General features: G+C 43.5%; 1 protein-coding gene across 1 annotated transcript; it reads left to right on the top strand.

Annotated features, from left to right (window-relative positions):
- Positions 1–22,293: 22,293 nt before the first annotated feature.
- PDGFRA (platelet derived growth factor receptor alpha) lies at positions 22,294–55,405 on the top strand. The gene is made up of 23 exons (XM_039698850.1): positions 22,294–22,503; positions 30,102–30,162; positions 31,495–31,809; positions 34,571–34,834; positions 35,524–35,653; positions 36,963–37,135; positions 37,223–37,412; positions 37,906–38,021; positions 38,497–38,623; positions 39,137–39,330; positions 39,796–39,890; positions 39,999–40,131; positions 44,109–44,213; positions 45,038–45,148; positions 45,896–46,049; positions 47,042–47,208; positions 48,352–48,467; positions 49,010–49,132; positions 49,714–49,825; positions 51,429–51,528; positions 51,648–51,753; positions 52,381–52,616; positions 53,667–55,405. Exons 2-23 carry the CDS (start codon positions 30,114–30,116, stop codon positions 53,812–53,814), a joined length of 3,264 nt encoding a protein of 1,087 aa, XP_039554784.1. The 5' UTR covers positions 22,294–22,503; positions 30,102–30,113; the 3' UTR covers positions 53,815–55,405.
- The last annotated feature ends 16,344 nt before the right edge of the window (positions 55,406–71,749 follow it).

Here is a 71,749-nt window from a genome sequence, read left to right as displayed (position 1 = left end):
GCACAACAACACAAGAAAAAATAAATAACATGTAAAAAGCATAGGTTTGGCCCATTTCAGCATATTTATTTTCCTTCATGGACTGTATTCCAGCCTGCTTGAATAAACTCTTAGACTGGATGCTTGAAGTGAGACAAAATGAACCCTCTCTGGCAGGAAGTAAAAAACAAAATACAAGAATTGGAGATGCTATATATTTTACAGGGTGTCAGAGCTGCCTGTTATTCCACATTTCCCCAGACTGCAAAAATGTGAGAACTGTCAAAAACAAGACAACCACCCACCCTCTGCTCTAAGTAATGATTATAAAATGTTGTTAAGTAAAGTATGCCTCTACATTTACACACATAGTTACTTCTTTTTTCTTTTCTTTTTTTTTTGGTGAAATAGAATATACAACATTGTTAAGGGGATTTTTTTACTTTTAACATGCCTTAAATATTCAGCAGTGCATTCAAATTCTTTGGAAAACAGTCATTATACTGCATAGAGGATTCCAGCTTGAAGCACTGACAGAGCGTCAGAGAGAGACACACACATTTCACTGTAAGCAAACATTTCTGTCACTGTGAACACAAAAGCTGTCTTGTTCATAGTGTTTCAAGTGAACCATTTTAGAGGTACTGCAGTGGATTTACAAGATGAGTTGACAGTGCTATTGTTAATCCCACTCATCAGTGTAAGTGTACAGGGATTTCCCCTTGGGAACCAAGCCCAACAGGCCTTTGGATCAGAATACTTTCTTATTTGATGATTTCTTTACTGACCTGGTCCTGCTTCTACTTCTGCAGTAGGTCAGCTAAAGGCATGGGCTCTAAAGAGAAATTTTGAGAGCAGTTTCTAACTAGAGGGAGCAGGGGATTTATGCTCTTAGCATTTAATGTCCATTGCATTTCTTATCACTGTGGCTATACACTGGAAATGTTCCCTTTTAATTGGAGAATTCAATATTGTGTGAGCACACTTCAGAGGTTAAGTATGTGATTAAGTGCTTTTCTGAATCACTCTCTGGAGACACCTCTCTCTTTCCGTGAGTGCAGAGGCAACCAGCTCAGCTTGGGTACTGCATATAGAAGGCTAGAGCTGGCCACTCTTAAGTTCCTTCTTGGTGGATAGGACTGTAAAAGGAGAAGTTTTTCATTTCCAGATCACATATATTGAGTTCCATCAGGCAGTGTCTTCCTCTCCAGGTCTATCTGGTGTCATAAAAACCTCATTCAAATTGGCTTTACCCTCCCTTGGCAAATCCTGCTGCTCAGTATGCTATAGCTCTGAAGGCTGCAGCAGTGGTGTCTTCTGCTCACAGGCTGGTCTGACCCTCCCACTTGCTTTTTTACTACTACATTTTACTACTAATTTTTAAATTTTAATGTTTGAGAGCAAAGTAATTGTGGATGCATTCCCTGCCAGCTCAGAAATTATGGTGAGATTTTCCTACATTTTTCCCATATTTTTTGGGAACAGGGTAGTAAGTACAAAGAGCTGGGAGAATTTTTCAGGTGTGGTGTTTTTTTATGTGGGTGGGAGGTCTATTTTCCAGTCCTGCCCTGTCTGCATTCCATATATTCATCTTCACCTCTGTGAACTTTATATAGATCTTTCTGGGGAAGGTTTAGAGTGAGTAGTAGCATCTCAAAGGGGTTTCGTTTTGGATCAAAATTTTGTTTTTGTTTTGATCTAACAGATGAAATCTGGAATAATTTGACTTAGGAATAGCAGTTTTGGGCAGAGATACATAGCCAGTCTGGTGTAGTGATTAGACATTAGTTATTTGGTAGGCAAGAAATTAAACCCACTGGCCAGAAAACATGGAATAAGTAAGGTCAAGACCCTCGCTCCTCCCAGTTCCTCCACCCCCATCCAACCTGTGCAAGGACTGTCAGAGTGTGGGGTGTGCTTCAGAGTGAGCTCATCAGAGTAGCTCACACTTGGGTGCTGTATGGCATGTATGTCAGAAAAGGACAGGGACTGGGATTTTCTGGTCTCACCATCATGAAGTCAAGAGCTATTGAGCCAATGCTGCTCATGCAGTCTTGGCAAAGACTGGGCAAAAACCTGAGAGGCCTGATTGGATCTACTGTGCTGTTTTGACAACTTGATAAGATAAAAAAGAGAGGGTAGTACCATATTTATACAATATTTAACTTCTGTGAAGTTTTAGTTAGAAGCACCTTTGCACATGATATAGATTAGTTACAGATGGAGAGAGCACACACAGCATAAAATATTGCATATTCTTTTATTAATGACATTGTTTCTTCATTCTGATGCTGACCTCAGTTTCAGGTCATCTTCGTAAGTTTCTGTATTGGGTCCTAGATTTATGCTGCATGTATATTGTCCAGACTGGGAAGATTTCTTGGTATTCTCTGCTTCCTTTTCTTAAACACTGCTAATTCATGAAGCACTTCTGCAATACCACAAATTTGGGAAATCCATGCTGTACACCTGTACACCAGTAATTGGATCTGGTATGTTGAAAGAAACTTCCTCGTGATGAGCAACAACGAATGACACCTTTTTAATGGGAAAGAATCTATATTTTAAAATACAAACACATATGTATAAAGATTTCTTTTTCAATTACACATTATACAGATAAATAATAGTTTTAACAGGTGCTTAGTTTGGGAAGTCTCTCAGGTGATTTGCTGGAGTAGTTCATATAAACTGGCAGGTAATGTACACCTGCTTTATTCTCTTACCTGATTCTCCTTTCATATATCAGAGCAGTAGTGGTGTTATTTCAATGGGATTCCTCCTGATTAGGACCATGTAGGCAAGAGTGGGATCTTTTTATGATGAGCTGATGAATATTTTGTTGAACTGCTCAGGAAAATATTTTGACTGATGAGAGAAAATCCCTGTAATACAGCACTCAACATGTTCAGTTGGCATTGCTGTCATTTAAAGTTGTTGGCTGAGCTTTGACAACATGAATGTTTGCTATCTTTTCCCAGGAAAGTAAAAATCTTTCTTCATTTCAGTGGAGCAAAAACTGGCCTACCAATAAAGTATTGTCATTTCCAGAAGACCATTTTCAGATTTACGGGGTTAACTCCCTCACAGTTTGATTTAAAATATAGTTATAATGAACTGTGTGAAGATTTCAAATGATGCATTAGAGCAATATTGCTTTTTGCAGTAAAATGACCAACTGTTATTTCCATTCCTCTAGAGTTCATAAGAGTTATAGCCTCTTCCTGGAATTTGGAAAACAGTGCTGATTCACTCCACTTTAAAAGCAACTTTAAAGCATGATGGGAAAATGTTGCATACCACAACTCCTTTGAAGAAAATTGCCACTGCTGCCTTTTTAATATTTAGAAAGTGCAACACCAGTGAGAAACCAGCAATCATACGCTTTTTTCTCACATAGAAACATAATCATCAGTCTCAAGAAGGAATAAGACTTGACAAAACCAAAACTGGGGAAAATACTACCCTAACACATTTGTGTTGGTGTGTTTAGGATGGCAGGAATTTTTTTCTGCTTAGAAACCCATAACAGATGGAGCAATACCATTTTCCTTTTACACTTGCTTTCTCTCCTGTAGGAACTGAAATGTAACAAAAGAAATCAGTAAAGGACTTTTCCAGTTTTATTTTTAATTGCTCTATTTGCATTTGATGCCTTTTTATCAATATGAAGTTGAATCCCAAGTTCCTGACCGCAAGCTGAGCTACAGCTTTGCTTCAGAACAAAACAGCTATACCAGCGTGGAAGGCGGCAAGCATTGCCTGGGATGAGAGGTTTAGGACTTGCTGTACTGTTTTTGAGGGAGAAAAAGACACAGACACTTTTAGATGACAGACCAAGGCAATATTTCTGGAGTAAACTCCATGGTGGCAGCTGGGTGACAGATGTTCTGACACAGCCATTTTACACTCCAAGCAGCTCCACCCCTCTTACATCTGCCCATGGAGCACCCTCCATAAAGCCATTCCTTTTTTTCATAGTCAACAGAGATAGACCAGGTAAACTTAATTGGCTTAACGAGGTGATTTTGGCTAGCCTGAGCCATTTTAGGAGAAACCAATCAGGGAGCAATCCTCTGAGCAGCTGTGTGGACACAGGAACTGGTGGAGTTTCCATGTGGGGATGGGTGCGAGGAGCTGGGGAGCTCAAGAGCCAAGCTGCTATGATGTTAACAAACAATGTCCCTCAGCAGGTTTTATTAGCCTGGGCATGGTGCCACGCAGCTGAGGGGACAATGTGCAGCCAGCAGTGGCTCTGGGGTCTCTGTAGAATGCCCTGCTGTGTAGTGTAGACATCTACTTTGTGTTTTCTTCAGTCCATTCATGCTACAGCTGTTTCTAAGAGGCTAAAAATGCCTCAGACTTGACAAGATGCATGGAGTTGGAGCCCAAAATGAGATTATTAGTTTGTCTGATGTGGGCTCATGTATATCTCAGGTTATTAAATTTCACCTACTTCTTTTTTGGAGTCGGGAACTGATCCAAAGCCTACTGCAGCCTCTGGAATTACTCCAGAAAGTTCAATGGGTTGTGATTCAGGCTTTGAGTCAAGCCTCAACTTTATACATTTTTAATTATTGAAAGGACTCTAATCCCCTTCTGCCTCCATGTGTGCTGATACAGAGACCTCATTTTCCCTTGGTTAATGCTGGAATTTGTCACTTTTTGTAGGAAACATGCAGAATTTTCATTCAATGCAATAAAACTGTGTATTTTTCTAATAGACTTTGTGGGTATGTTCATGTAGTTGTGGCACAGACTTAGGATGGGCCTGACACAAATTATTCCTAAAACTTAATGAATTGTGAGTATGGAAACAGAAGTATTGTCCTTCAGCTTCAAATTACAGATCTCTGCTCCCTGAGCTGCAGGTGATGTCCCCAGAGGGGAAGGGTGAGCCATACCCACAGAGGTGTATCAGCATCCCTGTTCAGCTGAGTATTCCCAAACCTTTGAGAAAAGAAAAAAATCTGGCTGGTTGCTAGAGTAGTGAAAACAGGTATTTGCCTCACATATTCAAAAAAAGCAAGTGGAATGCAGAAAATTTATTTCAAGTCAAAATATTTGTGCTTCTGGAAGCAGAAGAGATGAAGGGGAGATGAACAAATGACAAGGAGACTCACAAAGCAAAGATGGCATTTGCCATGTGAACCTGAGCAAGCAGAACAGAATATTTCTCTCCACCATGGGAAAATCTTACTTTTCTGTCAGTCAGCAGCAAAGAGGCAACAAGTGTAAGCAAATGAGAAGAGGCTGGCACTGCACCAGCTTATATATAAAATTATTTGAAGAAACTTCAATGGTGAGTGCTGAAAAGGAAAGAGAAATCCTTGAGACCACACTGATAGCAGCTGTGTTCAGAGTTACTTAAGAAATACCAGCAAACTTAATTCCCTTTATCGTTTCAAAAAGAAGATGGAATTGAGTGTTGAAAGAAGAGTGCAAGGGCTAATTGTTTTACAGATAGAAATAACATGAGGTCCAGATCATTCTGCAAATAGAACTTCCAGTTGTGCCTGATTTAACAGCATTCCTTTACTCATGGTGCTGTAACAAGATGATTCAGCACACAGCCGAGGTATTTAGTGAAATGCTGAGCCCTCCACACCACTTTTGAAGGGCTGTGTGCTGAGAAGGAACCTCACAAGCTGATGCACTAACAGTGTGCTGAGCTGCTCTCAGAGGAGAGCACCAGCTATCACTGAAGTTAGCAGGTTGCAGCTTTGGTTCCATTCCTGGTCTTTTTCTTGCCTGCTGTCCCAACAGTTTAATTCAATACTAATTCCAACTAGCAGCTAATACTGCAAGCTTCAGAAAGGTGTGATCTTGCTGACGACCTTCCTAGTAATCTAGAAAATATTGAGCAAATACTGAACTTCCAACAAGCCAATCATGAACAATCAGTGCAATTAATGATTTCCTTTTATTTAGGACCTTTAAAAATCCTGATAAAGAGATATATACTTATCTGCACTACAGGGGTTTTATGAAGTGTCATAATTCAGCACTAACTCAGCATGAGCAAATCTCTGCCTCTTGAAGCTCTGGAAAATCGAACTGCAGTTACTGCAGCCACCAGCAAGGGATGAATTGGTGCATATATAGCAGAGGTCATTGGAGAGGGAGATGCCTCTTCCCCATAAGAGAAGCCATTGCTTCATAGCTTGGTTCTCCAAGCTGGGAATGGGATACAAGAGTGTTGATGCCCACTTACCTTTGCCGTCTCTTCTTTCTGGCAAAAGAGATGCTCTTCAGGATTATATGGAGTCTGAGACTAGGGCCATGAGAGATCTTTCACCTCTCAGACTGCTGCAGTACTCCTGGTGACCAGCCCACCATTTTAGAGGACAAAATGGAAGCACTTTATTTATCATCCTAAACATGTGCATCATCAATATTTACTTCATTATGGATGTTTTATTTACCAATATCTTTAAGAACATTTCTCTTTTGCCTTTTTTAAAGAGTATTCTCCCTTCTGGTATTTACTCTGTTGATAAATTTTCAAGACATTTATACTTCAGTTTTCACTTTGACAGACTGAGGTAGCCAAGTTCTCCAGGTATCTCCCCACTTTCAAGGTAGCTTTTCTCCTGTACCTAGGATTTCTCTTTCATGGGTATTCTTGAATACAGCTGAACAAAGTCAACCCAGTACCTTGTAGAATGGCATTTGTTCTTCCATCTCTCTGATATTAATTTCTATCCTGATATTCTCTGTTATCTGTTTGCTTTTTAAAATTCATTTATTTATTTATTTATTTATTTATTTTATTTTGACCATTATGTCTGTAGGAGATCAAAATTATCCCATCACTCTACAAGCCTTTCTTATCTTCACAGCAAGAGCTGTTCATATCCCATTGGAAGATGTTCTTGCACTTTCTTATGCCAGATTTCATCTTACTTCTCTCACTTCAGTCCATAACTTCTTTTTTGCCCACTGTCCTGGTCCTTTTGCCTACCAGTGATTCTTCCCAGCTTGATGCCAATAGACCACATTGGCAGACTCTCCCTTGCTGTGCTGCTCTAGAAAAGCTTTTGAAGAGCAGCTGTGGGCTTTGCAGTCCTTTGGCCTCCTGGAAGAGCCACCAAGGATACTGTATGTTGTTACTGGCTGATCAGCAAATCCAGCCTTGAGCTTCATCACAGCCTTTACATATATACAACATCTGCAACTGGAAACTTACTGTGCTGCAAATTCTATTTCTGACCTTTCCATCTACAAGATGGCCTAATGGTTCTCAAAGGAAGTGACCAACTTTAGTGCAGACACCCTTGTATATTTCTGATGATAAATATAAATGAAAGGAAATCACCCAGCTTCTTGCTAATTGAGTCGATTTTAAGTTTTGCCTTTTATCCTTAGTGACCCAGAAAAACCCCATGTTCTTTCTTTAAGATCTTCCTTCCAATGCAGGTAAAGTATACCTTACCGTCTGTTTTAAACATTTTCATACTTCTCTTTATGAAATTTACGATGCTTTATTAATTTTATGCCTAATATTCGCTGGCTGCAATTTATGTCTTTATTAGGATCTCAAAAATCTGATTTCACATTTTGACTTTGAGTCTTCCTTACCCTGCCAGTTTCTGTACCGTTGTGTGGTACTCATCTCTCCCAAGCCTCTAATGATGCTTCTTTCCAAGGAACACCTTGATGCTGGATGTGCAGAGGCTAAGACTCTGCTGTGGTAAAAAGTGCAACTGAAAAAAATGAATGGACATTGGGAATTATTAAACATAAAGTATTAAATGTCTCCTTCTGCATGTGCCTCTATTTCTGTGTTACTATTGACCATGGGCCTGTGGTCTGGCTCAGTACAGCTGTTCTTGTGGGCAGTCCTGCCCACAAATCCTGGACTTTTCTGATTTCCTTTAACAGTGTGAGAAGCTTTGTGTGTAACTGAAATGTCCCCTGTGAACCCCAGCTGTGTGTCTGGAGGGTGCAGGGCCAGCATCACCCCCCACACAGAGCCCTGCTGCTCACAGGGCAGCAGCACCCACTGCTCCACAGCATCTCCCTCTCACCTGGAACCAGAACAGAGCAGCTGCAGTGCTGCAGAACTCAGCTCTGCAGGCTGCCACTGGGACCACTCTGACACAGGAGCTAAGCACTGTCACACTTGGCCTCTCAGCCATGGGACTGCAGACTCTGGGACAGGCTTATCTATATTTATATTTATAGACATTCATGTGTATAAAAAGCATCTTTTATGGAAGTATACGAATCTTGACTGATTACATTCTGCAAAAAAACTTCCAAAAAAGCCACTGCTGGAAACAAACCCAGGTGTGAAGGGAAAATGTAGATAAATTAGGAAAGTTGATGGGTAAAATTATGCTTGCATATATAAACACATGGAAGGCTGCAATAATAAATTGCTTCTGTATGTGATTTATTCATATGGTTCCCTATGTTTTATTTTTTCAGTTCTTCCCTCTAAACAGTAGTGAAGCTGGTTTTGGCAGTTTCTGTATTAGTTAGAATATCAAATAACAGATTTTTTTCTAATCTTTCTTTGGAAGAGGTGACTTATGAAGTTATCTACATTGATCCAGAAATGGTGCAATATCCTTCTCTTCTGAAACTTACAGATCTGTGCTAAAAACACAGGAGAAGAATTGCACAGCTTTGCTAGTTTATGGGAATATGTCAGGTCATGTAAACAAAACAGCATTCTTGAAATCAGAATATAAGGTAACACTACCCACTTGAAATTATGCCCATGTCTGCATATTGACTATCAAAGTGGCAAGTAATACACAATATTCTCAGCAAACTTGGCAAATCCTTTTCTCTTATGAAGGAGCTATTCAATTTTTTTTTTTTATAAAAGGCTCCTTGTGAAAATATAGAACTCAAAGATTAGGAAAACAAACTAGTATGAACAAATAATGTGACAAAAACATTTCAAAGGAATTTCAAAAGAGATGTTTGAGATAGCATTTCAAACTGTGCTGGTGGGACTTGATTTTTTCAAAGGGTTTCTCCAATAAGAATCATAACAACCCAATAGTGATCAAAGTTTGTAATGAAGCAAATTTAATACCACGATATAACTTTTTGATCTATGCCACCACACCCTTCAGAAAAAATGAGTGACCTTTGCACCTCAAAATCCTTTTAATATAAGTATAAGAAATGAAAAATATTTCTGAAATGCTATTTACTGTTCAAAGTAGTTGTCAAATAAAGTAAAAATTAGCCTAAATATGATATGCAGTCATAGTCTTCTAATTTTTATTTTATTAATATTACCTGCATTGCTGAAAGTGCTGCATATCTCATTTTCTTGAGGCAGCATACCAAACACTTATCAGTATCTTCATAAAACTATGTATTTTTTCAAAATTTCCTGTCTTTTTGTGTACCATAGGAACACTTAGGTTTGCAATCACCCTGCCTGTTCAAGCCATAGCAAGCCACATCAACTTCAACCAGATGACACTGGAGGCAGAAGAGGCTGGAAAGGAACTGTGTGCATTTTTTTGATCCTGTTCCTGTGTTTTTCCACTCTCTGTTCTCAAAATTGTTTAAGAAGCCTTGCATCCCCAGGTTGACCAAATCCACCAGAATCTCCTTCCCTCTCAGGTCTGCTGGCTCAGCTTAAGAAGCCTTGCATCCCCAGGTTGACCAAATCCACCAGAATCTCCTTCCCTCTCAGGTATCAGTCTGCTGGCTCAGTCCAGAGCTGCAGCAGGGATCTCCTCTGCCTGTGCCACAGGCGCAGCTCAAGCCTTGGCGCTGGCTTTGCCACAAAGGAGCAAGCACTGACCTGTCTGTCTCCTGACCCAGTTTTTCTCTGTCCTTGCTGCAATAAATGGGAATGTGCTGCAGTCTGAAGAGAGACAGAGGGAGGAAGAGTCTCAGGATGTGACTGTTGCAAGAGCTTGAAAGTGAGCCAGCAAAACTTCATCGTTGCACAAAGGAGTAAACAAGTTCAGCTGGAGTATGGAGCAGAGATAACCCCAATGTTCAGTGTCAGCTCTCAGGCTGGGGAGAGTCACCATGCCACAGGGATGTTTCCCATTCTTGTCTCTCTTTCTCTTTCTTTTTTTTTAATACTCTTTGGGTGATAAAAAAAAAAAAAGGATTAAACTCAAAGAAATGTGGAAGATGGGAACCTGGTAGTGTTTTAAATAGTTTTTTGGTGTTGTTGTTGTTGTTTGTTTTTTGTTGTTTGTTTGGTTGGTTGGTTGTTTTTTTTCCCTAGGCTATGATTTGGATCTTCTCAATTTTGTCTTCTTCATAAAATGAAGAAATTTCTCAGAGAAAAAGAAAAAATATCCACAAAAGTCTATTAAAAATTTCCAGCAAAAAGCAGTGATCTGTTTTGGCTTATTGAAGCTTTTTAATTTATGTTAACAACTGCCAGACGTCCATTGCAGTAGTGATTTTGCACAGTTTGCCAGAGAGGAATTTGGAATGGAAGATATCCTGCTTAATGATAGAATATCTATCCTGTCCTGACAAGCTACATTCAATGTGCTGAGTTTCTTCCACAGTGATGCTGAAAAAGAACCCCTGACATGAGGAGATGTACATATTGGTACAGCTTGTTGAAGTTTTTGAACCCTCATCTTAACTCAGGCTTCAGGTACTATGGCTAAGCAGAAAGATTTTTTATGTACAAATATGAAGAGGTATGGGTTATGGAGTTCCTGATTAATTCTTATGTAGTTATTATAACATTTTTTTTAATGTTAGAGAAAGAGAAATGCTTGCAAAAATATTCTGTTGTATCTAATAAATTACATTTCAAGATGAAATCTACTATACTACCTCTGAGTAATGTTGCTCACTATTTAAATCCCTCAGGAATTTCAGAAAATATTTAGTAAAATATTTAGTATGCTACAGCACAATTTCTACATTTTTTAAACTACTTTATACCAGAGTTGTCACTACTTTGTGAGAGGAGAGGGAAGTAGGAAGGTGGTGGTTTACCAGTCTATAGCAGGTATAGGCATCCCAACAAATTCAAGACTTTTATTGACCCCGTTGTCCTCAGATTCAGGACCTCTAAATTTTAATAGCTGTCTGGTGGCTGCAGAAGCCTCTTTATCTGCATCCTTCCTCTACATGATAGCAGCAAATCCAGTGACTCCACCAGATGCAGTGCACAGCCTCTTTGAAGAGTGTCAGATGTTGCTAGCACAGCGCACTACAAACCCAGAGAGCACCAGCCCAGCTGATCTGCAGGGAGTGAAGGACTGGCTTGCTAACAGCTGCCAGTTCAGAAGCCGGGGCCAGAGAATTTCTGCACATTTTTGGGAGTATGTGTGCATAGCTAGTAGGATGCCTGCTGCCTGTGAACAAAAAGTAGAATAATGAAAGACACTACGAAGAGGAAGGAAAGAAGCAAAATCTGAAAGCATCCCTTACAGAGCTATGGAATGATTTAAATAAAAAATAAGCTCTGAATCTGCTTTATGATATCTACTCCCCTGCAGGGTCGTGAGCTGTCGTGTTAGTCTGGCTGCAGATAGGAAAGGATTTCCTGGCCCCATCACCCTGTGCACTGCCACCAAGGGGCCTTGTGGCCCTTCTGTCCCACCAGCTCTGCACACACAGGAATCCCGTTGTGTTTCTTCCAGAGGCGCCTCTAAATCTCCAGGGGCAGGAGTCAATTTTGGATGGCATGCAAGAGCGCTTGAAATGCCTGTGTAGAGCCTGCTCTCTGTTGTGAGAGGCTGAGGAATCTAAGTGAACGGTCAGCTTCTTGAGATTTAGGAAACAGTCTGGTATTCAGGCTAGAGTAAAAACAAATGTTGCCTGCAAGAGCAGATGAGGATGCTGTGTCTCACTTCCTGGAATTTAGGGCTGGCAAAAGCAGAATCCTTTTAATTCATATCATATCAAGGTCTTCTGCACATTCCTTCTGAATGGGAGATGCTGGAAGTGGAAAGTTGGCTCTGGTTTTTATTGTTTCCAAAACAAAGTCTTTTGGTGATATTCCTGACAGAAATACTAAAAACTTTTCTTAGAACCCCACCTCCCCTATACTGATTTTTCTGAGACACCTCTAACAGATCCCTGTAGGTACAGCCAATTACATAAAATGTTGTCCTTACAGATTTTCTGATTTACCATTTCAGTTTTCAAAAAGTGAAAAAAATCATGGATGGTCACTATGAGTTCAAAGAAAAAAGACATCCTCTTGGTCCGGTTCTTTTCTCACTGTAACTGTGGATTTCAACCATTATTACCTCTTTTACATTAGTGAAGTTACTGTAATCAGTGTGAAGTGACTGATCTTACTCCCTGTACAGCTAGCACTAACATGAGCTGATCCATTTCATTCACTTGGTTGAGCCCAGTCTTTTGGACCATAACTCCAAAGGGTATTTCGTGTGTTGGTATGCATGGGCCCAAAATTTTCTAAACTAATATGAACAGAAATACTGGGTGGTCTGAACTTTCACCTTTGTAGCCTTGTAGCTGCTTTAGTGAATGCTAAGTGTGTAATTAACATAAATACCAGCATGAGGGCACAGGGCTCTGCCTATGCTTTCTCCACAGGCTTAGCTGCTCTGTCTGCCCTGGATTTTCCCTGCTGGAGACGTACTCATACCACTAATGTGGACCTAATCACGTCATCATCAGCAAAACCACTCTCCATCCAAATGGAGGATTTGAGGACTGGCACCAGTGCATTTCAACATGCCTGGAGACACCACCTTAAAGACCAGGAGGAACCCTGCCTGTACCCTCTGCATGTGGTGTTTCTTGCACTGTGGTCCTGTTCTGATTCCAGGTCTCAGCATAATCCCTGACCTCAGGAGACCACAGATTGCATCCAGATCTTTTCCAACAGAAAGCCTGTCCTCCAGTGTGTTACTCTCCTGTTCCTCTGGCCACATCTATGGGCTCAGATGTGGTGGGACTGATCCTTGGGCCTCCTCAGCAAATGGTAGAAACAAAGGTCCACAGGAGTTGGTCATTACATTGCCATACCCATGAGACACATTCAAACTGACATCAGGATGACATCATATTTCTCAGCACTGACTCCTTACCAAAGCCATAGTGCTGCCATATTTTGGATTCATTACCTGCTCTCATAATGAAAGGGTTATTTTTTTTTATCCGAACAGGTTAAAAACCATCACCCCTGGCACTTTTTAACCTCTGTAGAGATCCAAAAGGTTTTCTCCCTGAAAGGACACCTCACCACAGACTACTTTGGGTTTGACTTTTGTGGTGTCTCCTTTCTGTTGTGGTTTCTGGAGAAGCTGCAGGAGCTGCAAAGCTGGCGAAGCCATGGAGCTGGGTGGAGGGAGCCCATGGTGCCTGTGCTTACAGTCTATGCTACTTTTATTTTTGCTTCTGGGTGGGAAGCCAGCAGTTGGTTTCAATCCCGATTTGAATGTGTCTTTCTCAGAGTCTGGCTCTCTTCTTTTGTAACACTGTGACGCTGAGATATTCTGGGACACTTTTACTAACCATGGCAGAGATGCATTCCTGGAGGCTGGAGCGAGGGTGTTTTTCAGTGCAGGGCCACATGTTTGAGTGATTCCAGCTGGGAAACCCACTCTCTCTGGTGGTCTGATGGAGCTGAGGTTTACTGACCTTCACAAAACTGTGCCACCCACCGCAATATGACCACCTCCCCCCTGTCACACACATTCCCCTGCACACTGCACACCCCTGTGACCTGGGGCTTCATCCTTGCTTCTCCTGGGTTTGGGCAGGCAGAGCAGTTTAGAAACAATGATGGCAGAGAGAAGGGAGGAAACAAAGCTACCCAAGAATGACAGCAGGTTTTACTCAGGCTCCAGTGGATGCTTTGAGGGATCCAACATGGTTTTTTGAAAGACAGTTTGCTACATCCTTAATTCCAAATAATCCTCACTGCTGAAATGGGAAGCAAACATCCTCCACTGTGATCCTGCTTCTCTCCTGCTCTTCAAAATAATTGAGGAGTGATACCTACACAAGGTGACTGCCTACCCTCGCTCCTCTTGTCCCTTTATCTTCATTCAGATGCTAATGATGGTTTAAACCAATGTTTGTGATTCACAGGCCTAAAGCAAAGCTGGGCAGAAGGTCTGTAGACAGTAGGGGAGCCAGCTATTTTTAACTCTCCTTCTTCCCTAAGTCAATATTAGGATAAGCAGCAATGAAAAAGGCCAACACATGGAGAAAGAATTTGAAGCCAGGAGAGCTGCAGAAGCCCTCAGAACAAGCAGTCTCACAGGGCAAAGGGCAGCAGAGAGACACTGGCAGGTGCTAAGTGGGCTGGGGGACCATTTGTCTCCCACAAAAAAAAAGCACTAGACTCCTCAGATATTTACAATGGCTTCTGTCCACTCCAACTCTCTAACTGCCTATATATTTTAACCTCCCCTAAACAGAGCTGCATGCCTCCAGCATCCCTGTTAATGGCAGAGGCTATGGTTATACTTCCGAGCACTGTTTTGATCAGTCCCCAGCTGTACGGCTGCTAATGTTTCTGGAGTAAAGCATTTCCTCAACCCTTCATCTTGTCAAGTTGACTAAATCCTACAATGTTTTGGAAAAGGATAATCTGAACAGGCTTCCTAGATTCTTTCAGACTACCAGAGACTGCTTGAAGTTTGCTTAGCAAGAGATTCCTAACCAAGTTTCATAGAGGTGTGGATTTCAATAATACCTTTTTCCTACAGTAGTATATAAAGCATTGGGAGAAAAAAAAACTAAGAAAAGAAAAATATAAGTTTAGTGATGGAAAGAAATTGCAAGAATTTATTTGGATTTATGTTGGCTTTACAAATGTTTTCTCCTATTGCAAAGAGAGGGAGAGAATACTCTATACTCTCTTGACAATAAGAAGAGCATGCTTGTATTTCCTTTGACTATGAAATAAAAAACAGGGATGAAGTGACCTGTGCCTGTTCCTTCTTCTTGGTGTCCATGGCTGATGGACAAAGAGAACTGTTCTGAACTGGGCATATTTTTTTTGTATCCTTACTGCTATTCCTTCAGCACTTAGCCTGTTAACAAGGGACAAAGGAAGCAAAACATGGATGGGAATAGGGGCCAGGTTGGTGAGGTATTACTCCACAATTCCCTTTCTCTGAAAGAAATCTCAAATGTGTAAAATCAGAATGGGCTCCATCTTCCTGGCTCTTCCAGTACATGTTCTTTCAAAGCTACAGTCTGGGTTCTCCTCCCATGTTTGCTTCCTGCAACCTCCCAGGGCACTCATGCAGGGCAGAGAAAGGATGGTGGATAAGCTCATTGCTACAGGAGGTTGTGTGATGTGATGTGTTAAGGGAAGGGTGCTTCCTAATTCTACAAACCTGCTCAGCAGAGAGATTAAAAGATTGTTCTGTGAAAGAGTCAGTTTCACCATGGTGTCTTTTTTCAACGATTCAGCAAGGAATCAAAAAAGAAGGCTGACAAGGCTTGAGGCTCCTGTACTTTTGACATAACAAAATAGATTTGACTCCTCCTACATGCCAATCCCACTTAAAAAGAGCAAAATACATTTTCCAAATGCATATTCTTCATACCCCACAAAGAATCAAAGATAACTGACTCTTTCCCCTTCACCCCTTCTTTTCCTACACACACTAAAGAGAGATCTGATTAATCCATTATGAAAATCTGGGACCAGTCAAGAGAATGACAAATGTCCTTGTGATTTCATTGGGGCTGAAAGCCAGACCTAACAAAAATTGATCAGCATCTTCTCACCAATTTCAATCAAATTATGGTGATCAAAAATATTTTCTATGATGGGCATGGGCCTAACAAACAGAGAGATAGTGGACACAGAAACTGTTAAATGTCATCTCATTTTCTCACAGAAAATTGTGTAGCAATTTATAGTATTTCAGCATTCCTCTAAGAACTCTTTGCAGAGGTTACTTTCCAAGGATACTAAGGAACTAGACAATTGCTCCTTCTCAATGTGTTGAGTTTAGCAGTCAGATAACAAGGTTTGCATCATAACCCCCCCGCAAAAAAACCAACCAAAAAAAAAACCCAAAAAAACAAAAAAACCCCCAAAACAACAACAACAAAAAAAAACCAAAAAAAACCCCAAAACCATGTTGATTAAGGTAAAAATTCAGAATTATTTCAGTGCTTGTGTTGTGGCTAGAGCAGTGAAATTCATTACTTCAACAGCAAGCTGAAGCTTGCAACTGCCACAGCAGCATTTGCATCCTTTTAATGGAATTTTTTTTTGTTTGGACAATATCCTGCAAAATTAAAAGTTTCTGTATGTAACATTTTAAGTACAGTTGCTTGTCAAGGGTTAACTTGGTTAGTGGAACCTGAGTGAAAGTTTTAAAATACTGCTGTCATAGAGAACAAATGCCTTCAAAGTGTCTATAGCATATGTTATTTAAAAGAGCACTGAAATGAAGTCCTGGTTTTAATTATTTTTCTTTGCAGAACTTCTCTAACTTTATTGCCAAAGAAAAGACTTCCAGAGCCAATTTTTAATCTTAATTATACCAGATTCAATCTGGAATATTTCCCTTGAAGTTAGAGTTACACCAGGTTTACACAAAGCAGAATCTGGCCCAATTTCCACATTAGACTCTTTCTCAAAAGATAATTTAGATTAAAAAGCAAAATATCTGACTAAAAAAAAAAAGCCAGCAGTCTAAGGATCATAATATAACTAAATGCTGCTGTATCCTCTGTTCTTGAGCCACATCAGAGCTTTTCTGTCAAAGCCTGAACTGTAGCTTCACATGCGTGGCTACGGAAACTTTTACCTGCATTTTCCTCTCATCTCACTCTCTCATTTCTCTCTCCACAACCAATTTGCTCAAGAGAAGTGCATATAACTGAGTTCTCTGAAGGATTGTCAACAACAAACAGGCAAGTGGTCATGTAAGTGAGGCAGAAAGTGCTCTCTGCAGAATTACATGAGGTACAGACTAAAACAAGGTGATCTCGGGGAAAAAGGCCAAATAGTCTTTTGGAGAAGTAACAAAAAAAGAGAAGAACTGTTTCCCTTGACATTTCAGTTCCAGTCTCTCCTGTCTCTGAACTAAAGAAAGAAAAATGAGGACATGGGCATTGGCCACTTCTTGGACTGGCTTGAGGTGTGATTGGTGCCTGCTTGATTTCTTCCATCACAGATGAGGGCCACGGAACCTTGAGTACAGAAGACACAGAGTGTTAGAAGAAGAATGAAACTGTGATTTGTGCCTCTGCTGACATACCTCCAACCTAATCTTGGTAAATATGAGTAAAATGACTGAACAAATTCAATGACTAAGAGGAATGGCTACATTCACTTCCAGGTCTGGAACTTTTTGCTGACTGTGACAACACGGATTCTGATTCTTGCAACTCCTAGTGGTGGCTCCACACAAACCTCAATTCTGCAAGCTCTTTGGAAGCATTAATGCCCTTCCATCTTCTTAATCCTTGGGATGGAGCAGATCCATGTTCACAAACACTCCAGGCCATAGAAAGAGGGACAATGTTTTGTTTGCAGGGGTATTTTGGAGCATGACAGATCAGGCAAGGAGAGGGATCCTTTTAGAAACCTAATTACAATTAATAAACCTTGGCTGTAGCTCCAGCATTTCCACAGCAAATCACCCCAAAGGGGTGTGTTAATCACTAAGCGTCAGAAGAAAACTTGTTGTGGGATGAAGCAGAAAAATGACATCCCTTGCCTGGAGCACGGGTGGTTCCAGGTACTCAGTAAACAGGTATGTTTCTCTCCTGAGTCTGACACTTCATGATGCTCAGCCTGTCCTGGCTCTTCTGTGCCCATGGTAGACACGATCACATATGGTGGACACGGTCAGCCCAGGAGTATGTGGGGACCGACACTGACACAGATGTTGGCACATGCCCACCATCTCACAGTGACCACGACAGGGACATCCAGGGTGGCCTCCACACCATCCAGCTCCCCCGTGCAGAACTCAGGGCTGGGTTCCCCAGCACAGTAGCCCGAGGGGAGCAAAGCTGGTACTAATAGTAAATAGCTGCAGAACGAAAGCAGCTTGGTCTGGCTGTGGTTTTGTCCTGCTGTAATCCATTAATTGCTGCAGCTCGAAAGAACAAAGGCAGAGATAATGGTCTCGGGAGTTATGAACCGAAGTCAAACCTGGGCTGAATCAGCAGACGATCCTTTGATTTCAGAGGGAAAACTTATCATTTGTGGCACGGGAGGAATTTATCTCTCTGCTTTACTTGCAACACGCCACATCCCCCGAGCTGCTGAGCCGGGTTCGGGCTGGACCGACGGGGCTGGACCAACAGGGCCTGGAGCCATTATGTTCCCGGGACGGCCCCTCTTTCCATATTCTCCAGGGCCGGTCGGTGGCGGACGCAGCCCGCAGGCAGCAGCGGCTGGCGGGGCGCGGTGCCCCTGCCGGGCTCCGCCGCTGCTCCGCGGGCTCCGGTGCCCTCTAGTGTCGCGGGCGGCGGTGGCACTGCCCGGGCGCCCTCGGCCGGCGGTGCAGGCACCCGGAGGTGCCCGCGCTGCCTCCCCGCCCGTCGGTGCGGCGGAGCGGAGCCCGGCGGCGGCGAAGGGCCCCGCGGGGAACAGCCCCTTTCCCCTCGCTTTGCCTCGCCCCTAAACTGCGCTCAGCCTGCTTCTGGACCGGAGCGGGCTGTTTATTCTGTCGCAGTCAAAAAAGTCAGGGCGGGAGCAAAAGGAAAAACAAAGTCTGTTTTTCAAAGAATAAGGCTTCCACGGCTGTTTTGGCATCTTTTAATGTCGAAAGCCAAACGCAACAATGAAAGCAAAACAGCTCGACGTCGTGGCAGCAGCAGCAGCGGCGTCGGTGTGAAAAGAACGGACATGGGGAGGGAAAACGACGGGTGCGGGGAGCTACCTCAAACAGCCATGTGGCGAATAAAAATAAAGGCTAGGGAGGGCAGGCTGGGCAAAGTTAATTTCTTTTGTCTGGCTGCCTGTCCTCCCAGTGACACGGGATCCCTGCTATTCAGAGCCAAATTCTGTTGAACAAACAAAATGAGGGAATCTGTACTCGTGGAAAGATGGAAAGAAATAAAAATCTGGTCGGACTGTAAATGTACACAAGACCCTCCCGCCGCCAGAACACATTTCCCAGAGGGTCTCGGGCCCTTGGCGTTCCCGTGCTTAGTTCTCCTTCCCAGGTGAGGCAGCCCTAGGCGATAGATGTGAACACAGATGCGATAGATGTGAACACAGATGTGCGGCCGCTCTGCTTTCTCCCTCCCTCAGAGGTTTGAGGGGGTCTCTGCTCCAGGCTGTAGCTGCTCTTCAGGCAGGGGCTCCTGCTCTAAGAGGTACAAAGGGTGACTGCTGCTCCGTGCATGGCGGAACGTGGGTAACGACAATCAAACCCAGACAAGCCTTCCCATGCAGCCAAAAGGCTGCGGCCCCTCAGCGGAGCCCGGCCCGGGGCACCCCTCTGGCCTGCCCAGTCCCGCCGGTGCCACACGAGCCACCTTGGGTTGTTCCACAGGCTGATCCCGTTAACCGCTCCCCGGCTCACCCTTGGGAGAGAGCCGCAGTAAAGGATTTATTACTTGAAACAAATTGTGATTTCCCCAGGGAGGGGGATGCTGAGCGGGAGAGGGGAGGAAAGGGAGCCTCCAAGGCTCCCAGCCCCCCTGGAAGCGTCTGAGAGTGGAGAGAGCCGCCCGCAATAACCCGGGCCGTCGGTGCTCCCGCTGCCCGAATTCTGACGGCGCCGCGGGCCCGGGGAGGGGGACACACACCCCTGCCCACGCCGGGGGGCAGGTTGGGAGCATAAACAGGCGAGAGCGGCTCTAGCCCGGGCGCCGCACTTTGTTCGAGACGGGCAGCTTCCATCTGTTACCACATAAACACAAGCTAACGGGATGCTTTACGCTCCAGCCCTTCAGGGGAGGGGGAGGCGGGAGGACAGGGGAGAGGTAAAAAATCCCCCCACCCCCAGCCTGTCCTCTCGCTAACCCCACGTCCCCCTCGCCTCCCTGGACGGGACCCCCCTGCACCGCACGGGGCGGGCGGCAGAGCTCAGCAGCCGTCCTGGAGGGTTTATTTTAACTACTACCTCCTCTGAGAGGGAGCGATCCACAGGCACCGCCGGCCCGGCGGAGAGGGATCGGCCCAAGAGCAGAGCGGGCAGAGCCCAGCTCCCGCCGGCTCGCTGCTCCTCGGGCGGCCCTTGGTGTGGGGAAGGGAAAGCTACGTCGGGGAAAGCGTCACCGTTCCCCAAAGGGTCCCTGAGCGACGGGACGCCTCCGTCCCCGTCTCCACAGAGCCGTCGGGCCCCCGCCGAAGGGCAGACTGGCCTAGCAGGCAGCCTTGCCAGTCGCCCAGTTTACAATTTTTATTTTTGACTGTGTCTTGTGAAATCCCACGTGGAAGCCGTTAACGACCCCTCGATAATGATCACGACAAAGGCATTATTCAAATGAGGCAGGTAATTGCAACCAGAAGGCGCCTCCTCCCCTTTCCTTTTGCTCCTTTCTTTTCGAAAGAGTAACTCTCGCATTACATCCCATCCTGATGGTATTTTGCCAGGAATCAGCCCGCTCGTTGAACCAGACCCGCTCACGCCGGTACATCGCGGCCCGAGCCCTGCAGGATCGCCCCGGCGCACAGGCAGCTGATGCTCATCTTCGAGGGGTTCAAATTTGCGAGCCTGTAGCTCTGTTCCAAGTAATGATAAACCATTTTCTCGACAAATTAAGGGGTTCAGGATGCTGGGTGTGCTCGCCCTCTCAGATGGAGAGTTCCAGGGTGCGGTGTGGGTTCTTTTTTTCTCCTGTGTTGTTTGTTTGTTTGGTTTGGCTTTTTTTTTTTTTTCCCTTCCATGCTTTTTTGACTCACTGGGAGCCTGTTGTTTATTCACGAGCATTACGGTATCCTGTTAGCATTCCGACCAGGGGCTGCTCATAGATCTGACTCCGATGATTTCCTGGAGGAACATGTGGAAGCAATAGCGGGGTTGTGCACTCACCCGAGCCGAGGATGCACTAGTGGAGGGCGTGCAAAGGGGCCGGGAGCGCCGCCGGGAACCTTGAGAGCCCAGCTAGGGGTACCTCAGCCCTGAGCGCGCATCCTTGGGAGTTGGTTCTTCTTTCTGCCTCCGTTCTCTTCGGGGCATCTTCGTCTCAGAGGCTGAACTCTCCATTGCTTAGGAAAGAAAAAAAAATCAAAACAAAACAAACCTGGGTCCTGACTCTTGACTTCGAGAATAAATTTCTGTTTAATACTAAATGGGAGAAAGAGGTGCGGATGGTGGTGGTGCTGGACTGGGGAAGGAAGGGAACGGGAGAAGCCCCGGCACGCAGCGGCGGGGCCGGTGCCCTCCCCAGAAGGCAGGCGGCGGGCAGGGACCCGCTCCGCTCCGTTCCTGGGGCTGCACTGCCCCCTCTCCTGCGGCCGCCGCATCGCCGCGCCCGCCGGCCGCGCTCGCCGCGCTCCGCACGAAGCCTGCAGCGAAAGGGCTGCGAGGGCACCTCCCCGGCGGCTCCCTCGGCCGCCCCTTATCGCCAGCGATAGCGACGGCCAACAAAGCAGAGATACCCAGCGCTGGTTGCCCGGCGGGGATCAAAGCTCCGTCTGGAGCGGGTTCGAACAGGACGGGCTCGGACGTGCGCTGCCCGCGCCTCCGCCGCCACCTCCGGCCCTTGTCGTGTCCCTGCTTTGGGCATTACTGGGGTCTGCTTGAGCAGGGCAAAGCGAAGGCAGAGGCGAAGAGAAGAGTGTTCTCGGTCCCGTCGGAGCTGCGGGCTTTGGGGAGGCTGGCTCCTGGCGAAGGTTACCTTTCGTTGTGTCTTTCATTCATAAATGTTAGTGATTCTTCTCTTCCCCCTGTCTCTCTGTGCCTCCTGGTCCTGGCTGGCTCACGGCCGTCCGTGCAGCTTTCTAGCCCAAACCCGAGCGCAGCGGTGTACAAAGGACACGAGGAAGCCGCGAATTCGTTTCCAAATCAAACTCCCCATCCATAAACTCACACTGTAAGCGTGGACATCGAGCCCGGCGCCCGAGCCACCGTCCTGGAGGGTCTGAGGAGGGAAGACTCATTCATGAAATTTGGGAGCACTCTGAGTTTTCGTGAAAGTTTTTGGGGTATTTTTTTTTCTTCTCCTTCTTCTTTTTTTTTTTATTTTTTATTTTCTCCCCCTGCAGAGCAAAACTCCCCGCTTCCCCCTTTCCTCCCCCTCGCCCCTGCCATATGGCCAACCTCCCCCTCCCCTGCGAGGCTGCCGAAATCTGGAGGCAGAGGCTGGCCCCCCTGCCTGCGTAAGAGCCTCCCGCCGGCGCGCCCGCCTCCGGCCGCGGGGCTGGGGGCGCCGGGCGAGCCAGCAGCTCTTATTCTGAAGGGGCCTGAGGGGGGCTTCATTTCCTGACAGCTATTTACTTAAAGCAAATGATTAGTTTTGGAAGGATGGTCTATAACATTGAATCAATTACGGGACGCGGTTTGTGAGACCATTACAGTCGGATCGGGAGGGAGGGCGAGCGAGAGGGAAAGAGCGCGGCTGAGCAGGGAAAGTCACAAAAGACGTGGACATATTTTGGATGTTTTACAATCTGCAGGATTGGGGCTGCGGATTGTAAAGGAGAAGGTAAGAGGTGCGGGGCATTTTCCCCCCACATTTTTTCCTTTTTTTGCGCCTTTTCTCCCGCGGTTTTTTCTTCGTTTATTTTATCAGTTTTCTTTATTTATTTGTCGAGGGGGTTCTTCTGGCTTTTTTCTTTTTCTTCCTTTTTTTTTTTTTTTTTTTTTCCTTCCCCCCGATGCTCTGAGCCGAGCGGAGGGCTTCTTCCCGCGGGGCGCAGGCGGCGGGCGCTGGTGACCCCGCGGCGGGAGTGGGGGTGCAGCGCTGCGCCGCGCCGGCCGTCGGGGTGCGGCGGCGAGCAGCGCGGGCAGCGCTAATGACAAACACATTGGGACGGCGGCGGCCACCGCGCCGCATTCCTGCCGCGGGGGCGGGAGCGACCCGCCGGGCTCCGCGGGCAGCGGCCGTGCCCGCCCCAGGGGGGACAGCGGGGACGCGCACCGACCAAGTAAGCGGCTCCCTCTCTTCCCGCATCCCTCGCTCCCTTCACCGCGCTGCTCTCCCGTCCCTTCCCCCACCCTTTGTTTTTCACCACCTTCCCTCCTTTAGATCCCCTTTCTCACCTCGCTCCCCCTGACCCGGTAGCCTAAAATGCCCCGAGATCCCGAGCGGAGGCACGCACACAAGCCCCGAAGGGCGACCCGAGCTCCATCCCTGCGCGCCCCGTCTTTTCTTTTAAAGTGTCTCGGTGAAAGGGAAGATGCTGAATTTAGACAGGGCTGGTACCTGGAGCCTTTCCAGCCTGCAGCCCCTCTCTCAACGGGAATGCCAGCCCTGCCGTATGCCCTGCCGGACTGCTGGACCCCACTGCTTCCTGCCCCGGGAAGGGAAAAGACTTCGCGGCCACCTTATGGATTTTGTCAAGCGGAGTTGCAAACTTGCCAGCCTCTGCCAGGCCGAAGTCCCCTGGAAAAGTCCTAGGAGCAAGTAGGAAATGGCTTTTTGGCTGTCCGCGGCATTGCTCAACATTTTTGGACGCGAATCCCATAGCTCAGGAACCGTTCCAGAGAACAGGACTTGGACAGCTTTTTCTGGAGCCAGCAGCGACAGATCTAGCAAGGCAGCAGCAGCAGTCCCAGGGCACAGCCGGCAGCCCCCGGGGCTCGTCCGCGTCCCGCCGGGGAGGCGGCTGCGGACCAGGGGCGGGAGCGATGCCCTGGCCCCCACCAGCGCCGGGGGCTGTTCCCAGCGCCCCTCGACGGGATTTTCGGCGCGCCTCTTGCCAATGTTCGAGCTCCCTAGCGCTCCTGCGGGGCCTAAGTCTGCACGCCCGGAGAAGGCAGCGCATCGCCTCGGCCCGATGGGACCCTACGAGCCCGTTCCCGGGGCTGCGGGCGCATCGCTCCCTCTTGGACCCATAGCTCCCAGGGGGGCACAGCCTCTGTCCCCCGCCGGGACCCCCGCCCCTCTCCAGACCCCGCGCCCCGGGGCTTCGTGCTTCTTTTGATGAAGAGGGCTGGAGAAGAAGCGTCGGGTCGTAGCACCGGCGCCGTAGGGAAATACGTCTGTGCTCTGCCCCTCTCCGTCTCCCCTATCCCGCTTTTTCTTTTCCCCGGCTGGATTTTCGGCGCGCCTCTTGCCAATGTTCGAGCTCCCTAGCGCTCCTGCGGGGCCTAAGTCTGCACGCCCGGAGAAGGCAGCGCATCGCCTCGGCCCGATGGGACCCTACGAACCCGTTCCCGGGGCTGCGGGACCCATAGCTCCCAGGGGGGCACAGCCTCTGTCCCCCGCCGGGACCCCCGCCCCTCTCCAGACCCCGCGCCCCGGGGCTTCGTGCTTCTTTTGATGAAGAGGGCTGGAGAAGAAGCGTCGGGTCGTAGCACCGGCGCCGTAGGGAAATACGTCTGTGCTCTGCCCCTCTCCGTCTCCCCTATCCCGCTTTTTCTTTTCCCCGGCTGCCCCGCATTAAGGAAAAAAAAAAAAAAAGGTCGTCTCTCCAGCTTGGCAAAGGGTTTCCTATTGTTTCCCAGACAAACAGTGAAGTGGCTGGGAGCTGCCGTCTCTGCTAGGTTTGCTCGGTGTCCCGGGCAGCCTTTGATGTGCAGCGGCTCCAGCCGTCGGGCTGCGCCGAGGGTGGGCGGACCGAGGGCAGCCGCGGCAGCGCCGCTGTCCCGCTCCCCGGGGGCTGCCGCGGGCTCCCCACGGCCCGGCAGGGTCTGTCGAGCGCTTGATGGGGGCTGGAGGGTGTGAACGGAACTTCACCACCATCCACAGCCCAGTCCCGAGGGGCTGCAGGCGGCAGCTGCCTCCCGACGGGACGCACCGGGGGAAGCGGGATGGCTTGTTGCGCTCTCGGCGTGTCCCAGGGCCGATGTAGAGCCCAGCTGGAGTCCCAACTCCGCTGACTAAGCTCTGTGTCCTGAGATGGGACAAGACACAGGATCAAAGCAAAGAGACAGGAATCAAAGATTTCTCTGTCATCGTCTCATCAAAATCTGAACTGTGGAGATGCGACTTTTAACTGTGTGTGTAGAAACGCTAGGGAAGGATCTCCCAGCAAGGGACTTCGGGTTTAGCTTCCAGTTAACAATGAGTGTTTGAGCCGTCAGCTAAACAGTGATTTAGCCAACCTTAAAGCTTGGGGAAAAAAAGTTTGCAGAAAAATGAGACCTCACAAAACAGCCGGATTTAGGAGTCCACAAGCAAACAGCTTCTCAGCCTGCAGGCACTCTCCTGCTGCTTTTAAACGAGATCCCTTGTTCTGGTACTCCTCTTCAGGCACTGAGGGGCAGGAGCTGTGCCAGTCCAGCTGCCATCGGGTACTGGGACCATCTTTGCTGTTACTAGTTTGTTGATGTATGGGGAATCTTCATGTGGCTCTGAGGGTAATACATAGGTATTAGGTTTCAAGAAAGCAGGAAGTAATAAATATTTTAATAAAATACCTCTCTGCTACAGCATTGGGCTAGGATTGAAGTAAAGTGTATATAGACAGAAAGTCTTGCATAGCACAGACCTCACAAATTATTTTCAGCTATACCAGTTGTCTAAAAAGGAGGCTGAAACGTATAACTTTATATAATCCTTGCCTTGCTTGCTTCTTTATTTCATCATGACTACAATCTTACCCACTTTTGTACGTGAGCTCTAAAATTTTTAGTAGATGTTTCCTTTTTCTGCCTTTGAAGGCTTAAAGACAAAGGAATGACTTCTGAGAGGTGATTTTTCCTGGTAGTGGTGAGAATTGCTGATAATTTAAAAAAAAACAAACAAGAAAGCAAATGATCCTTTCTCTCCCTTATGCCTTGCTCTCCTGATTGACTCATCTCTTTCGAGCCTATGAAGCTTTGTGTGGGTACCCAAGGGAAAAGTTTGCAATAGCTAGGCTTCCTAGTTCTTTTGGTCAACAGACATGGATATTTTTTTCCGCACAAGCGCTTCTCAGCACTTGAGTTGGGATCTGAGCTGTTCTTTGATTTGATTCTGAGAACCTAAGGAAGATGTATTACTTGGAAGTGCTAGCTGGTTTGGTTTTTTTTAACTTTCCCCCCCTGTTTTCTGGGACAGTTTGGAAAACCCTCCTTGGATCAACTGAGAAAATCTAGGCTTTGCAATTCCCCCACCACCTTTAGCTCCTAGACTGAGAGACTCTGTCCTGCAGGGTTAGGCTGAAGAATTTGGACAGACTAGAAGGCTCCTTGGGAGGCAGCCTCACGGTGTCCTGCAGAGCACAAAGTACTCTGCAGGAGACCAGCAGTGGGCTCCTCTTGTTGCATGGCTATTCCTTGGGTTTTTCTTGATGCATAGTTTTTCTATGCATGGATTCAAATATTTGTAAAGGGCCATGGAACAAGCCTCATTTTGGGAGAATATTTATGGTAGTCTTTTTCATTGAAGAGCTTTGAGCCTTTCCCCAGCAAAACCATCAGACCCACATGTTAGCGCTGCAGGGCAGCGCTGCTCTTGTGGAGAGTTGAGTTTGCAGTTTGGGAACTGAGGACTGAGAAATGTTTCAGAAGGTCCTGTCTGAACATTTACATTCAGCTGGTGACATATACCACAAGAAAGAAATGTCTTTCCTTGGGCTGGCCTTAGCTCTTCCTGGAAAAGATCAGCTTTCCCAGAAGGACAGACTGCCACTCTGACAAAATCACGACTGAAATTACCCAGCCCTCTCATAACAACGATAATCATATCATTATGTGCCAAGATTTACAATCCAAATACTCTCCTATCACTTATGTAAATACAGAGAAAATGGGACCAGGGTTGGTGTGTTGTTGGGTTTTTTTTTGTTGTTTTTTTTTTTTGTTTGTTTGGTTGGGTTTTTTGTTTTTGTTTGTTGTTGATTTTGGTTTTTTGTTTTGTTGGCTTTGTTGTTGTTTTTGTTTTTGGGGTTTTTTGTTTGTTTATGTTTTAAATCACATGAAATTAAAAATGTAGGAATTTTGAATTTTAAGTTGATCCGGGAGACCCAGTTTAGGCTGCTAGGTTGGAGAGTAGCGCTGCCTTTTGCAGGACAAGAAATGTGGCTGCTTATTGTGGATCAACATTGCCATCCTGTGGCTGCGAGTGCGAACTCCAGCGACTGGGCGGCTGGCAGGAAATCAGCCCAGCAGCCTCCGGGGTTCGGGAGATGGGCTGGTTTTCTGTCTTGACAGAGGTCTTCGGTTGGTTCACACCAGTATGAAAACAACATATACCCTTGGCTCTTCTCGGTCCCCCGCCGCTCTTTAGAACACTCACCTAGGAATATCGTAATTTTCTAAGCATGTATTTCCGTTGAGTTTCTGAACATTGATTTTACCTTGTCTTTTGTGGCACGGTCAATGAAACCTTTCTTTATAGGAAGGCAATGCTTGGCAGTTAGTGTTTGGAAAATTGACTCCTGACTGATAACAGATCTTCAGAATTAGTTTTCTGATTTTTTTTTTTTTAACAGTGAAAGTGCACCACACGATAAATACCAGAATTTCAGTCAGAACCTTTCAAAATCTATGTAAATTCAATGACTGTGCAACCTGGGGCAAGTCCCTGCAAAGAGTTTGGCAAATCTGTCAGTGCATTATGTTGCTTTTTTACTATATAAACGAGCTTCTATTTTAGCTAGCAATGTTCTGTGTATACAACAAAACAAGGTTTGCTCAAACTCACATCGTATGTGTTATGCTGATACTGGGTTTCAGCTTGCATAAACCTGCGGGCTTCAGCAAGGCTACACCAAGTTATGGACTGATAGACCAGTGTCAGGAACTGAACCTGATGTGTTTATCCAGGGCTGAGATTTGGATAGCTGGGGACAAAGATGGCTGGTCTGCCATAAAGAAGGTAAAGCAGCTAAAAAGTATGTGATTGTATGTGATTGTATGTGATTGTAAATATAGAAAAACCAGGATAGATGTACTTGCTTGGTGTTGTGGGAATGAGGAAACTCTCTTGCCCATAAGTGCGAAATGGCGCCTGTGTTGAATCCTGAGTCGGGCATGGATGTGTGAGGATATGCTGGTGATGGCACCAGCATTCTTAAGTCAGATGTGTGATGTAACTGAATTCAAATAGGTTTGAGTAGGAGGGATGGTGAATCCTTACTACATTATTCTGTCTTTCACAGTGAAGAAGTGTTGCTCTGGGTCTTGATGAGATTAAGGGGTCATTGACGAAAGATTAAAGCTCTGGGTTGCGAAAGAAGAGCCAGATGGAGAAAGCAAATTTAGTTAAGTCCTTGTGTTTTTAAACTGCAATGCTACATTGAGACACTCATTGATTTCAGTGTCAGCCCAACCAAGACAGCAAGCTCAAAGTAGCACTTTGGAAATGCCATCACCTGTATTTACATCATTGGGCTTCAGTCCTCACACACACAGCTCTGCAACAAGTCCACTTCAGCAGAGCTTCTGGTATGCAAGAGATGAACTAGCTTTGTTTTTTCCTCTCCTTTGCTGCACCACTTGCACTGAATAGTCTGGCAAAACAACACAGGATGGGGAGAGAGTTGCCTTTTCAGTCAGAAAAGGGAGGGAACTTGGCAGAAGTGGGGTAACATTGTCTTGTGGATCTTGGGAGATTGGGAGACAGAGCAATAAAGCAGACCATGGTAGGTCTTTAAAGAGTTACAGAGGGTTACTTTATCAGAAAAAAATGCAGGGTATAAATGTGATAAAAATGAATAAAGCGGTTGAAAGTGAGGGAACTATTTGATATCCAAGAGTCTGTTATTGATGGGAGACAGATACATAAACACATGGCAATTATTGCTAATTGAAGAAGCAGGCAAGGTGCCTTGTCTCTGCTGGAACATTGTTAGCTGGATTTCTGAAGGTGTTTGTACATGTTTTTGAGGCAGGTAGTCTTCTCATCCTTCTTCTGAGACCTTTGTGTTTGAATGTAAAGTTCTTTTGCTCTGCTCCACCCATTGCAGGAGAAAAGCAGGACTAGATCAGAAACACTCCTTGGCATGTTGTAAGCGTTTAGCTCCCATATGGCACTGCCACAGCTGGAATAACTAGATGCACCTACGTGCTTTCATATCTCAGCATCAGGAACTGAATACCAGAGGATGAGTAGAAACTCTCCAGAACCTTTGAAAAATAGTCCCTGTCTTGGCACATCATCCTTTATTTCACTCCTTGGTCAGTGTTTCAAATTAGGGGCTCTTCTGTGCAGTGTTTTTTTAATCTATATTGGATTTGGGCCAAATCCAGTTGCTGTTAGAAGTCACCAACAAAGCATATGTTGGTTTCAATGGGAGGATTGCAGGATCTTCTCCTTTAGAAATTACCTAGTATGCTGCTTGAGGGTTTTATGTAGAAATGTCATTACATGGCACAAAAATTACATAGATGCTTACTGCTCTTGTTGCCTCCATAAGACAGATGCTTTAGGATTATATGTTTGAAAGCTGAAGTAATTGCATGTGATCTATGACTCTCTACACTGTTGGGGAGACTAGATGCTCTATGAATGGCACTGCTGGCCTACAGTCTGTAATGGATTTATTTCATTAGAAAATTTCAGCATGTGTTTTAAATAGTGTGTCTCTTGATCAAGGGAATTCTTGTTAAATAAGCAATAAGAACTATTGTATTACATTGTATTCTGTAAGCTATATATACACATATGCACAATGGCAAAACAAAAATATCACTCAGGGTTGTACTATTTGTAATAAGAGTGGCTTTAAAATGTACTTTTTCTCCAATAAAAGCTGCTTGCAGCTGAAAGGTCAGAATTTACTGCATGAAAATGTTCCATCTTCATTGATGCTTGTGAGGGTGTTGCCTCTGTGCAGGGGCACAGTTTCTGTGGGCTCAGTCCCAGAGGCTACAGTGGGAGCAGAGCTGCCTTCAGGCTGTTGGAGAGGGGATGCACCAGGACTTGGCTCCTCACACCAGGACTTGGCTCCTTACACTGCCAGTGGAGAGAAGGGGCCGTGGTGTCTCCTCTGCCTGTGACCGGTCTGTGGCCACACACACCTTGTGGCAGTAGGTGGCATGGGTCTCACCGGGCTGGGGCTGTGAAGTGGGGTCCCTGGGCCACTCCTCTTGGTGGCACTGTATGGAGTGATGGGAAGCTGCACTTGGGCGCTGCAGAAGAGGGGTCCTGCTAAGTCTTATACAGTTGTCAGTCCATTAACTCTCTCTCTTGCCTTCTCCCTTCTGTTTCAGTTGTTGGCAGCTATGGGTACTTACCCACAGACGTTCCTGATACTGGGATGTTTTCTCACAGGTAATGTTCCTCAATCCTCTAAGCTTCCCCATCTCTAATTCTTCATAAATCTGTGTTTAAACTCGCTTTCATTCTGCCCACAATAACAAATGCCACATGGTTGCCAACTGGTCACAGACCTGGTTTTTCTGCTTTCCCAACCCGGGTAGGCTATGACAAGGCCTACTGAGCAGGCAGTACTTCCACTGGCCCATATTGGCCACGTTGTCTCTCCTGTGCTGCTGTGGCCTCGCACCCGGCTGGTCTGAGTGTGCAGGAGGGTGAGCTGCCCACCTGCAGCGGGGGAGCTCCGGCCGGGCCGCCCGTGTGGGCTCCCTGCGCCTCCCGGGCCGCAGCGCCGGGGCGCCGGCCCAGCCTCGCCTGGCCTGCTGCTGGTGGGAGGGCAGGGCTGGCTGTGCCGCAGGGTGACAAATATAGAAAGGGCCTCTGCAGAAAGGTAACTCGGGGCAGGAGTGGAAAGTGATTTCAAAGGCAGTCTGGATTCCTGGTGCTGGTTTATTGCAGAGTGCCAGCTTCACTCAGCGGGTCTAGGTGCTCGTTTATTGTACAGGTCATTCGGCAAACTGAAACCACAAACATATTTCTTGGTGAGTTCCTCGTTTTGTAGGGTTTGGATCCTCTAATTTTCCTTCTGAGTGTTGGACCTTCACCAACCCACCTGCAAATTACCTAGACTTGCAAATCTGAGCCTGTAACTGGAGATTGCATCTGGAAACCAGTTCCATCTACAACATCTAGTTCAGTGAATTGCAGTTTTATCTGGCTACAAGCCTTCTGTACATTTGGGCTAGAGGTAGACCTGATGTACAAGCTCTTGCTCTGGCCCTTTGCAGAAACCAAAGTCAGATGTAAAATGCAGGTTTTAGTCTTCTAGGAAGACTAGGAAGTGGTTTCCAAATTTCAACTATGAGCTTGCTTGAAAGCCGACAGGACTGCTGGTTTTGTGACCAGGGCTGTAAGAAGGTGTGAAATGCCTGTGAGCCAGCAGCCAGGGTGTGGAATTCACTGGATGCAGTAGAGCTGTGTACAGTTTGGGGCTGGAAAGCTGTGGTGTGGATTGGGAGCTATCTCTAACTTCACCTCTGTCTGTCTTTCACCTCTTGATTTGACAAACAGAAGTCAGCAAGCAAACACTTAACATTTCAAAGGAAAGGCATTTGCTATTCCTCAGGCAAAGCTTTGGCTTTTAACAAGGGCAAATTTCCTGGGACATCAGCAGATCTGAAACAGTCAGAAAAGAAAGCTGCTCTGGACCCTCTCTGCTTCCTTTCACGTCCCTGTGCTGAAGCTGTTTTGTGTATTGACGTGCTATTTATTTGTGTCTTTTTGCAGGACCATTCCTAACATTTTGCCAGCTTCCTCTGCCAACTATTGTTCCCAATAGGAACGAAATGGTGGTACAGCTGTATTCCAATTTCACACTCAAATGCTCTGGAGACAGTGAAGTGAGCTGGCAGTACCCAGTGACCGAGGGAAACCACAGGATAGACATTAGACACGAAGAGAACAACAGTGGCCTCTTCGTGACAGTGCTGGAAGTGGGAAATGCCTCGGCCGCCCATACGGGCCTGTATGTTTGCTATTACAACCACACACAAGTGGAGGATGGGGAGGTGGAAGGCAAGGACATCTACATCTATGTGCCTGGTAAGTGGGGGTGCTACAGCTGTACCTGGAGCTTTGGGTGGGAGAGGTGAACCACATATGTTCACAAGAGGTGTGTTGCTGGTGGCAATTTACAGTCTGAGGAAGAGAAATAACTCCAGGGTTAAATCACATAAATCAAGACCAGCCCCTGTAAATCTATGGATATGTTCTTCTTTCTTTCTACTGGTTTTCATTTTTTGATAAGAGCTTGAGTTCTCAAGAAGAGTGATGAACTCACCACTTTAGAGCTGAGGTCTTCTGACCACCAAGGGGCTGGAAAGCAGACCTTGGTGGCCAGGTCAGCTCATCTGTGGGAGTATGTCCAGCCTTCAGGTTTGCCTGGCTCCCAGGTGGGGATTAACAGAAATTCCAGGCTTTTCAGGGGGTACTTGGGTGGATATCTTGGGATGTGTACTGACCAAATCAATGCTGTGTATGATACTAAAGCTGCTGCCTGATCAGGAAGGCCATATCCTGTTTGTAACCTGAATTAGGCTTTAATTGAGAGTTGGAAAAAGCTCATGTGTGGACAGGGAAGTGTAAAGCCTGGGAAGTGTAAAGCAATGGAGATGTCCTAGAGGTGACTGTCAGAGGGAGGGGAAAGAAGTGCTCTTGCTGGCCAGACTGACACAAGATTAAACACATGGTGCTACTGTGCAGTGCCCTGTAATTTTCAAGGCAAACACAGCCTTCCCAGGCCCTGTGTTGCATTTCTCTTTAGTGGTGGAAAACTGTTGGACCCAGAAGAAATGGCATCCCTTCTGTTTGGAAGTGCCTATTTCCAGCTTTGCCCTCCCACCCCCTTGTTCTGACTGGAAATCTGCTTAAAGGCTTTCCACAATCTCTATGGGATGAGAATCTTTATTGTCATAGCTGAGATAGGCACCAAAGGCTGAGCCACGACTGACTGCTTCTGTAAAGCCCTGTCTGGATGTTTCCTCAGCATTGGCTGGGCTTCAGGGGGTGAGGGTCACAACTGCAGGGCCAGAAGAGATCAAGCCACTGGATTTGCAGTAAACGTATTGAACAGGGAACAAAAGAGAGGAGAAGAGATTGCAAATCATCCTGCAAAACTGCAGCATGTTCTGAAGGAGTGATGTCTGCAATGGCAAGGAAGATTCTGGAAGGGCAAAAAGCCAGGAGGTAATAACAGGACTTGTTTTAAAGGCTATTTTGCAGTGGCATTAATTTTTGCTGTTGACAGTGTGTAATTCAAGGACTGGATTCTTCCAAGACTCTCTCCCCATTTTCCACAACAAATGTAAAGTGTTTGCATTTGTTCTTGAAGCAAGATGTTTCAGAAGAGCTGGATACTGCCAGATTTGGCACATATATCTCAATATCCAAGCAGTTTAACCAAATTACCAGAAGATGTTGTTTAGGTTAAGCAGTCTTGCAACTCACCCAGTGGAGGATTATAAAGGCAAGAGCTGGAAGATTTCTTCAAGAGGACTATTTGGTTTGTTTTTTGAAAGCCTCTAGACATCAGCCTACCAGATTTGCAGGGCAGAGACACCATGTAATTTTTTCCACTTGCTAACCATCAAGATGTTATAAATGCAGAAACATATCCTTTTCTCCAAATTATAGGGAATGTCTCCGTTTCCACTATAAACTTTGTCTTTACAATGGTTTTTCCTGCAATGAATTAGAAGGGCAATGGGTGGCAGCAACCCACTTTAGCCAGGGAGGATTACGTTGGGACTTCACACAATATCCTATTTTCACTAACAGCACATAGAAAATCAAACTAGGTGAATCTTGTTTCTGTTTTAAATTACAGTGGGAAAATGAATACATGGAGTTGGCAGCATTTTTGGGATGTAGCGCTGTGTTTGGAATATTGCTACAAAGAGCCTGCCAGTGCAGCAGAAAGTCTATTGTTGGAGGGATTTGGATTGCCGTTTATTAAATTTTTTTATAAAGCTTTGCACAGAAGCTTCAGGCTAGCAGGGATTATTTGTTTATTCTGAATGGTGAAATGGAGACGATTTGAGGGCTGTGCTTTTTATGCATAATGTTATGCAATTATGTTTTAAACTCAGACTTGGGATTGGATGGATAGGAAAGTTGGCATATATTTTGTTGACTTTAAAAGAAATAAAACTACCAGGTCCGTGTTTGCTTTTTTTCCTAGTTGAATACTGTATTTTGAAAACCACACGCTGTGACCATAATTAACTATGTCTCATAACTGTAATGTTGGACATGTTAGAAATACATGAAGATAAGTACCTTGAACTATTTTTGATGAAATGTGGCTTTAGTGGTGTTCAACATAAACAACATGAGACTGGCTTCTACTTTTTTTTTTTTAAATTTTTTTTCCCTTGGAAATGTTTGGATTTTTAATTTTATTTTATTTTTATTCTACCCCCTGCTTATATATTGGTTAGGAGACAGCTATTAATAAAAAAGGGGAAAAACATCTAACTTAAAGTCATGAGTGTTGTGAATAATAACACAACATTTTGGGGGGAGGATCTTTTGTCTTTTTCATTTTGCATCCTGAATTGCAACAAAGAAACCTGAGCCCTTTCCTGTTTTGTTCTTAGGAGAAATGTTTCACTACATGTCACATCAAGTAGCTAAAATGAGACACCACACGAAATTAGCAAACATTACCTGCAATATCTGAATCACTGGGAGAATGAACTGTGCAAGTTTCACTTATGACCCATAAGTGGTCATTGATATGCAATTCTTGTACATGGACTTGCTGCAGACAAGACAGTGTAAGATTCCCTCTTGTTTTTTACAGACCCAGACATGCCTTTTGTTCCATCCATACCAGAAGACCAGTTCATCCTGGTAGAAGAAGGTGATCCTGCAGTTATCCCTTGTCGGACAAGTGACCCAGAAGCTCAAGTGACTTTAGTTAACAGTTTAGACAAGTCTGTGCACGCTTTGTATGACACCAAACAAGGCTTCATAGGGAATTTCCCCGCGGGCTCATACACGTGCAAAACAATGGTTAAAGGTGTGGAGTTCAAGTCTGATGAGTTCCTCATCTATATTATAAGAGGTATTTATTTCTATTCATTTAACAAACAAAACAAACAGTGCTTGTGTTCTTTCTTCACACTGTAATAGCACCAGCATCTCTGGGTTATATCAGATATTTCTCCAACGATGAGCTCCTTGCTTCTCTGGCAGTACCGCCAGTTACTTAGTTGCAAGTTTACTTACAATTTTGAAGAGAAAAAGGTGTCCCTAACTTTATCTTCTCTCAAAATTATTGCAAGAAAAATGTTTTGTAGTCCATATATTTTCAATCTCTTTGCTGAAACACAAAAGCCTGGTGTTTCCCAGTGGCTTTGAACTGTAGAACTCTGGGTAGCCTGAAAAATATATTGATTTAATTATTTTGAAAATATTTTTCCTGGCCATCAAGGAATTCTCAAAGACAGTCACTGATTAGCAAAATGGGACATTGCTTTTATACCCAATGCCTTTTTACAGGGGGATTTGAGATAGGAACTTCTAATTGAAATTTTATTTGTGGGTAATTTCTTTGTGGGATTGAACTGTCTGTGCAGTTCATGCCTTAAGTACAAATTGTTTATATTAGTATGGATCAGCAGTACTTTTAATGAATTTTCAAGGTGATTCTTCAGTACAGGAAGTGAAATGAAACTCTTCCTCTGAAATTGCACCATGTAAAAATAGTAATCTTTTAAAAATTAAATGAGATCTCCCTCTCTCTTCTCTTAGCTACTTCACAGCTGCCTGTTGAAATTGAAGCTCTCAAAACTGTCTACAAAACAGGCGAGACCATCGTAGTAACTTGTGTGGTCTTTGACAATGAGGTGGTTAATTTACAGTGGAATTATCCAGACTGGCTTCTAAATATCTCTTTTTTTTCTTTTCTTTTTTTTTTTTTTCCCCCACAATGTTTGTAGTTACTTATTAGGCAAGTGAGTGAGGTTGTAAAATATTGTTCTCTTATCTGAATGAGGACTGCTGAGGAGAGAAAATCAAGTAAGTTCTTTTAATTTTAGGTTACCATAAAAGAAAGTCAGTCCCAAAAGGTAAATTTGCTGTTAGTAACTAAGCAAAGCATGAGAAGAAGGTGAGGCATGGCTGAGGAAGTAATGCTGTCTCTCAGGTCTTGTGCTGCTGCAAAAAGAGAAATATTGTGAAAACTGAAAGATCTAGGTATGTTTGGCATCTGAGTAGAGCTCTGCTGCTGAAGGTCTGAATCTCTAAAATAGCTCTTTTAAATCCTGGTTCTTGGGGGTAATAAAGGACAATGAAGAATCAAGTCTATAATCTTAAGTGTTCTTCATTATGCAGATGTAAACTGAAATGATTCTTACAGTCACTGAATTTACTATTGAGAAACATCTAGTAAGAAAATCATGTAGAATCCTGAAATTTTTAAAACTTGTTTAACATCCTTTTGCAGTGAAAACTTTTATTCACTGGAACTTAGTTAGAGCCAGTCCTGGGCAATTTCAAAGTATCCCATGTAAATAGTCTGGTTGCTGAAGGAATGATGTAATTGAAGTGCACCTAGTTGTTGCTCCAAATCTCCTTTTATTTAAGTTAAGAACCCAAGAGGAAAAATTATTTGAGCAGGTTTTGTCTCATTTTCCATCTTACACATCAATGTAGTTTCTGCTATATGGCACTTTTCAAAACTAGCCCCAGCATATTTTTGTACCAGCCCCTCATGATAACATGGTGTGTCATTTTCACCATCCCTTTACTCTCAGGAGTTTTCTCCTTGTCAATAAATTATTCTTGTTTTGAGAGTAGGCAGAACATATCTCTGGTAAAGGGAATAAAAATTCATCTTACTTCATGGGCATTGAACAAAGGGGACTTAAGTGGCTTTTACATCTGAAAAAAAGGTAGTGCCTAAAGAGTAAATTTGTCTGTCAAGTTGCCTACCCAAATTTTCAAAGGTATTTTGTTTTTTGTGAACAAAATATGAGCTCTCAACCTCCTGTGCCTACCCCCAAAAGGGTGTATTTTTATAGGCACAGCTTTTCTGTTGTGGCTGAAAAAGGCATCCTTCTCTGAGTAAACAGGTCTTCTGCCATACAGAATTTAGATGCTTGCTCTCACTTCAGGAGTATCAAAGATCCTCAGTGATGTGCTTTCAACTCAGTTACTTAAGCAAGGTTTTTTTCCTTCTCCAAACTACAGAAAGAAAAAGGTCTGATAAAACTTGATGATATCAAGGTGCCATCACAGAAGCTGGTTTACACCTTGACCATTCCTGAGGCATCAGTGAAAGACACAGGGGATTATGAATGCACTGCTCGGCATGCAACCAAGGAGGTTAAGGAAAATAAGAAAGTAGCTATTACAGTTCATGGTATGATCTGATTTTAGTGTCATTGGAAAATACCATTCTTGAAAAATGTTGCATAATGTTGTTTACACAAGGCTTTTTCATTTACAGACAAAGGCTTTGTTCACCTGGAGCCTCAGTTCAGCCCTCTGGAAGCTGTCAACCTGCATGAAGTAAAAAACTTTGTTGTTGATGTGCAGGCTTACCCAGCCCCAAAAATGTATTGGTTGAAGGATAACGTGACTCTGATTGAAAATCTTACAGAGATTGTTACTACTTCAGGAAGAGTCCAGGAAACGAGGTAAAAAACCTCTGATCCTTTGCCTTGCTGACTTGAGTTCCTCCTCCAGGAAACTGGGCACTATTCCTGCTTGTTTTTTACACCTCAGTTTGCTACTTGTTCTGCAGTGGCATTTAAACATAGTTCATTTGTTTTCTGTTCTAAAGGGCAATGCCTAATTTTCTTCTTACTACCTTCATAACATCAACCTCTTCAAGGTTCCTGAGCAAGAAATCTCTTTGCTCCCTATTACATGTCTCCACACAAATAACTTCTGGCTATTTCCAGTAAAATCAGGGCTTTGTCAGGTTCCTGCAGAAAGTAACTAAGGTCACTTCTTTCTCATTTGTATGTTGATAGTTATTTACCACTTGAGTAATGACTTAGTTAAAGACATGCTAGAAATGTTAAATGTCACTATGTTATAATCACAACATACCCAGATTATGTGTTGCCCAAAATGATTTTTTTATGCCTGCTTGAAAAATACAAACACAAACTTGCATTTCTGCAGGTTTCAGAGCATTTTAAAATTGATACGGGCCAAGGAGGAAGACAGTGGATACTATACTTTGGTTGCTGAAAATGAGGATGAGATTAAAAGATACACCTTCTCATTGCTCATACAAGGTAAGCAGCCCCAAAGCCTTGCCCACCAGAACTCATGGCACACAGCAAAGACTTGTTTCACTTACACACTGCATTGTCTGGAGTATGGACACACGAAAGGCACGAACCAGGCTGAGCAGAGGAGTGCGTGCTAGTCTCTGGAACTTTTCTAGCCTGATCCTGGCTTTCACTTCTGCACTGGCATTGAGCCAAATAGAAACTTTATCCGCCCAGCTAAGTTATTCCAGCTGACAGTAGGATGATAGCTCATTTAACATGACATGAAGACGTGGCACAACTGCAGCACTTCCTTCTCATTGCTCTAGCCTAGAATCCACTCTGTGCTACAGGAGATCAGCACTTCCTGGTTGAGTCTGTGTCTGTAGCTCTTGCTAAGGTGTTGGCCAAACAACACCTGTCCTGCTTTGAAATTTGAAGCTGTTTTTTTTTTGTAAGCACTGACAAATATTTTAACAAACTCCTGACTCCTTCCCAGTTCCAGCTCTGATCTCAGCCCTCGTGGATGATCACCATGGCTCTGCAGGTGGGCAGACAGTGAGATGCTTGGCAGAGGGGACCCCACTTCCTGATGTGGAATGGCTGGTTTGCAAGGACATTAAAAAGTAAGAGGAGTTGGTGTTCTCTTACCTGAAATATGACCTGTATCCACAATTATCTTAACATAATTAATTACTGTACTATGTTTGCCTCTTCAAGAGCCAGTAAGTTTCAGATAGTTCTTATTTCTTTTTAGAGGCATGTTGTTTATATTTCAAGAGAGGTTGTCAGTGCCCTTCTTTTTACATCCTGTAGGACACAAAACAGTGCATCAATTCAGCTTTCTCTCATAAAAGCTTTCTGTTCAGTAAGCCAACTCCCAGGGTTTCATAGTCCTTGAGTCCTTCACAGGCTTGAGTAAGGATTTTGAGAAGCAGCTGTCTTTCCATTCAGGGAGTATTTTTTATTTGAAGGAAGAAAGGTGCAGGTTTTTCAGAGATGCAATCTAAAGACCCTTCTGGCCCTTAGATGTGTTGTTGTCAGAAGAAATTTGAGGGAAAGGTAATTCTTGTTCTGTTCACTCTTATTTATCCATGTGTACATCCAACACCCATTTCCCCCATTATTCTTTTCTGCAGGTGCAACAATGACACCTCATGGACCCTTTTGACTAACAACATCTCTGATATACACATGGAAGCCCACCTGGATGAGAAAAATATGGTGGAAAGCCAGGTGACTTTCCAGAAGGTAGAGGAAACCCTGGCTGTGCGATGTGTGGCAAGGAACGACCTCGGTGCCGTTACTCGAGAACTGAAGCTTGTGGCTCCCAGTGAGTTTGCTTTGTCCTTCTGTGCAATTAAAACAGCCAGTTTGATCCTGCTCTGACTCACCCCAGTTCAGTCCTAATGGATAAAAATATGAATTGTTGTAGATAATAAGTTAGGGTGGATTTTTTTTTCACCCCAGTATTTTTGAGGAGGGGGCCTTTTGCAGGCCTTTATGGTGCATCTGCTTTTTCTTATTATGTGGTTCCATAATTCATTTAATAATTGTATTAGTATTGGCTATGGGACATTCTTCTAGACAATATGCATTTGGTTTTGAAACACAATGGCAGAGCAGCCCTGGGCTTGGAAAGGCTTTATAGTCACCAGCCTCAGGAACTGCTGCTGCGACTTCTGCAGGATACGGGAACTGCAGTGATAGGGGAGATGGGTGCCTTATGTGTGTGATGTCCCTCATGTTCCTGTTCATGGCTCATGAAGAAAATATGGTCTATCTTTTTACTCCACAGCCTTGAGATCAGAGCTAACTGTAGCTGCTGCTGTCTTAGTGCTGTTAGTGATTGTGATAATTTCACTTATTGTCCTGGTCATCATATGGAAACAGGTATGTAGAAAAGTATTTTGGTTTGGGTGCTGAGCCTTGCTGGGTTTTGGTCTGCTTTAAAGTCAGGTCCAGGACTAATGCTTGGTTTGCATTCAATGTGCTCTGCAGAAGCCCAGGTATGAGATTAGATGGAGAGTCATCGAGTCTATCAGCCCTGATGGCCACGAGTACATTTATGTGGACCCAATGCAGCTGCCTTATGACTCCAGATGGGAGTTTCCTCGAGATGGGTTAGTGCTTGGTAAGTTTTGTGTAAGGGACTAGCCCCACCCTTCTTTTGGGAGAAAGACATTCAATAACCATTCAGAGGCCTCTGCAGGATTTGCAGTGGAAGTTAAGGTCACAAAGTCCAGAGTCTCTGTCTGTTCTCATGAGTTCTCTTCCTGATCCTCTTCTACAGTGGCATCAGCCCTGAGGTCCTGGTGTTAGTGTCTCCTGTGCCTGCATTCCTGTTCTGCTCCTGTGTGCAGTGTCCCCCGCTACGTGGCTTAGGGGAGTCTCTCAGTGTTAAACACCCTTTTCAACCTGCATTTCTGCTAAGGCATCCACAAGAAGGACATAATTATTTTTTGTTTGCAAGACATTTATATACTTATGTGCAGAGACCAAGAAAATCTGCAACTAGTTATGCAGTTTTATTAAAAATATTTTTAAAATTATTAATCCATGCCGTGCACATATCAGTGCTGAGTAACAGCATATTTTTGTGGCTACTGTCCTTCTTTCTTCTTCCTTCCCCTTCTGCTTTCTTGCTTTGCTATTCCTCAGTCATAATTATTTCCTCAAGGCTGGCCCAACCTCTCATTTATATAAATTGAAAGTGTAATGATTATAGAAGATTTTAATGCTCTATCAAGATAGTGCTTTAAACATACAAGGCTTCCCTCTCGTGGAGATATCTGTGAATCAAATTGTATTGCAAAACACAGGAGAAGAAGATGAAATGTGTCTTTTGTTTGATGTATTTCAAGAAACATACTCCCCTGGTGTAGTTCTTCACCATCACAGAGAAAGAGTTAATTCTTGAAAGAAGCAAGAGAAAAATTTCCAGTTCAGGAACAATATCCTTTAATTAAATTCATGTTGCTAATTGAAGACTAGAAGAGGGTGAATGTTTTATGGAATTATTTTATTACAACCCAGACTTTAATTATATGCCTAAATAGGATTTGTCAGATCTGAGTTGTTAAAGACCACCACTGTGACTTTGGTGCTCATGAGTCAGAGGGAGACAGCCTGCTTCAATGCCTTCTTGTTTACAAGTGTATTCAGAATAGTCAGTAACTTTCAATCCTAGTGCTCCATATCCTTCTGTCAATCTGGGTTGCACAACTGCTCTTGACACACTCACCTGCCAGCACTTTTGCCGTGTTAAATGCTTGCTGGTGAGGGGGGACCCTCTTTTGTTTCTGGGGCTGACAATTCTGATTTGTGTGGATTTTCTCTTATCTAAGTGGGAGATGACAGCAAAGCAATTACACCTTTAGTTCAGGGAGGCTCTGAAGCAGGTTACAAACCCATTGTGGCTCTGCCAGATGAGTATTTCCCATCCTGTGTAAGCCAGCTGGCATTTATTTGTTTTTTCTAGCCAGTAGTGCCTGGAGTGCAGTGCTGTGTTAAATGCCAACTCTGAACATTGGCTGGATGGAGCTTCAATTGACAAATTTGGGTTACACTGCAAATTTCCATTTGCAATCACTGATCCACAGTATGTGCAGTGCACTGCTCTTTAAAGGGCTCCTGAACCAGTGCAAGTCCTGGCGATGCGTATCAGAAGGAACAATGCAGTAATGCCATGAGCTGTTTGAACACCACTCCTGGCTCTGCTGAGAACTAACGTCCAGCAGGACCTGGACCTCCTCATCTGGCTGACAGAGCTGAGAGCAGTGACTTTTGAGGCATGGGGTCTGAGTGCTGCTGCTCTGGATACCAGGGTGGCTGTACAGAGACAGCAGAATTGCTCTCATCACTTCCCAGCAAGCCACTTATATGTCCTGGTGACCTTAATAAAATGAAATGCTGGTCTGAGATAGAATCTGACCCATGCCTATTTGAAAAAGGCTAGTTAAGATTCAGGTCACAGAACAGTCAGAGATGTGGTATCTAATTTCATGAGTCTAGAAACTGGGTGTAGATTATAAAGCTTGACACTTGTTTGGCTTTTAATATAGTCCAAGAGACTTATGGTTTCATTTGGGGTGGGTTGATTATCCCAGGCCAATTTTAGAAAAAGAAACATCCAGCTGAGATGGTGGCATCTGGAACAAATTCACACACCCAACCCTTGTATCCTCTTAGCAGAAAAGCAGCACCTCTCTGGCAGGCACAGCAGATGAGCTCTGTGGATGGGTACAGAGGCTGAATTAGCTGCTGTCTGTCCACTAGTCTGAGGAATCTTGAGCTGCTGCTGTGTCTGCACAGTCCCTCTGTGGTAGTGAAGCAGCACTGCTCCTCAGTGAGCAGATCACAGCAGTGCCTTTATACTGAAAAATAAACATGCACTGTAATTTTGAGCTTCAGTGAAACACTCATCAAGAATATGATGGCATTACAGATGCTTTCAGTTCTTGGGCAGTTAGCTCCCACCTGGCTCCAAATTTCAAACGCAAAAGACGTGGGGCTTGGGCTACATCTGCAGAGAGAGTTGAAAAGGGGAAATAGCAGTGGTGGCTCCCTGCCATTCCGGAACTGCTCTCACTGTCTCCACATGCACCCCAGCCCAGCAGAGGTGATGGAGAGGGAGATGTGTGCCTCGTGCTCAGCTGACAATATGGTTTTGGGGAGGAATTGGCTTGTGAAGACAAGAAGATCAAGGAGCATCAGCAAATGCCATCACATTCTGAAGGGCTGCATCCTGCCATATGGCTCCCAGACCTTCAGCCTGAAAAGTTTCAGGGGCCAAATTTCAAACTCAGGTTGTTTGAATTAGTCTAAAATTTAGTGTGAAGCTTTCTCACATCCTGATTGGGAAGGATAACCTTTGGAGCACGGGAATCTTGAAAAGAAATCACATGGCTTCTGTGTGCATGACAAACGATGCTGTCATAATCTTGGAGAGGTTCGCCAGTGTTAGCTAAGCATTCTTTAACCATTTCTTGTGCTTGTTAATGATGTAGATATTGTTTGGTTGGAAATTTTCTTTCAAAAGCATGTGTAAAATAAAAGTGGGGGCAGTAGCTAGAGGATAACAGAAACATATGGCATTGCATGCCAGATAACACCTTCAGAAGTGTAAAAGGTGACAAGTTCAAACTGCAAACGAATGTCAAAGACAAAATGCTGTGTATCTCCATAGTAAAAGTTACTACTTATTCTTTCTGTGCTTCAAGTTAAAAAGTAACATAAAACCACAGCAACAGCTTGTCAGGCATGTGATTTTATTCAGGCATCTGGACCTTATATACAAGTTTGTTCCCTAAGTGTTCCCTTGATGAACTTGATTTTCAATGCAGAAACTATGAAATTTAGCATTTTGGAGTATATTTATGCAGTTCATATTTTTCTAAAATCTCATTCAATCTGTACAAAATTCTTCTGGAGACTGTATCTATATTAGAAGACAGGATATATAAATCCCAAATTTTTGTCTAAATTGATTTGTGGAAAGAGTAAAGGGTTTATAAACATTAGCTGTTTCATTACAGCACTTGGAAATTTGCAATACAATTTATTCCAGCAGATGAAACACACTTGTACATTAGGCTTCAGAGAAATTTCCCCTCATATGTGATCAACATGTATCTCAGCTTCTTGCAGATCTGAAATGGTTCTGCCTGTCTGTTTCTGAATGTGCTGTTGATGTGCTTTAGTCCATTTTACTGCTGGATGTATTCAGCATTATATAAAAGACCAAAACTACAACTGAGGGACACAATTAAGATTTGAAAGTCAGGAGGACACCTGTATTTTAATCAGGTGTTGACTGAGGCAAAGAGGTCAGCTTAAGCCTAGGACAATCCATGATGTGAGAAGATAAAATGAAGATGGCAGAGCACAGGAAGGGATGAATTTGAATGAGCTGAGCTTCCAGGTGCTTCTATCATTAAGATAGAAGTGCTTTTACTTTTTCTGCCTGCAAACAATAGCAATAATACTGGTGGTCTGGCTAAGAGAATGTGCCCTTTCCATACAAGAATCAACTTGTAGAGGAATGGAGGTAGGAAAGGAGCTGAATTGCTGTTACTTTCTGAAATAAACAATGCTCTCCCTTGTGTTCAGGTCGGATCCTTGGTTCGGGTGCCTTTGGAAAAGTAGTTGAAGGAACTGCATATGGATTGAGTCGCTCTCAACCGGTGATGAAAGTAGCTGTGAAAATGCTGAAACGTAAGTTGCCATGGTTCCACTTCCCAAGCCAGGTAGAGCAGGTTCTGTTGTTTAGACAGAGACCCCTTGTGTGAGAGCACGAGGTTTGACTCCATTTTCATCAGAAGGCTGATTTATTATGTTATATATTATATTAAAATGCTACATTAAAACTATACTAAAAAGAACAGAGCAAAGAAGACCAGAAGGCTACAAAGACAAGAATAAAAATGGAATGACTAACAAAAATCCTGTGACTGCTCACAGCCTTGGGACAGGGGGCTGTGATTGGTCACTAATTGAAAACAATCCACATGGACCAATGAAAGATGCACCGGCGGCCTTCCACACCAGAAGATAGTGTTTACATTTCTTTCCTGAGGCTCTCAGCTCCTCAGGACAGGAAAAATCCCAGCAGAGGACTTTTCACTAAAATATCATAGCTACAAGGTTCATACAGGATTATTCAAATGTTGCTTGTTATAAATTAATTCTTTGTATCTGACGTTGAAAATGAATGGTTAAATGAGCAGCTTTTAAAATTATGTTAGATTGCTTGATGGCATTTCAAGCCTGAAGGTACCCAGGCTTTTGAAAACATCCAAAGTTTAGGTTTAGCTGAACAGCTACAATAACTCAGCAAATACTGAGAAAGTAACCATGAATGCCTGTGAACAAATGTGGGCTGTACAACAAGGGGAAAGAGGCAGGTCTTGTATAAGCTCACTAAAGATTTCCTGCTTCCTGAGAACTGAGGCAAGCAATGAGGCAAGCAAGGAGAAATTTTTTGTTAATGTGAAAAAGGCGACTGTTCCCACCAGGTGGCTAATGTGCTTTTTCTACAGCTACAGCTAGATCCAGTGAAAAACAGGCACTCATGTCTGAACTGAAGATAATGACACATCTTGGCCCTCACCTGAATATTGTGAATCTGCTTGGAGCTTGTACAAAATCAGGTGAGTTTGGCTAACAAAATAAAGGTTGGCTGTGGGATCATAATTCAGTATTTAACAAGCACATTGGTGCCTAAAGATTTTTAGCTGTTTACATAATCTTCATGTATTTGTAGCTTTGTAGACTGTTAAATGCCTAGGAGTAACTTCTAGTACTTTTCCAGCTTTCTTTCCCACAATGAACAAATGTTTATTGATGTATTCCTTAAATTTTATCTAGTCTTGCCTGTTAGTTTACTGAGGACCTTTTATTTTGTACCATGTAATCATAGAAACAATAAAGATAGGGTATGAGATTGGGGGGAGAGCTCCAATGGGGCAGAACCCAGAGTGGAGGTTACCTAACCAACTGCTCCTCAAATTGGGCAATATTGGCTAGTTATTCTGATTGCCCTACTTTATAAAACTGTACAAATTTAATTTGGAACACTTTTTTTTTTTCCATACTGTGTATCTGAAGGCTTTTATATTATAATTCTGATGTTGTTTGGAAAAGTTTGTGTTCTATTTCCAGGCATTGACACAGGTTTCAAGTAGAGGACTTACCAGTAAATATAACAAACATAGGTTTTCAGAAGACTTCCTGATATTTGGTGATAATTGCAGTCATAACTTAGTTGATAGAAATGCATTAACTCACAACTCTATTTTCTACTACTTTTGGAATCTTTTTGTATTTGTTTCTATCTTTCAAAAATCTCACTATCTTTCAAAAATCTCACAATGCATAATTTTGCTTTATTTTAACAGGTCCTATTTACATCATTACTGAATACTGTTTTTATGGTGATTTGGTGAACTACCTGCATAAGAACAGGGACAATTTCCTGAACCGACACCCTGAAAAGCCTAAAAAGGATTTGGATATCTTTGGGATGAACCCCGCTGATGAAAGCACAAGAAGGTGGGAAAAAAAAGAAAAAAATAAATCAGTGGCCTGTGACTTAAGGACATTATAAACCCTTATTGCATTACTCTCATTCATTGACTTAAACTCCTCCCTCATTTTTCTCGTTAGACTTTTATTGGTCACGTCTCATAGGTCTGGGAAGTATTCAACAGTTTTTATTCAATCTCCCTGACATGTGTCCTAGATTTGTGTTTCCTGCATGTAGACATGCCTGCAGTCTGAGGATCCCTATGGTTTCTCCATAGATACATCTGCCTGTGTCCTTGTTTCAATGCTTGGGGAATTTCCAGTGTCTAAAACTCCTTCCCTTCAAACAACCTGGCAGAGCTTGTTCTCCAAGCTCAAGTTCTCTCCTTTATCTACCAATGGCTTAGCCAGTCTCAATAGTGTCCTAATTGTTTATGTTCATCCCAGAACTTTTTCCAGATGATGGTTGAGGAAGGTTGTCATTATATATTCAGCAATAATATAATGCCATAAAATGAGCCAGAATTTAAAAGGTGAACAGAGGTTCATTCAAGAAACCACTCAGAGAAAGAGATCAACTGTCTTGGTAGCTGAGTAAAGCCAGTACTATTCATCTGGGAATGGACTGGATTCAGCAGGACTGGATTTGATGCAAACTGTCTGGGTGAATAACTTATACCTTTCATTTGGAAAACCCTGAGCTAAAAGCCCTAGGTAGTGATATTTGAGTTCAGTGGGATTTTGGGAAATAAGGCATGGTTACATACCTGACTGTTGGCAAAAGCCTAAGTTTGAAATGCTTGAGTACAGTAATGCACAGTAACATGTATTAATAAGTGATGGTTATGTTATACATTTGATATATGGTAATGATCTTTTTATATATATATTTCCTAACAAGAAGCCAGCTGTTGAATTTCACATCAATACATTGGTACACCTTAAGTGAATGGTTAGATTTGCACATGCTCTGACAGGGAAGCCACTACCTGATACACATAATTTTCTTCCAATTCCAGTTATGTGATACTGTCATTTGAAAACACTGGAGAATACATGGACATGAAACAAGCTGATACCACTCAGTATGTGCCAATGCTGGAAAGGAAGGAGGGCTCTAAATACTCTGATATTCAGAGATCTGTGTATGATCGGCCTGCTTCATACAAGAAGAAATCCATGTCAGGTAATGTAGAACTGTCCCTTCTGCATATATCATTAATACAAATTACTCTTGTTTAAATATGTATCTGATTTTTGTCCTCTAAATGCACATAAATTGTTTAGCTCTGTTCAGCAAGAGTGTGAGCATAAGCTGTAAGCTAAAAACTTGTGCTTGTGTTCTTCCATTCTGCTATGGGGGGTAGGAGAGCATGTTGCTGGAGCAGAAGGGGTCCCGTTGTGTGTCTGTTTCTGTGCTGAAGCACTGGGTAGTTGTGCAGTGCCATGGGGCTGTAGGCACTCTTTGGAGGCAGTGATTTTATCAGTCTTGTAGTTTGAAGGATTTTGAGCAATAGCAATGACCAATAATAATAGTAGTTTATATTGTACTGTTTCCACTTACATTTCACATTAACTGACACTTACCAAATGCAGAACACTCCCAAATACTTTCCTGGATTATGTAATGAAGATAATGAATGCATCCTATTCCCTGTCCCTGTTCTCAGAAACCAAATATGCTTTTGTTTAAAAGCAGACACTGTCACTTCTGCCTCCGGGCCTCAGAAACAGAACTATATCCAGTCCCAGATTTACATGACAAACTTATGTACTCATGTTCTAGGACAGTCAGGGAAAATGAATCACTGAATTTTGACTGTGTTTTTTCCGGCATTTTTCATAAAATAAATAAGAACTGTTGCCATGAATTCCTGACCCTTTTTGCTGGTATTGGATTAGTCCCAGTGAATACTTCCTGGGAAACAAGAGTGTTCCGCAAAAGTAAACTGATAAGAATGTACATGTATGCACAAAACACTAATGAAGGCATCACCTCTAAATAAATATTTTTGTACCACACAGTGAGTAAACCACCTGCGTGACAGTCCAGTAATGTCCAGTAACACTCCTTTCTCACTTTACTTTTTCCTACCATTCCCAGGGGGAGCAATTACAGACAGGAGAAAACTCAAACCCGTTGTTTAATACTGGCTGTATTTAAAAATGCAGTATGTGTCAGTTACTGATGCAGACATTAAAAGTGGTAATAGTTACTATGAAAAGACTGTTTTGGTCATGGAACTCTCAGGATAATGATATATAGGGGAAGATCGATGCAATTTTCACACTCCACAGCAAAACTGTACTTTTCTTCTTTTTTCAATAGAATCCGAAGTCAAAAACCTTCTTTCAGATGACAGTTCAGAGGGCCTCAGCCTACTGGATTTGCTGAGCTTCACCTACCAGGTTGCACGAGGAATGGAATTCTTGGCTTCTAAAAATGTAAGTAAATAAAAAAGTAAGCAAAATGGAATAAGGTGTAAAAATGTCTTCTGCAGCTATGGTTTTAAATTTAGATTTGAGCATGCGACACAATATAGTATTATTTTTGGAGATATAGACAGCTTTCTCACTTACCTGGAAACTGAGATCACCATGATGGGAAAAAATCAAAGCAGCAGTCACTTGTCTTCCCCTGCTTCATCCTTTGATATTGCTGGAGTCAGGGTTCTGGAGAGGGTAGAGCATCAAAGCAGGGTCTGGGTGAACAGTCCATGCAGTCACAAACCAGCGTGGTCAGAAGCACAGGCATATCGTTAGTACATGAGGGGTAGAATGGGAAAGGGTGACCTGACTTTTCCCTCCTCCCCCTAAAATGCATCCATGGTCCTGAGACCTGGTGCCTCCGTGCCCCTGCTAGCAGGTGCTTCCTTGTTCAGTAACAGGTCTTGTTAGGACTGTACCTAGGAAGCCAACCCTTTGTAAGGGCAGTGGCTCTCATGGAAAAAGCATGTCCTTGAACAACTTCATTTTTCTCCATACAGTGTGTGCACCGTGACTTGGCTGCTCGTAATGTCCTCCTGGCTCAAGGAAAAATTGTGAAGATCTGTGACTTTGGGCTGGCTAGAGACATCATGCATGATTCCAACTATGTCTCCAAGGGCAGTGTATGTACTTAATCTCTGTAGCTCTGCTTTAACTGAAATGAAAATAGTCAATTTTAAATGCTATTTCATGCTCTTGCCATTCAGTGTTGGTTACAGTAATTGACCATTGGGATGAATGCGCCTCAGAACAATTTATCTTCAGATCATTAATTCCTGTAACTTTTCTAACTCTGTTTTAAAGTGAAAAAGTACACATTCAGTACTTCGCAGTCTGACATTTTTAACTGGCAGGTTTTGTGACTGGATAAATTATTAAGGAACTGTCAAACAATGACATATCAGACCTAGTTCAGCAGTGCCAGATTTTGCATCATACCTTCAATCATTTACTGCCTGGTCATCTGCCAGTAATGAAATGAACATAGCTATGGTTTAACTAGTTTTTGTGGGGAGAAACAAGTAGCATTGCTTATAATCCTGGTACCTCTGTATTAAATTGAATTAAAAATAAACACTAGCAAGGTTAACATAACTTTTCTTACAGAGAGATGTTATTCCTGGCTATCAAACAAGAATTGCAATAGTAATAATTTATTTAATGACTAATCTGTGTGTTTGGGCTTTCTTTCTTTTTATTACAGACTTTCCTCCCAGTAAAATGGATGGCACCTGAAAGTATTTTTGACAATCTGTACACAACATTAAGCGATGTCTGGTCTTATGGCATTCTGCTGTGGGAAATATTTTCTCTTGGTATGTACTGTGAATATTTTCCTATGTGTAGTGGTTAAGTTTTTTCAATTCAAACTGTTCTACATTAAGTATTTCAAATTTTACATATAAAAATATGTGCACGAAGTCCACTGTTACTGTTAGTTGTTCTTCTGTATGGAACTTAAGATTCTAGTGTTAGGTGTGAAGTGAAATGTCCATACTCTCCCAAATTCCTCTTTAGTTTTGGTACGGATTTTTTTGTTCGTTTGTTTAAGGCTTTTGCTTTTTTAAAATTTTTTTTTTGTTTTGTTTGTTTTTGCAATATATTTTTTTTTCCTGTAAAACTAAAAGAACCATGTGAAAATCTTTTGTAGAAAAGTATTGATGTGCCACAACAGGATTGATTTTCTGTCTAATATGAGAAGGGCCATGTTTCTCCCTTGCAATGGGGTGCCTGGGGCTGCAGCCCAGCTCCGCAGCTGCTTTGGAACAGTTTCTTCATACACGTTTCAAAAGAGCCTGTCTTAGTCCCATTACAGAATGAAAATAAATGTCAATCTTCTGGGACACAGATTTCTCATTTCCAGGTCAACACTGCTCCCGCAGTTGGTTTATGGCAGCGTAAAGCGGTTATGACAATATATAGCAGTTTCAGACAATGTACAGCTCCCAGCTGGGAGCAGCCTGGCTCTCTCCTCAGCCTCATTAATTAGCCTCCTGGACGGGTGGATGGCCCGCTTCAGTGAGCCTGCATTGCCCACATTTACTGCCAGCAGAATTACTCATGCCTGTGTGGTGTCTACTGCTGCCCCACGGCAGCCCCAGGCCTAATGGTATTTGCTAGAATAAGTTGTCACATAACTGCTTCTCAGAAAACAACAGTTGCACCACTATTTATGGTATTGATTCCTGTAATCTCTGGGCATCACAGGCTCCTGTAAAGAGCCATTCCCCGATATCCCTAGGAGGCATTGGGCATCTCAGGAACTGAAGCACTACACTTCACTGCTCTACCTGCAAAGAAGGTTCTGAAGCTCAATTTTAGGTGAAAATCCTGCTTTTGAAAGGGCAGAGGTTTCTGAAGTAATATTATAGTATGCCTCCTCCATCTGAGAAAATTGTTCTTTTTTGGAAAGCAAAACATATCCTCAACAGCATTTGCTAAAAAGGTCAATTATAACATCTTGCTACCATGTTGACTTCAGCTTGAATTACTCTTTTACACATCAGCAACAACTGAGCATGAGTGCAATGATGTCTCTGTGCTGCAGCCCCAAATATCAGTTAAGTGTGTTAGCTTGGGCCATGTACAAACTTTTTGACAACCCATGTCAAATGCAGGCTGATGACCTGATCCAGGTTTCATCTAATCTCTGTCCCCAATACATTCTATAAACACTGCAAAGGTATTTTTTTCTAACTAGTACCTACTTCAAACTTTCCTAACCAGCGTTTCACATTAGGGCTTAATGTCATCAAGACAATAGTTCTGATGTGAAACACTGGCTAGGAAAGAATAATTCTGATGTCATGTTAAATTATAGTGTTAACACTTCATGACATCAACAAGAAGACAGTATTTGGGAACTCTGCATGGATAGTTAAGTACAGAGTAGTACTTTTGCTTCTCTTTTATCTGCAGGTGGCACACCATACCCTGGCATGATGGTTGATTCTACTTTCTACAATAAGATCAAGAGTGGATACCGAATGGCCAAACCCGATCATGCCACCAATGAAGTGTATGTGCATTTGGCTTCTCCACACCTGCCCAGATTCCAGAGAATTTTGGCTTTAAATTCTGTTTGATCAGTTATGTTCCTTTACCAGGTGTTTAAATTGATTCCCTTCTTATCTGCAGGTATGAGATTATGGTGAAGTGCTGGAACAGTGAACCAGAGAAAAGACCTTCTTTTTACCATTTGAGTGAAATTGTGGAGAGCTTGTTGCCTGGGGAGTACAAAAAGGTTTGCTCTTTGTAATTTTCTCTGTGTTTTCTGCATACTGCTTCAGAGGGAATTATAAGCATTGTTCCAGCCATTAGAGCCATGAGCACTGAACTGGCACATTCTAATCTGTGTGAATTATGTGATTAGCACTGGGACATTGCATGTTTGGTTTCTTCAGTCAAACTTGCTGAGAGAAGCAGTTCTGCAGTATTAACTGGGAAGCAGAACCCTTTATGTCTAATTAAATCCTAACAACTCAATTTTTCTACTGGAGAACTAATTCTATATATTTTCATGGGATTTTGTAGGCTGTGAAATAATTATATAAAAGGGACTTCTTGGCCCATGTGTATAATCTCCCTGTCTCCTTCTTTGAATCTTGACACCAGCAAGTTTTCCCCTCACACTTCTGATAGCTCTTGACTTGTCTGCTTTGTGCTGCCACAAAGCTTTGCTCCTGCATCATCTAAAACTTACATGTCACTTCTCCCTTCAAAGCAATTGAAGATTCTGGACTTCTCTATCCAGTATTGCTGGCTCATAGGGCAGAATATTTGCTAGGCTAATGAATCACAGCTGCCCATCTGAAGAAAAGCAACCTTAGTGAGCAGCATCTAATGAGGGCATTAAAATGATTTTTTTCAGAGCTATGAGAAGATTCATCTGGACTTCCTGAAAAGTGATCACCCAGCTGTCACACGCATGAGAGGGGACTGTGACAATGCTTACATTGGTGTAACTTACAAGAATGAAGACAAGCTAAAGGACCGGGAGAGTGGATTTGATGAGCAGAGGCTGAGTGCTGACAGTGGATACATCATTCCCCTGCCTGACATTGACCCTGTTTCTGAAGATGAGCTTGGCAAAAGAAACAGACACAGGTAGGTGCAGTTTACAGGTCCCTTAGCCCATGGTCACCATTTGGGGTCATGTTTGACAATGTCCATTACACTTTCCAGCATCATACTCTGCAAATGGTTTCCTTAGCTCTGTTGAAACTACTTATTGGGAGAGTCACATATAAATATGGTAGCACGACTCCCCACAGTGTTTTCAATGGGAAAAAGTTTTTTGCCTGTTTTGTGGTTGCCAGGGCAAGGCAACTGCTGGTAGGGTGCTTCTGTGTGTTTTTGGGACTCCTTTAATATCTTGTCAGAGTAGTTGTCTTGTGGATCTGTGGGCACATTTTGCAACATACCTTTCCTCCTTCATACAAGATCTCAAAGGATTGGTTTGTTTGTATGAGACAAATTCTAAAATCCGGGAGAAGTTGTTGATAATATCTTCTACGTTCTATGTCTATATAGCTTCTAGTTTTCTATGAAAGCAGGGTGTCCAGAACTTTTTACTTCTTTCTTGTCAATTTGCATGACCAATGCCACTACAACACAGCACTGCCTGACCCTAGTTGTGAATGGTGCAAGTTTAATTCAGCCCTTAATTCATAGTGTATAGATTCAGCAACCTAGAAATTCCTTTTTTTTTTTTTTTTGGGGTATATTTTTGTGCTTTATTCAAGTGAGGGAAGAAATAAGTCTCTAAAAGAACTATCAAAATTAAGACATATTATCTCTCTCTGTTATTCTTATCTTACTGTGTTATTGCTATCTTATTTTCACCTGACCTCCCAGATTTACCTAAGTGACCTATTGTCACAGTAGTGTCATAAAACTATTTCTGCAACAAGTACTTGGCTGAGAGTGCTTGGAGGAACATAAGAACAGGGTGCTCCTTTGAATTCCAGGGTGGATTGCTACTTTTGATATACAAGATATGTCATGTCCTAAGAAACTGGTGGTCATAGTCACCTAAGATTGCATGGTGGGTCAGAAAGCATCTGGGGAGGTAGCGTTCAGTTCTGCTAGAGGCTGTAGTGTTTACCCAGCCACAGTCGCCACGTACCTTGTCTCTGAGACATCTGTCTCTTCCAGTTCACAGACATCTGAAGAAAGTGCCATTGAGACTGGTTCCAGTAGCTCTACCTTCATCAAGAGAGAGGACGAGACCATTGAGGACATTGACATGATGGACGACATTGGGATCGACTCCTCAGACCTGGTGGAGGACAGCTTCCTGTAACCCCTGGGACACCTGCCAGCTCTGCACACAGGGAGGCTTCCCGAGCTGTCTACAGACTTCTGCTCCACGGAGAAAACCACTTTATTGCAACGTCGAGGATGTGAAGAGGAGGTGGATTTGTAGAAAGGAACTCCCAGAAATGGGCAGAGGACTCAGCCCGAGTATAAATGAAAGAGACATGTTGAAGACGGATTTTTTTAGTGTTGCTTCTTGCAGTACTTCAGTAGCATCTCAGTGTTGTTTGCCATTCCAACTGGTAGGAGGATGAAGGGAAAGCCACAAACAGACCAGTTTTGTGTTTCAAGGGCATTCATATGACTTTGATGGATCAATTTTCCACTGCAGCAATACTTCTCCATTGTAATTATGTAAATAACTGTCTACTCAAGGATCTTTTGAGGTGCACATTGAACGTATGCCACGGATTTTAGAAGAGGTCATTCATGAATTCTGTGTACTTGCTCCCTCAATCTCAATGTCAGCTGCTGTTGAACTATCATGTGAATCGAAGAACATGCAAAAACCACTTGGGGACCAAAAAGGTCTAAAACCACAAGGGACTGACTGGTACTATAAAACATGTTACTTTCTACCATTAATGCAAGTAAAGGGGAATAATAATGATAATAATAATGATAATTAAAATTCAGTCTATAATAGGTGTTAGAAGACTAGTAAGTCTTTATTAACTATAGAAGGTAGCTGTTTTCAAGATAATACTACTACTGTTTTCAGTAACACTAAATGTATATTTTACAATCCATTGTCCTTCAGTAAAAGCACAGTATCAAAACACTTCTTTAAGTGCAGGGGAGAAATTTCCAGCCCAAAAATTTGTATAATTTTTTTTCTTTTTTTTTTGATCTACACAGAATGGTAATTGGTCTGGTTAGCTAAAACTACTTTAACATGGAGAAAAAATTTAAGATTTTTTTCTTTCATGAGCTGAGTAGCTTTTCTAATCAGATATACTCCAAGCAATTAGTTTTCCTCTGATTACGTGAGGTCCTAAAAATTTCAATTAAAAAAAAAAATGATACCAGATTTCCAAGATGCTGGAGAATGGAAAATTATGATAAACCACCAGCAATACCCCATTATTAGTGCTTCATGGGTACTCAAAAGAAATCTTGTCCTGAGGTTAGCTGCAAAGAATTGATTTGATATTTAAACTGTTCAAGAAACAAAGACATTTCTCCTAGCCTGAAATGCAAGTTCAAATAAGCAGAAATAAACATACAGAAAATATTCCTGTCTCAGTTTTCCAGTTTAAACAGGAGCAGAACTCTCTACTATCTTTGCAGACTCTAACTACAAAAGGCAAATGCTTCTAGGAGTGTTTTTTGGAAGAAGGTGCATGAAAATGAGTCTGCTCTCAGTCTGCAATTGTTGATTTTTTGACACCACTTATATGAACAAAGTATTTTGATTACTGCTATCACTGTACAACGTGTAATTGAGATATGATGCTTTGGAAGACTTACATGTGAAAAAAATTACATCACAGCCAAGGGCTCCATCCTTTCTGGCACTCAGCTTTCAAACTTAGCCTTAATTCAGTGCAATGAGCACCTCGTAGGATATGCCCAGCCTCTGTTACTAATTGAGATATGATGCTTTGGAAGACTTACATGTGAAAAAAATGACAGCCAAGGGCTCCATCCTTTCTGGTACTCAGCTTTCAAACTTAGCCTTAATTCACTGCAATGAGCACCTTGTAGGATATGCCCAGCCTCTGTTATGATACAACCAATGCAAATGCTGTGCAAACTCATTCCTGTGTTGCAGTATTTTCCTAGGAAGTGTGAAAGAGTGACTGACAGAACATGCTGCCTTGTTAAACTACAGTTTACCTTCAAAAGACCCTACAAAAATCTTCCTAGGTCCCCTTGACTTCACTTGTGGACAGATACAGATCATATAAAAGCAAATGCAATATTGGCAGTGTTACAGTGTGGGATGTGGCACAGGCAAATGATTCTGGGTCTGGGTTTCAAGCTGTCACCTGACTGAGGCCACACACAAGATCACAGCAAATGTGAAGACAGACCTGAAGTGAGCCCCCACATTTTCAACCCCGATGGAAGCTGACAATCAGAAGGAATGGTGGATGATGGTGCATTCTATACTTCTCTACTTCTTGCATTCGACAGATCAAGAACGAGTGTCTTCCTGGGACCATGCTTTTGTCAAACACGTCACTGAGCTCTGTACAGGACAGCTGTGAAACACAGACTCTTGACATAGCCAGGACAGATGAGACGGTGTGAAATCTCCCTCCAGTTACGAACTATGAATTGAGGAAATGCAAATTGTCTATGGATAGCCCAGATATCTGAATGGCCACTTGATATGACATGTGCCTTAATTTGCATGTGTAGTCTTTACAATTACACATTCAAATTAGGCAAGCAATTTCACCTGCATTTTTGCACATGGCCTAGTGTTCTTCAGGGTTTGTAAATCAGCCCCAGAGTGTTTTATTATATCAGTTACTGGAATCTAAAAACATTTTCATGCAGCTTTGCCTTCCCTTCACCATGCACTGTATCTCACAGTGCATCTCAGGCTAGACTCAACTGGTGAACCAGAGCTGGCTCACTTTCTGGTACATGGTAATGTTAATTCTCCATCTTGTCATGAGTATTGTACAGACCAACTGCATCCATGGCAGGGGTCTAGCCAAACCCAGCTCACTGCAGGCTTGGAATCAGACAAGCTGGCCTGGAAACTGGAATGAAAAGGAGAGGAAGAGAGAGGTTTTATTAGAGAGGGAGAAGTGTGAAAGGATGAATTGTTTAGTTTCACAATATAATCAGTATTACAGACTTTTTTTTTTATGGCTTACTTTTTGAGAAGCCACTGGAAGAGATATTCCCAAACCTTTTTCTACAGTAATTGTATAACGACAATCAGTGTTTTCCTACGAAATGCAGCTTTTGATTTGGAATGGCCAACCAATTCCTTACAGTGTGGTCTGCAACTTGTACAAAATGGTCCTATTCCATGATGAAGGACGTGAGATATGATGATGTTATACATCAATATGTATATAAGTATTTTTATATAGACTTCTAGAATACTGCAAAAACATTTATGACAGCTATATCACTGCCTTTGTTTATATTTTTTTTTACTGTGATGTATTCCACAGGCACGTTAACTGTTGCACTTTGAATGTCCAAAAGTTATATTTTAGAATAATAAAAAAGGAAGTGTTTCCAAAATGATGGCTGTTGTGAAATGTTTGAAGAAGGGCAAACTGGCCTGAGTGATGGTAGGCACAAAATGTATTTCAAAAATGCCCCTGTTGATATTTTGTCTTTGAAAAAAATCTTGTAAATTAAGATCTCTATATTTCAATAAATGATATATAATTTAAGGATATGTGAGGGGTCTATACTCACTTATTGAAAGATGGTTATAAAAAATCAGTCTTGCTCAGGGATTTTTTCCCTCAAGAGGTCTTTGAGCTCTCTGCGAAGTTCAGTAATGACAACCATGTCTCTGAGTCCTTCCACTGGGCATGGTGAGGGAGTGCTGGCAGCAAATGACCAGGACACAAAGTGACATCTGTGAGGAGTCATATTATCTCCCAAAACACAGCAGGTGTGGTGCTCCAGCACTGGGTGGGTGGGTGGGTGGGCACTGGGCTCCCTGCACGAGATGAAACCCTTGGCCTTGGCACCATGTGTGCTGGGGGGTTGATGCCTGCTGCTCTGCACACACTCAGGAGAGGCCCCTGGCTACAGGGTTTTTGAACTTGTGCTGAACTCCCCACCACTGTGAATCACACCAAATTTTTAGTATGGTTCTGTGCTCCCACAGTAATCAATTTTATACAGCACATGTAACTGAGTGTGATTCGAGAAGATTTGCAAGATTTCAACCTGGAATCAGAGTTAAACTTGGCAGCTGCACTTGGCAGCTGTCTTGGTTTTCCAGTGGGAGCCAGGCAAGGCTGGCTGTGGAAATGCCCTGTGAATGGGTAGGTTAGCAACCTTCTGTCTTTGGGCTGGTCACTGTTCTTGCTGGGAACTTGCTGGGAGATGAACTCTCCATCTAACATCTCCCCCTCATCACTCCAGTGGGGTGCAGCATCCTGGGCCCTCGCCTTAGCTAAGAGTTACAGTAGGTTGTCTCTCCTTTGTGTGTCCTTGCTGAAAGGAGTCTTTATCCTGTAATCCTGCACAGACACACACCACTTCCTGTCATCACAGGGGGACAGGAAGGAGCCCTGGAAGTGCTCGTGCCCTTGCATCCTGCTGGGCTGTGCACCTGCTCCTCTGGCAGCTCAGCAGCTGTGTGAGACATAAGGACCAATGGACTCGTAATTTCTGCTGTGGGGGTAAAGGGTGGGGGCACTGAAACATCTCTGTATGCAAGAGCCTGGCTGCAGAGCATCCTCCCAAGCACAGGGCATGGCTGTGTGTGCCTGTGAGCATCTGTCCATGCTGGGGAGCATGGATAGTGAGTTTCTCACCTTGCTGAAGTAGACCCATTCTGGGCAAAATTCTAGCTCCTTGCTCCACCATGCTGGGGGTCTGACATGAGTTCCATACATCATCTTGCTCCATGTCTCAAGGCCTCAGCAAGTATTTGGCTGGAAATGTGCTGAGGGGATGCAATGGCACAAGGCAGAGGCAGTCTGCCCAGGAAACAGGAGCTGTGAGAGAGCAGCACCGATCCAGGAGCCAAGAAGGGCAGGCTTCTGGCCAGGAGGATAGGAAGAGAATTACTTTAGGTTATGCAGGTAAAAAAAAAAATTTTGGCTATGCTGTGTTGCTATGAGTGGAAAAAGCATCAGGTTCACAAGCCAATAAGAAGTTACCCAGCCCCCTTGAGATGTCCCCCATGGCTCTGGAAACCTGGGGTGTGGTGCCTTTGCAACGTCTGAGCAAGATCGCTGTGTCCCATCCACTTATCCCCATTGTTAGAGGCTGTGTGTATGGGAGCTGTGTGCTGGCATAATCCCCAGGAAAAATGAAAGGGAAACAAAGAAAACACTTTGTAGGCTCAAAAACAAAGAGAGAAAGTCACCTCATGGATCTGGGCTAGCTCATGCAGCCAGCAGCTGAAGCAGAGTCCATACTCTGCTGGAGTCCCAGCACTGCTGCCTACGGCGAGGTGAGGGTGGGGCTCAGCACATGGGCTTGTTCTCCTGACCCCATCCCTCTCATGCACCCTTTGGCACAGCAGCTCGTATGAGACCAAAACAGAGTGGCAGAGGAGGCACCAGCCCCTTCCTCTGATGGCATTGGTGTTCAATGCTTTTCAAAGGGAAAACCTAGCTTTCAACCCCAATTCATTCTCATCCAAACAACTGGTGGTAAGGATTAGAACCACCTCTAAAAATTCCAGTGTTTCCTTTCATTTGCTAATAATAACTTTACTGAAATAAAACCTCAATTTTTTCTTTTCCAAGTTGGCCACAAGATGGAAGCAACAGACAAAAATATGTGAAATTGTTCTTTTCCTCATCCTTTCTCTGTTTTTGCTTGCACAGCAACACAGATGTACTGCCACTGCAGAGGCAGAGCAGCTGGAGCTCTTAAAGCAATAGAAGGAACACAGAGTATCCATCAGCTCCAGCTGTTTTGTTTGGAAGAACTTTGAACCTATTGTGATTGATAACTGTAGTTTTTTACAGGATGAGACTGGCAAATGCCTTGCTATCCCTGATAGTGCTGAAGGGCACTCTGCCTTTTGCCTCAAAAAACTTACCTCTTGTGGAGAGAGATGGAGGAATTTAAAATAAAATATGATTTAAGATGAGGAAAGAAGTGATACTTTAGATTTCCTAATATCACTTGAGGTGATGTCTTTTTCTCTGCATTCATTTTTTGTTGCTTTATTGCTGTGCTGGTGCTAGATGGGGAGTTAATGAACTGCTGAGCTGAGGGCCAGGTTCATGTGCCCATATGAGACTCAAAAAAATAGTTGGGACCAGCCTAATGTAAGTAGCAAGACCCCCAAAATGTAAGCCCCAGAAAGCATGGGGGCTGGAGGTCAGCTCGAGTTTGCAAGCTATTCCCTGCAGCAATCTGGTGTATCTGACTTTGCTGTATCCATCCTGCCATCAGCTCTGCTGGCCTCTGCCAGCAGGAGCACTGCCTGCTTCAACATTTCTCCATAAAAGTGATGCAAGCTTTGTAAGAAGGGGGGTGTAATTTATTAGACCACCTGATAAATCTGAAAAAAGGGAGAGGAAACTCACATCAGGTCCTCGAGCCCTTGGGGTAGGACTTGGGTAGCTAAACCTGGGTGGTGTTTTCCAGCTCTACTAATTTCCAGCTCATAAAAGCTGTCTGTTGCATATTTCCTCTGGGTGGTTGAGACAACAGCCCTTGTGTTGCCAGCAGAAGCATGTGCCAGCTGATACCCAAGTCTAAGAAAAGCCATTTAAAGGCAGCTCTAGGCTTTGAAATTGCAGCCACCTTGTCTAAGGTAAGCCAAGCTCCCAGAGACAGCTCTGCAAAAAAGCATATATAGGTGTAATTGTATTTATACCAAGTGCATTTGTGATCTTGTTGATTGAGTGCTTTTAAAGGTAGAGTTCTACTTTTTTCACAATCTATTTGACATGCAAAATGATGGGTGCTTTGGTAGGCAAAAATGCTATTATATTGATGTGGGAATGATGTCAATACTCAAAAGCTAATCTTCAATTTTATAAAAAATAGAGTCTATTCTAGTCATTTAACCTGGCATGATGTATGATACAAACCAGAGGGTTTTCCCAAATTAATTCCCATTTGAATCAGAGCCTGCCATCTAGAAAAAAAATATACAGGCTTTTCTCATCTCTGTGAATCCTTGTGTAAATATCAGGTTTTGCAGCTGCTTACATATGAGACAAGTGTTCTTAGTTCAACACTCTGGGCATGCACCAAACCAAGACTTATATTTTCACACTGTTTGCTCAGAGGAGCTCAGAAACCCTATCATTTCTAGTCTGATGGGCTGGATGAGCAGGGAAGTGGGATTTCATCAGCATATTTTAGTTGTTTTTAGCGTAGTTCCTGGTGTCTGCCTGCAGCAGTCCTGGTTACGTGTGTGCAGCACTGATGCTCTGTGTATGAAGCAGGAATTCCTTTGGCTACAAGTTAGTGGCCTGAAGGAGAAAAGATGCCTGTAGGAAAAAAAAAATAGCATAATACTTCTATTCAGTAAAAATATGCAGGTGAATTTAATTAAATGTGTTTTCCCACTCTCTCACAAGACCTTCCCATGCCTTTTTGAGCTGTGTCTCCCTGTTGGCTGGCTCAGGGAGATTGATCTCTGAAGAGCAGGAGGGGTGGGCCTGGCCTGGGTCAGGGGGCTGGGTCAGAGCTGCTTGCACTTTGTTTTTATGAATGCAAAAGCAGGAATGTATAGAGGACCCTCCACAGCATTTCCTACTACAGTGTAATGTAGCAACATGGAGGCTTTGACACTGCCTTTGGTTGCAAGTACAGGGCACAGCTGTGGGCTGGTCAGGAGATGCTCTCTCTTGACTGCAAGACTTGGCCCAAGTAGTGAAACAATTCTGGGCCATAACCCAGTCTGTTTTTTCTGCTGTCTTGCTAAGACTGCACCACTTGATCAAAGGTGCATTTGACTTGGCCCTTTTCTCCTGTGCCTACCCTTTTCAGCTTCCCCCTAGAGAAGGGCTGGGAGCTCTGTTGCATCTTTGCCCCACTTCAATCTTGGACAGCACCAGCTGCTGCCAAGGGCCAGAATTGAAGGGGTCCAGTGCCACTTCAAGCTGCTCTTGAGAGCTGGCATTGCTAATGCATTTCCACGGCTCCTCCCTGGATCCTCGGCTGTTCTCCTGGCAGTGAGAAATCCTGAGAATTAAATACCGTGAAAAAGCGTTGTTGAAAATGTTCAGGAGAAACTGCATTTCAAGAGAAAATGCATTTGAAAATGTCAGCATACTGTAAAAGAAGATGAAAAAAATGGTGCGAATATATGTTGCTTTACTGTCAAAAACTGAGCAGCCCAAACCTGTCCTGAGCTGCCAAAAATTAAAAACTTTATTTTTTGGCTTGAATGTTTTGATATTCAGATTTTTTCCTGAAAATTCCATTTTTGCTGTGGACTAAAAAGGAAGATATTGGGTTTTTTTGACCCTGTTGAAATCCACTTTTACCTCCTCTCTCCTGAGATTCCAAATAAATGCTGGAAGAGGATAGGGGCACGAGAGCTGTGTCTGCTGGGTTGCTGCTCAGAGTGTGGATAAGGAATACCCAGGCATGAAAGATGCATTTTGTTCCCCTGTCCTGCCCTGTGGCAGTCAGCTCTGGGAGCCTGTGGGAGCCTCCTTTCCCAAGAGGGTCCCTGACACAAGGGCTCAAACGTGCAAGCAGAATGCAGTGGTGCTTGTATGTGGGCACATGTCTGCCTGCTGGCTGCTCCCTGCCCACAGGCACCTCACCTTTATGGCTCAGGAGCAATGGGAAAGAGGCCTCTGAGCCCCACCACAGCCTTACAACTTCACACGGGTCAGAGATGCCGCCAGTGCTGCCTGGGTTTTGCCAACTGTGTGGATGAGGCTCATAAAAGATGTTGCCAACCTGCCAACATATTAATCCTGAGACCATATCAGCCAGGGAGCTCTGCTGTGCCAGCACTGAATTTTGTCACAATACTGCTCAAGTTATCTTCTTCCTCACCAGGGAGAGAGCAGGAGGCTCATGAGAGTACTGAGTCAGTAGAAAAGAACAATTTTCTTACACGTCTGCTGAGCAGTGGTGATGGAGCTCATGGCAAACCTGCATCCCTGTCTTCTCCTCTCTCCAATACCATATCTCTGATTCCAGCAGCCTTCTATCACGCTGTTCCCAGGCTCCTGATGAGGTCCCTCAGCCACACACATACTGCTGTCCCTACTGCTGAGACCTGTCTGACTCATGGTGTGGGAGGAACAGTAGCTCTGCTCCCAGAGACTTCTTCAATAACAGCAGCTGCTGCTGATGAGGGAGGTAGAAGGACCCCTGTACAGTTGTAGATGGTAGGAGACGGAGCCATGCCATGTAAGCACTAGACAGGAAAAACACAATAATATGGCACATCCTAGAGTGCTAGCAGGTATTAAACCAAGACAAAGCACCTCTGCTCTCACTCCCGCAGGAGCATTGGGCAAGACTCTGGTCAAGAGCAGTAAGTCAAAAATGTGACACTCCTGGATCACCAAGAGGGACAATTAAGGATTTAGCCTCGAGGTTATCACCAGGACACCTTCACAAAACCTTAAAAGAAGCTACTGCATTGAAGGAGGCTCCTTTAGGGCTCAGAGAATGTTGTGATTCTGGCTTGAAGTTTCTTCTAGATGTGCTTACCATCACTCGAGACATCCTTGTTGAGTTTTGTGCATTGACACCTCTCTTCTAGGGAGTAGTCTGAGAGCTTTTTTGGCACTGCCTAGAGAACAGAGGCCTGGGTAACCTAAAACAGAGGGAGTAGGCCACTGTCTCATCATACTGCAACCAAACAGCTGCCAGAAGGCAATGGCAGTGATAGTTCCATTATTCCCTACTGCTGTCAGCAGCCTGGGCTGGATTTGAACAGCTGACAACTGATCCTCCTGTCAACTCCCCAAATCACCCATTCTTCATTTTACCTAGAGTTTTACATCCAGTAGCCAGGCAGCAGCTAAAATACTGTCCGATCATTATTTTTATGTAATTATATTGTTGAACGTGACACGATGTCATGAGATTGGAATGTTTATATTTCTATATATTTAACTGTACTTTTCTCTCTTTGAATAGAGAAGCACTCCAAGTATTGGGAATGTTTGCAAGTTCCTAATTTTTTAATGAATCTGGAAAAAAAAAGTAAAAAATAGTTTTAAAGTAGAAACAATTCAAAAAATAGCAATAAATAAAGTAAATAAAAAATCAATTGTTATCTGTCTCACATGACCCACAGCCAAGGCTGAGATAAAATCTTTTTAGTACAGCAGGCACATCTCGAAGACACACCATTTTTGCTAACCATCTCAATTCTTCTGGCTTTAGTAGCTTTGTGATTAGAAGCACTCAATGTCTAGACAAAGTACTAATACTTCAGAACGAAAGTGAATATTCATTTATTACAGAAACTGTACATCTTTCAAACTTTTCATTACATTGTCATGACTACATCAAAAACGGCTTGTTGAAATGCAGTTTTAGCTTATCAACCTTAGCATGTGATCTTACTTGTCAGTAATTCTGTATAATAAATTCTGCTAATTGCGTGAATGTACAGCTATATATCTGCACAAAAGGGCCACAGTTTCTCAGCAGAGAACATTTTGCATGAACATGCAGTTATTGTTTTGGATGCAGTAATGAAAGCAAAGGATTTTAGGTAATGAACAGGTTCTGGGAGAGCTGGAGGAGCAGGGGCTGCCTGGGCAGAGGCTGTGCTTGCTTATGTCCTAGTCCAATATAATTCCTTCAATTTAGGTTTCAGCAAGCTCGGCTCTTTTAGCAAAGAAATTGGCAGAAATATTCCTTTGGATGCGACAAACAGAAAGTGGCAGCTGGTAAATACTTGTATTTCCTGTTTCCTTTCCTTCTAATTCTGCAAACATACAATTATGGAAGTCACAAACTAACAACACTGTTGTCCTTTCCTGTCTTTCCTCTCCCTTAAGGCCACATCACCCCCATGATATGTCTGTGGTCAGTACTTTGGAAAATCAATTTGACTCCTTCTTCCCTCCCTGCAGGTGCTGTGAGTCATTTGCCTGAGCCTTGCTCTGGAGGACACAAATACTTTGCTCAGTGCTCACTGAGGTACTTTGCTCCACGCTCACTGCAATACTTTGAATCACATATTGGCCTTGGGTTTAAAAACTTACAGGTCTTGAAGGGCCAGACATGTGAGTAACTGTGCAGGAACTCAGTGGAATTGTATCTTAAAAAATATGTATTTTGATGTAAGACGTGCCAAATGGAGAAGAGACAAAGCAGAGAGACCGTATTGTCAAAATGATAAATGGACAATATGCACCAGTGCCCCAATATCCTCTCCAGTTCCTCAATCCATGACTCTTCATTCCTTTGTAAATTAAGGCACGTTTTCATCTCTGCTTTCAAAATGTTATCAAAGGGTTATTTAAAAAGTCCTCATATCCTGTTTTACCCCTATTCATCTTCTAGTACAAATCTGGAAATATTCTTACTGGCATAGAAAGATTCTGACTCAAAGTCTGTCTGGATTACATAGTGGGCAATCTGCTCTTTTCTGGCTGACCTTATTAACCCTGATTGGTGCCTAGGAGGCAAAATGATTATGGTGCTCAAGAAAAAAACAGAAGCACTGCTGTACCAAATAACAGGAGTCATAAGCTGATAGTCCAAGGCAGGATTTAAAATCAAGACAAAACATGCTGGGTTCTTTCAGTTCCACTTGATGGACTTTCAGGTTTGTGCTTGTTTCACATGATGTTGCTTAACTTCAGTAATGAGAGTTAGCAATGCACAAATGAAAGTGAAAAATCTGTGATTCCAGTAGGTGGGACTTCACCATGCATCACAAAGACATGGCATCCATCACAAAGACAAAGGAATCTGGTACAGCCCATCACCAGTCCCACTCTTCTGCCAGAAGTCCACAGGAGATCACAGATTACAGGGTTTCTCCAGAAATTCTCTCTGTGGGAAAACCACCAGCATTCAGATGATTAAGTGGACTTGTATACTCAGTTAAATGGTTTGTCAAGGAAAAAAATCGTTTCTCTTGTCTTTTTCAATTTACAAGTAACTTTTAAAATTGAGAATCCCAGAATCTGTTGCTCAATAGTTCTAGAATTTGCCTGTTGAGTTTTAATAACTAGCACCAGTCTGAATAAAACTGAAAGAAAGTTCAGGAGCTATACTGAATAGAATATTCAGGCACTTCCTTCAGTCTCAGATATTCACAGCCATGAAGCAGAACTGTAAGAAAGCCATGATTAATTTCTATTTATCTCTCCCATTTCCAAAAAGTCAGGTTTATACTCTGTCCTGTGTGCAGTCATTAGCATGCAATAACACAGATAGCTATATTCCCTTATCAAACAGAGCTGTTAGTCTGCTTTTCATCTCCTGCAGGTTGAGATGGCTGTGTGTACACAGTCACAGGTGTACGTGCACGCTCTGCTTTGGATCTGACACTTCCTCTTTCATCCCAAGCAAGGCAGTGATGAGTGTTTTGTATCTCTGAAGTCCATTTCCCTTAGCTGCTCCTTGTCATTTCCTCGCAGGATTTGTCTGTGTATGTGAAGGCACAGCTGGAGAGGGGTGATGTTTGTCCTTTTTTTTCCTCCAGCTGCTCTGTGTGTGTTGAAGCTGTCAAGGAGGCTTCTTGGTCACAATGAGGAACAGTAGAGGACTGTGACCTTGGAGTCTTCTCAGGACACAAATCAGCTCCCTGGTTTTAATTTGGTACTTCCTGGGGTTTTCGATGTATAATTATTTTCACTTTTTGCTTCTTGGAAATAAATTAATGAGAAATGGGGAACTGAAAACAAAAGCTGAATGTCTTGGGTTAATGAGAAGAGGCAGGAAAAGAGCACAGACAAGTCCACAGCTAGGGAAGGTGCTAGAGATTAAATGAACCAAAGTTAAAGCTGGCTCAAAGTTTGTAGCAAATGATGAGGAAAGGCCAATATCAGAGGCAAAGGTGGTGTTTATACAGAGGCTGTGAAATCAAGGGCAGGTACTTATAGACTTCCTTCAATCTATATTACACCATAGCTGTCATTCAACAACAGCATTAAAAAGCACTGAAAGCTGAATTTAAAATGTCCTTTTCTAGACTGATTTAACAAAAACATTCCATCTATGACTGGTAGTCAATTTACCAACAGAATGAGGGTTAGGTCCTCTAAGAAGAGCACATCTTACCATGTAAATCTCTACCTTTTTTTGTTAAAAGTGTGCTGTCAAAATGATACCTGCGTATTTCCTAAAATGAGCTAAATGTAGCTTGAGGATTACACCTGTCTTTGCCAATTTCTATCATTAAACAATTTCCTGTCTCCAGTTTTGTGCTTTATTTCCTGCTGATGTCTAAAGGATGCACACTGACAGCTGAAGAAAGCGACTGTTGTGAAACACTGGCACTGCCTGTGGGGCCGTGATCAGCAGCAAGACTGACTGGTGAGCCTGGGTGAGATGTTTTCTTTTGTTTTGATCAATCGTTTAGCGTGAGAAAAATGTGGCTTTGGCAGATCTGGCACTATTCACTAATTGGGCTGAATGTACAGATTGACTAAAGCACATGCTTATGGTTTGGGTGATCCAAGTTCAACTCTGCCATCTGCTCCAAGCCTCGTCTTCCTGCAGCCCTTGCTGAGCAGGCTCTGGGCTGAGCAGAGCTGGCAGGTGCAGCGTCTCTCTCAATGAAGCTGTTACACTTTGCATGCAAAGATTAAATATTTATTAGTGCTGATGATCCTCTGTGTCCCAGCTCCCACCTGGGTGCCCCAATCACTGCACTGTAACACTCCCTCTGGAGCAATTTGTGTTCAATGTAAGGTGCAAAATGAGGCCACAGCAAGGGGAGAGGTGCTAAAGCCTTTCAGTGCTGTGTAAGAGTTTGCAAGGATAAGACAGTCTCCTGGGGAAGGGATGCAGTGGTGAATCTCCTTGTGCAGAGGAAAGCAGGGCAGAACTGGGTTTTCCTTCACCCTGAATATGTGCCAAGATTGAGGCTCTGTGGAGTTCCCCTTTGGATATGGAAACTTCTCCAGTCTCTGAGCTGTGCAAAGGACCATGAAAAGTGCTCAAGAAGCCTGAGCCTGCAGGCGACATTTTAAATCCTTTGTACTAGCATCCTCACCTGGCAACTTTGGGGAAATTCAGCTAATCAGAAGAGCTGGAAACAAGTGGAGAGATGCTGGGGTAAAGGGCTGCAACACTCTGTAGAAGAATTAAAACTAAGACTAGCTGCATTCTCTTTTGGATTTTATCAGTTCAGGTGAGATGCATTCGAATGTTGCCGAGGTCTAAAAATTGCCCCAGTCAACAACACAACTGCAGAACTGATTCTTCCCTTCAAAATTTCACAGGCTGTAGTAGGTAAATATAGTTCAGACACAAATATGTTTTTAGATGAAGAGTGTTCTTTCAAATAATTTTTTCTCTCTTCTGAAAGTGCCAAGTAGCACCAGTTTGGAAGTAATTTCTGAAATGTGGACATCTGTCTTCTAGGATCTATACTGAAAACACCATCCTTTTTCATATGGCTTACCAAACAAGTCATTCATTAGTAACTAGCTTCAATTTTAATGACTTTGGGTCTGATTATTGTTTGTAACTCCTGAACTTTGTGCCACTGTCAGTGAGGTTTGCATGAGTATACATCTGGGTGTAGAATTTAATCTGTCCCTCTTTCTGGTCAGACTAATTATTTTCATGTCATGTTTCATAGGTCTTCATTGATCTCCAGAGCACTTCTAATGTCTGAGAAAGAAAAAGTTGCAGAAGAACAAATATGCCATAAAATGACTCTAAAAGTAACAGTTAATCTCCTGTTTGAGATGTTAATTTATAGAAGGAAATATTTTGGAATATACTCTGAATCTTGTAATTAAGTGACTTGCTGTTTTCTTGAGGTGCTTAAGAAATCTTCTTAGCTTGTGTTCTACCCCAGGTCTTTCAGCAGTAGTTGAAAGGTATTTCACATCAGTCCACACGTAAGAAAAAGTATTTCATCAGTCTGAAGTAAGGTATAAACAACCTCAGGAAGTTTGGAATATGTTATTAAAACTGTTCTCTCGTGTCCTTATTACAGGGTGTTTTGGCATCTCATCCTTTAATGTAAACTTATTATGTAAGTCACTTGTTGGCTCGCCTCTGGTCCGTCCCATGATCTCTCATTAGAAAATCACATTGTTTGTAAGTGGGGTATGGAGAGAGGGACTGCTGTGTGCTGCTATTCATTTAATGATTCATCTGACTTGCTTTCCTCCTCTTCTAGACCCCTTCTGTATCTGAATTTCAATCTATCTGTGTCTCAGACATTTATTCTGGCTTTCTCTTTCCCATGTTTTGGGCACATCTGCACTCAAAGTCGTCCAGCTTGTCTTTGATCACTGCCCTGAGTATGGTGTCAGGGATGTGCTGGCCCTGCTGCTGCTGGGGAGAGGCCATGGCACCCAGGGCACACAAAAGCCAGCACTGGAATGTAAAGGACGCTGAAGAGGAGCCCCTTTGCTCCTCTGCTGTAGGGCTTGAGCTGAGCCTCCCCAGAAGATGCTCTCTCTAAGGCCTGTACACCATCCCAGAGCAGGCACGCTGCCACATTCAGGCTTTGCAAAGAGAGGTGATGTGGTCCCTAAACCTCTGCAGAAACCAAGAGGTGTTTAAACCTCTTTAAAAAGGGAAATAGGGCACCCAGATATTTGTGTTTCCAGTTTCCAGTCAGCGTCTTTTCCTCTTACCTCACATTTGATGTACTAAATTAAGGATGCCACAGACAGATCCTGTATGTAGAGGATTTTGAAGATCAACCAAAATATCACTCTTTGAAAAAAACTTTGAGGCCCTGCAGCTGTGGATGCAACAAGAGCTGTTCATTAGTGGTAAGGAGGTATAAGTATATGTGGTCACAGGAAAATATGACACATGAATATGAAATATTTACAGGACTGAACAAGGAAAAACATCAGGTAGTTAATTTTCTTTGACAGAATCTCTTGAAATGAGTAGGTCAATGTGTTCCTAGGATGACATCTGATACCTCAGAGTCTTCAAAAGTCTTCAGGGTTGTAATCAGCTGTCTCTTTAAAAGACCCTTGACCCCATCCTTTTATTGGTCATGCTTGTCATGCTGAATAAAGTTCATAAATCACCCTGAAGTCAAGTAACAGACCTGAAAACAGCTGAGCAATGGGGGCTGCTGAGCACCACCACCACAAAGAAAAGTCAGCTCAAGCTTGTGGTGAGGTTATCTGACCCGCCCAGAAGCCCCAGAACCAGTATGAGCTCAGCCCCCTCAGGGCTTCCTGCACTGCCTACTGGACCATCAGGAACCGCTGGCACCGGGGCCGCAGGTGCCACAGGGCACCGGGGGTGGCTGCAGGAGGAAGAGCATGAAGGCACGGCTGAAGTGAACCTTCAGAAATATTCCTGCAGTTTCTAAGGCATTGCCAAAATTTGGTTCCATGCTCATGCAGGAGTAACTGGAAGAAATACTTTGGTGGCAACGAGTCCAAAAAGAAACCCATTAAGTGGGCATTGCCAGGGTTTGTAGATACTTTGTCCAAAATTATTTGGGGGTGGAACCAATCCTGAATATTCCTTTGCTCTTCTTTATACTAAGGTATGTTTAAGACACCATTTTGAAAAGGTTATCAAGTGGCTGCAAGGTGATATTTGGGACTTTTGAAACGGAGCTGTGAGGTGAGGGGTGAGCAGCAGGATCAGAGAAACTCAAACCTTGTGGTGGCAGGGTGGTGTGGCTGGGGAGGAGAGTGCGTGGCTGCAGTGGCAGGAGGGAGGGCAGCAGCCTTCCTGTGGGAAGTGGAGAAAGCCTAGGAGAATGTGCTTGCAGAGGGAGAGAATACACAGCAGCTGGTTACCTAGTCTGTCCTTGTGGCAAGCTGAAGCCCATCAGTAGAAGCTGCTGTGGTTGTTACACACTATAGTTATGATATATAGCAATAGCTACACACTATTGTCCCTCAGGAATTAGTAATGTGTTAATGATACCTTATCTATTAAAAAGTACTATAATTTAGGTAACACAGAATTCTTCTGTTCTTTCTCTGTCTCTATATTTTACTCCCTCTGAAAAAGGCTGGTCTGTATCTACTTATTTGCTTATCTGAATTGCTTTTGCTACCACTGCTATAAATTTCCTAGGAAACCACCCTGCAAAGACACGGTAGGAATTCAAAATTTCTTCAAGGTCACTCACATCAGAGGTTTTGTTCAAAGCTTTTAAAATAGCTAGCCTGGTGCTGAGTCAAACATATTTTTCTTGACTTGGTTTGTATTAAAGTCCTGAGCTACAAACCTTACTCAGGCAAAACTTTATTTTCACCAGGACTTTGGCTCCTGCTGTGTCCTGGCTTGGCTTGCTTTAGTAGAAATCAGCTTGCATGACACCCTGACCTACACATACAGTTGGACACTAACCTTCTTTGACCAAGGCTCCTTGCTCACCCTGTGCAGGCAGATATGGTTATCACAACAGATATGGACGTAACAGTGAGGAAGGGTGTGGACAAACCACTTGGACACAGCCATGTCCTGAACCTCAGCCACGGCTGGGTGAGGCCATCGTGAAGACCCCTCCATTCTTCTGGGACAGCAGTCAGATCTTTGCAAAGTATTCCCCCTCAACTCCAGCACCATTGTCCAGCTACTTTGTTTGGTGCTAATAAATCTTCCAAGGCCCCAGTTTTTCTCACTAGAGCAGAAGTTGATTTATTATCTTGAAATGTTCTTTCAGGGAACAGGAGAATGAGGTGAGGCAGTAGTAAGTGAGTTTTCAGTAAGGGAGCAGAAAACAAAGGTGACCTGTTCATGAGGCACAGATGTTCCCAGGAGGTCCACTAGCTCCTGGAACTGCTCTGGCTGTGGGGCTGGGCTCTGCGACTGCAGGGAAAGAGCAGAGTATCTGGCTTGACTCTCAGATTGGTGTTTACAAGGCAGGCAGAGGAAAAATGGATGTTTTACTTGAAATGTTATGGAAATCGTTCAGAAATAATGCCTGCAGAAGGCAGTTCTCAGAGTCTATTTCTGTTCATGAAAGGCATGCACCAGAATAAGAAATTCTGCAAATCCATTTCCTTTTGTTTTATCACTGCTAAGTTCATGAACTAAAAGAGGAGTCTGAGCAATTTGACTCAGTTTCCAAGGGGAATTATTAGGTTTAACTTAAAAAAAAATTAAAAAATATATATACTCAAAACTATTGTTTTTTTAAGATAAGCTGGGATTTTTCCCTCCATACAACAATAGTTAAA

Source organism: Passer montanus, unplaced genomic scaffold (genome assembly GCF_014805655.1).
Source record: "Passer montanus isolate IOZ18808 unplaced genomic scaffold, ASM1480565v1 scaffold13, whole genome shotgun sequence".
NCBI classification, from domain to species: domain Eukaryota; kingdom Metazoa; phylum Chordata; class Aves; order Passeriformes; family Passeridae; genus Passer; species Passer montanus.
Note: the sequence above shows the minus strand (reverse complement) of the source record. Positions and strands in the feature narration are given on the sequence as shown.

Bases quoted from the DNA above. Each gene is read 5' to 3' on its own strand.
- PDGFRA (XM_039698850.1), top strand. From the start codon at position 30,114: ATGGGTACTTACCCACAGACGTTCCTGATACTGGGATGTTTTCTCACA. The intron at 40,132-44,108 runs GTAAGTTTTGTG...CCTTGTGTTCAG, and splicing joins TCGAGATGGGTTAGTGCTTG to GTCGGATCCTTGGTTCGGGT. The intron at 52,617-53,666 runs GTAGGTGCAGTT...TGTCTCTTCCAG, and splicing joins GGCAAAAGAAACAGACACAG to TTCACAGACATCTGAAGAAA.